This window comes from Paralichthys olivaceus, chromosome 4, assembly GCF_024713975.1.
Source record: "Paralichthys olivaceus isolate ysfri-2021 chromosome 4, ASM2471397v2, whole genome shotgun sequence".
Lineage (NCBI taxonomy): Eukaryota > Metazoa > Chordata > Actinopteri > Pleuronectiformes > Paralichthyidae > Paralichthys > Paralichthys olivaceus.
This window is the reverse complement of record NC_091096.1, coordinates 25,905,946-25,969,468: the sequence shown is the minus strand read 5'-3', so window position 1 is coordinate 25,969,468 and position 63,523 is coordinate 25,905,946. Positions and strand designations below refer to the sequence as shown.

The following is a 63,523-nucleotide window of genomic DNA, read 5'->3' as shown; positions in this document are numbered from 1 at the left end:
CTTAACCTCACCCCCTCCATCCCCTTAAAAAAAAAAAACTGGCAACAAAGAATGCTGCAGTGCTCAGATGGGGAGGCATTCAAACTCCATTTAACACAGAGCGCACTGGCATAACAACTAAGCTAAACTGAAGGTTACTAGGCTAAACTAAAGGAAGATAGGAAAAGTACAAAAACACATCTAAAAGGTGACACTAAGGAGGAGGACATGTATTTGTACATGGAATTAAAAGGGTGCTTTTCCTATTGGATTACTGTTCTTGCTGTTGTATCTCATCCAATGTGGTTCTGGAGACAATAACCATGATGACGTCACCAGGGTTATGTCGGCTGTTGCTTGGAGAATACAAATGATTATGAGACATACTTTTTTACAAGGGAGGTGCAGTGGAAAGACAAGGACATTAACCAAGCTGAGAGCACCAATACAAGATTATGGGAAGGATTAAGTTTTGTAACTTGATTCATTCAACCATAGGCTGTATACAAAGATGATGTGACTCCTCCCCAAAAGTGAAGCTAATGGGGCCTGATCACAACTTGGTGGCTGGGTGCAGTATAGGTCATAATTCCCACCTCCTCCATGTTAACATATGAGAAATGCGTTATGTGTTTATTCAATAGTTGTGGTGAATAAGCATGAATGTGTCAAGCAAAGTTCATCTGACATATAGCAAAGGTAGACGAATTGTGGCCCACAAACAAAAGTATTTGGTTCCCTGAGAAAACTTGCGACCTTCCCTTTCATCTTTTTCATTGATACATTTTACATTAGTCCACTTGACAACCTACATTGCTCATGTATTCTGCAAAAATGTATTAAAAAGAAGTTTAATAACCTTGGTCAATACCATAAGTGAATGGTCTAATTTGACCTACTTCACAAAAATAGATTTGTGCCAACAAACAATGCTTTCATTCAGTCACCAACCAGTTTATTGTGTGTGGAAAACCTATTGAATACATCTCTAATCGTTTTACAATTAGTCTATGCCAAGTGAGAAATAGCATAAGCTGCTGTTACTCTGTTAACCCTCATGTATGGGAATTATGATATTTGCTGCCACTGTTTGATAGTAAGATTGTTTTTAAAGATGAAAACCTGAATTTTCGAATCAAATAATTTGACAATTAATACATAAGGTGGCCTTCTTAAATTTAGGACAATCCACTCCACAGAAAACATTTCCATGTGAAAAGCCTGTATTTCAGAGAACGTATGGCCTCCCTTAATGAAATGGTGAAAGCTGAGAGATCCTCTTACTTCTCTAATCTAATATCCTCCTGCAAGAAATATCCTTAAGTCTCATTAAAGGCTGTCAACTATGCTGTTTCCTTCAACCAGGGGCGGCTGGTGAATAAGGGTGCTGGGGCGCCGCCCCCTCCAACATCCTGAGACAAAAAAGCCTGTACGAAAATGTTAAACATAATTTAATAATATAATAATTCACTGATACAATGCTCCTGGTAGACTGTAAACTCCTGTGAGCATTCAGTTTGTGAGGGTTTCAAATAGTATGATGTTAATTTCTGTCTAAAGACATAATACGTTCGGGTGCAGGGCACCGGCTAAATGGAAGTGAATGTGGATCCTGAAAGTTTTGGCAACCTGGGACCTGAGGCTGCTCTTTAATTGGTTGTTGCAGTCGTCCATGAAAACAGCTCTGTGCCCCAGACATGCCCAATTTTATTTATAAGGTAAGTTATTATGTATTGCTTTACTTTTTTAAATCTAATGTGATTGGCCGACCCTCACATCTCAGGTACGTCAAACATCAGTTATGTCTGCTGCAAGCTGATCGGTTTCAGGGGAAAACACCCCAACATGAAAAAAAGAGGATAAATGAGCTTGGTCTAAACAGACCTGATTCTGCAGCAGGTGATGAGGATGAGCTCACACCCTCTCCCCCTGGCATATGCCGTTTTCAGACATTAACTCATGAGAATATCCTCACAATGGTGTCTTTTACAAGAGTTTGCCTTTCGCACATAAATAACGCAGCAGGGGATTTTCCGTTCAGACGCATTCACAACAAAACAGAAATCAAATCTCTGGAGCGTTCAGGTGAGGGTTGGCACATCAAGCAGGGTGTAACATATTGATTCCACAACAGAGAGCAGTTTTTGTTTTTGTGAACAGCACATCAATACCGGCATCAGCCCTTATCACCAAAAGTTATCTTGACATCTTTGTTGGTCACAAGATATTTGTTTCTTTTAGTTTTTTCATTGTTCCGTTTTTCATGTATTAGAATCATCATCAACATGCAGTCTTGCTCACAGTGGATCCTCCAGAGGATCTCTTGCTGTGTTCTCACCTGGAATCAAACGGACATTATCCAGAGCTTTCACCAGGGACTGGCAGGAGAGGGTCCGGAGTCTCCAGTTAACAATCAGGCAGAACCTCTGTGAACCTCTTCATTTTCTTCATCTTCTCGGTCCAGTCTACATAATCCATGAGTTTTTAGGATCAAAATAAAAACAATGACTCCATTGTGTGTCTTTCACCTCAGAAACAGCCAAATGAATGTGTTAAATGCCATTATCACATCAATACTGAACTGTAATCATCCTTACTCTGTTTACAAACCATTCAAAACTGTGCTACTGGGCTTTGATTCAACACATGGTCAAATAATACACCTATTACCTATAACCTCTCTGCACTGGCTTTCTGTTCATTTTAGAATAAATGTTGGTGCTCACTTATCAAACCTTGTGCACCTCTGAGTTCAGCTTCTATGCTCTCTATCTGGGTCTTTCTAAATGCATCTCGTGCAAACTTTAGGACTACAAAGAGTTGGATTATTCCACTGCCCTAAGGTTTGGAATGGTCTCCAAATAAGCTTGCTATATTTGGAGTTTAGAAAGGCATTAAAGATCCAGTGTGTAAGATTCAGGTGAAAGGAATCTACTGGCAGAAATTGAATATAAATTAATCTTAGCAATGTTCTCACTAGTGTGTTTCATCTAAATTGTACAAATTGTTGTTTATTTACCCTAGAATGGGCCTTTATATTTAAATACTTTATATTTACATAGGGAGGGGGTCCTCTCTACGAAGGCCGCAATGATTTTTACATTAATCCAGACTGGACAAACTAAACACCTTTTGAGTTTTCATAAAAATGTGGCTACCACAGGTTTTTTTATGTTTGGAAGGGGAGGGAAAGGTGAGGGGTACAAAATTCTACACACTGAACCTTTAAGTCAGGAAGTACTTATTTTATGTTTTAATTCGAAAGGTGAAATGTGGTTTATTAAACTAAAGAAGAAAATGACAAAGAAAATAACTTTATTTTTGTTATTTAGAACACAATAAACAGTTTTGAAACAAAATAAATAACTGTATTGAAAACAAGCCCGGACCGATTAACGATCATGAAAAAAAACAGCACCATTTATACTTAGTTTTGACCTAATACTGCCACAACATTGGTGGACATCAATATCTAACTTGATAATTCATCCACTTTGGAACGTGAAAGTTGAAGAAGTGTTGTTCATTTTGGCAAAGATCAAAGGTTTGCCATCATCATTAAGAAACCTCCACTGGGGACCATGAATATGAAAGTGGAAAAGTCAATGGAATTTGAACATTAGTCCAGGTTCAGACATGTAGCATTCAGTCAGTCTGTTGACGTTTCATAGTTTTTGCAAATTAAAAAATAGTAATCTATGTTACAGATACATGTTAAGTGAAAATAAAGTTTATTGCAGTCACTTGTAAGAAGAAGTCATGACCACGACACTGTTTTTACCTTCTCCTCTGGAGAATTAGTGAGAGGGTGGGAGTCCCAGTAAGAGGATTCTGGCCTGTTCAAGCATCTTTAAGAGCCGCAGTATTAGATACGTGACCAAATCCCTAAGGTTTCTCAATGAGGGAGAAATGTTGTTGGCTGACAGTAACTGGCCAAAACAAATCTGTGTTGTGATTTCACTAATTGCTCCCGTTGTCTCTAATACCTGATTAGCACAATAAAGTGTTTTACAGGCCAAATGGGGTTGTACTTACTACATGTCTGTACACGGGTCTGTCAATCTCTTTTGGCTCTTATTAAAATGTGATCAATGCTCGTCTGGAGTCTAAATCGTACTGTACAATATATTATATTTTCATTAAACTAGCTGGATGTGTGGCTTAGCCTCCAAGTTCAACATGATAATGTCTGCAGTACAGAAAACAGCTGTTTTCTCTGCATGGTGAAAACAGATTGTCAGGCCTCAATCTGTTGTCCTGTCCTCTGGCCCCATGTCTGCAGTAATCTTGATGAGGGGCTAATAAGCTAGAGAGACAGCAGATCCGAGTAGTGCCTTCTTCACCCCACCCCCAGTGGGCCCCTCAACCTTCTAAAACATCCCCCATTAACCCTTTGTCACCCAAACCTGGTCTGAAGTATGGCAGCTCAAATACTCAAGTAATGAAAAGGGATTTGAACAAAGCTAGGAGGGATCAAAGCAAACTTCCTCTAGTAATATTTGGAAAGTAAATATAATAGAAAAACATTGAATTCCACTGAGCTTTTAAGATTGTGTCTGCCTGTCAGCTTAGCTCTGACATTCCAACCAGGAATTCACAGCAGGGGATTCAGGACAGACATGTATTTCTAGTATCTGCATGTTGTGTCATTTTATAAGAGAAGGTTGAATTTCAATGTAAAACATTGACGAAATATCACATTGATTTAGAAAGGAAAAGTTTGTAAGGTGAGGTGCACTCTGTTTTTCAAAATAGAGGCTCAGGTGTTTATTATTATAAACCCATTTTAGGAGCTGTAATTGTCAGTAATATCAGTTTTGCCTCACTTGAACTTAAACAATTTAAAAGTCATAACTTTACTTTAATCCAATTACGACATATTTACAAGTTGAGCGGGAGTGAGTCTTCAGAAGTCCTGAGCAGTTGTTGCTTTGCCTGATCTGTAATTCAGGCTTAGCATTGGTCATCATCAGCATTTTGATATTAAAAAATAATCACGCACGTCAGTTTCTTTAATGTGTTACATCACATAATACATGTCTGAGACAATGTTCAGATATCTGAATTATACCCACTGTGTCTGAGCATGTGACTTCAGTATACAAATACAGGCACAAAAGAACCATGATCTGTCTCCAGTCATGGGGCTTTTGTTGCATGGACCATGCTGCAGGTAGGGCTCCAGATGTGGGCTCTGGTCACTGTTGTGACAGTCATGTGCTTTGGCCGACCGCACTCTGAATCCATTGCTAACAAAAGCAGTGCATTTCCGAACCATATTTGCTGCCGCAGTTTATTTGTATAGGGAGATCGACTTGAATATGCACTCATAGGTTGACTTAATTCCATGATGAACTTTTCAAAACAATTTCATTTTAAATCTTTGTCATCAAAAATGTTTTATTTCAAATGAATAAATACAAAATAAGCAGTAGTATAATTGAAATAGATCATGTAACATAATTTTGTGTCAATTAAATTAAATATTAAACCAGCTATATAAACAGAGACGAAAGCTTTCAAGTAGTGACCAATATTTTTGATATAGAAACAAACCACATATTGTAAATGCTCCACATACGTTTGGCTTTATAACCTGATGTCATAGTGACACCTAGCTAAAATATCAAGTTGGAGGTATTATTACAATCTCTAGAAACAGTCCTGGGATTGAAACCCTATTTGTAAACCTAGAATATCAATTAACTGTTGGGTAGAACAGAGTTTGTCTCCATATATGACTATCATAGAAATACGGTTGCAGAGTGACTGGGGTACAAACAGGCCATGATAAATAACTGTGTCTGTAACTGTTGAATGTAAACCATTAGTTTAGAGTGCTGCTGTTGATCATCACATTTATCAAAGAGACTATGTTGACTCAGATGAGTCATGAGTCCAATGAAGGCTCCAGATGTTTGAGTACTCCTCCCACCAGGTACAGACTTCCAGTCACCAGCACAGAGATGGTACCCGTCTCTCTCAGCCTGTCATTGAACTCAGTGGGGCCCATTGATCCAGCGGGTTTCAACACTGGCTGTCCTCCCTGCTTTATCCATCGGAGGGCGCTTGGAATGCAGGGGAACACCAGGCTGTGACTCGCAGAGCTGGTCACCAGGTGGCGCTGGTGAGGATGGATCGTTTCTGCTGTGTTCAGGTGCTGCCAGCTGCTCTGGTTTTCTCTGCAGCGAGTCAGTAGGCGCTGCACACACACACTGATGCTGTGATGAGCTACAGAGGGCAGCAGCATGGGAGAAGCAGGAGTGCATGTGAATACAAAAAGAAGAAATATTAATAAACCCTGCTGACTCGTTTAAAGAATATATTTGTATAAATACTATATACTGTGCAAATATTTCCCATCCACTGTCAAATGTTTTACTGATCTGCTTAAAACCTGTTTTAACATGTCAAAGACATGTGACAATATGCTGTTCACATTTTTAAATCAACGCCCCACCCAACCCCCTCACCCCCACCCAATATAGTGACAAAAACAACTTACTGTAGAAAAGAGAAATATGAAGAGGTGATACATGGACAAACCAGAAACTATTTATAACACTCTTTATTAAGATACACCAATTAAAATGAGATGTTGCTCATTTAAAATCACTTTAAATTGCCTTGCTTTAGAAACAAACGTGCCTTGCTTGTATTTAAAATCTTTAAACAGATTCAATTCAGTTTTATTTGTATAGCACCAAATCACAATATACATTATCTCAAGGTATTTTACATAGAAGGTCAAGACCTTAAAACCTTATTAATATAGAGAAACCCAACAGTTCCCAATATGAGCAGCACTGTGGTGACTGTGGAGAGAAAAACTCCCCATGTGTTTCAACACAACACCCTGAAGTGCTCCATTAATGAAGAAGATTTTTGTACCATTAAATGAAAATAGAAGCTGGGCATTTTGGTAGACCTCCAGTCTTTTCAGTCAGCATCAAATTTGCACTCACTCATAGATATCAATCCCCACAATGTGCCAGATTTTTTCTTAATCAAGATCTCCATATTATTCCCTGAGAAATTGATGAAAATCACACACAACTCTCAACAACATTAAATCCATGTTAACAGATGCAAAAATCACATAAGATTCAACTGATTCAAGAATCAGTTAAGATATTTGCATCTGTTGGGTAACACTTATTCTCTCCCAGACCACACAGTGTAAATAAATCTGTATTCCAGGGCTCACTTTGTTCAACAAGCCCCAGAGTTCCACTAAAATGGAGGAAATCAGGCAGGATCCCATGCATGACAGTGATTAAATCATCACTCATCTCACCTGTGTTGTCAGCAGGTGTTTCCGTGACGTTGGGACAGAAGAGAGCGTAGTCAAACTGGCAGGGCTGCAAGTCACACACAGTCATTAGTGTCATGTGGGTGTTGTGGATGCACTGAAGTTTGTGTTTGACTCACCAGCAGCACTTTGAGTAACGCAGCAGGGTCCCTCTCTCCCGTTGTGTTAAAGAGCAGGACTTTAAGTGCACGGCTCCTGTAAGACAGACAGGGTTTGTATTTATAAAGCACTTTTCTAGTCTTAAGGACCACTCAAAGCACTTTACAGGACAGTTTATTGACATTCACACACACATTCATACAGTGCATCCATGGGCAGCACTGAGGGGCAATTTGGGATTCAGTATCTTGCCCAAGGACACTTCAGGTGGGGAAGACTGGGATCGAACCAGCTTCTAGTTAGAGGACACACACCCAGAGTGTGTGTCTCAGCCACGGCCAGCCCCAGAAGAAGATCTAGTTCTGAAAGTCACTCCTCTAAAACAACAAAAACATTACTAAACACATATTTCTTCTCTCTATTGTTATCCAGATAGTTTTGGTGTAATGGATCCATCCACTGAGAAATGGAATTCCTTCTTGTTTTTGTCTCTTTCCAGAAACAGTGTATCCTTTCCTGCTGACCATCCACACACTTTGAAACAGCTTTCCTCAGGACTATTTCCTCAGTGGAAAGTAGTTCCTGACAGTCTGTGTTTGCATGAATTGGGGCAGTGGTTGTGGAAACACTTGGTGTGTACATTAGCTTTGTGAGCACAAACTATAAACCCCCTCACCACATCTTTGAGACAGACAGCTCAGCAGCAACAAGACACAGACAAGGTAAACTGAGAGAATAATTGATCCAGCAAATAAAAAAGTTGATATCATTCAAATTATTCCCCTTTTATTTATTAAAAATATAAACCACTGCAGCTTATATCCCTTTAAAACTGATACTGCTGCATCACGAGCAGAATGACTCTTCATATCATTTTTAGTACTTGCACATTGAATATCCTTACTTTTCCTTTAATTACTTCAGTTACTGGTAACAGAGTATTTCTAAATTGTGGTATTAATTAAGCGTACCTGCGGATCTGAGGACCACACATACATTTCAGTGTTAGTTTTCTCTTACTGAGTCTGATCTCTCTGCATCATCTCCTGTCTGAACCAGCAGACACAGGCCTGCATACTGGCAGTGGTATGTGCTCCATCCAGGTAATATGTGACAGAGCCACACTTCAGCGTCTGGTTTCGTCCCAACCATTCAGTTTCCTGTAGACCTGGAGGGGGATGGGGAGGGAGCGGGTAAGGCGAGTTTATTTATCTAGCACGTTTTCAAGGCAGAACAAAAAGATGTTAGGGAAATAAACAGGAGAAACACACAAAGACAAACAAATGTAGGTAATGTACACCTAAGCTTAAATAGAGGAAGGCCGATTTAAAAGCTGGTATTTGGTGTCGTTAAGCACATATTATAAATATATTATACAAAGACATCTGGATCTTAAGTTGTCAGAGAAATACGCTAAACAAACCAAATGATCTCACAGTCCCTCTGATTCAAACAGTGATTTTGAACATGAGGGTGCCTTACTCAGTGTTTTTATTGGATTTAATCAGCAGGTCAGTTCATGTAGGAGGAGGAGACCATCTCCTGTAAAAACCTCCAGAATCATGAAGGGGTCCATACCAGGAGAAATCTGACTGCACTGACAATGACAACTTCCATTAACACACTTGTTTTGATTGGGCGATCCCTAGTGGCAGCAAATTATATATGCATTACAGCCGAGCAAAAAGAAAGTGACCTAGTGATATTTAATTAAACATTAGTTATTAAATGTGACAGGTTAAGTGAGCGAGTCAGGTTTTAAACTCACTATTAAGTTAATGGGGGTGGAAGAGCTCTTGAAAAAGTGAATGGAAGAAAAAAAAGGTTTATGCAAGATAGTGCAGATACATTTTTCTATCTTCCTTTTGAAACTTGCCTTTCAACATAGCTGTGCTGGGCTGGAATGGGGCAGCTTGAGAGCTCAGTCTGCAGCCTGCAGGAACTAAGCTGTGACCACCTGCAAGTATTCACAAGTGTGAGGTCCCAGCATTATCACACACAATTAACACAGCAAACAAGGAAGAAATCAAAGAAGACCCACAACCTTTGTAGTGAGGTGTTGGCTCACAGGTTCACATCATGCAGATCACAGGAAAAGTGGCCCCATGTAAAGAAATGTGTGAAAAAAGTTCATTTTCACTAGAAAGACACCTGCTTGTTAGCTCATGTACAGTAACTAGGAGGAATCTCTGCTTGTCTGTCCTGCTCATCTGATCTTCTCCAAACTTGGAGAAGAGGACTTGAGGAAATGTAATGTTAAAGGTTCAGTGTGTAAGATTTAGGTGAAAGGGACCTATTGGCAGAATATAATATAAAATAATCCTGATGATTATATATTTAAATACTTAATAGTTACACAGGGAGCAGGTGCTCTTTACGGAGGCCGCCATGTTTTTTACATTAGTCCAGACTGGACAAACTAAACACCTTTTGAGTTTTTATGACAACTGAAGCTACCACAGGTTCTTTTTCATGTTTGGAAGGAGAGGGTGAGGTGAGGGGTGTTCAGCTGCAACATGCAACTTCACCACTAGATGTCACTAAATTCTACACACTGAACCTTTAACTGGGAGGTTTTTGTTTGTTGAATCTCCAGGAAGCTTAAACATTGCTTTTCTAGATGCTGCCTGGAGAAGAAAAGGCAGAGCACATTGGGAATCTGTGACAGCTGATAGAAGAGCACACTGGTGTCCTTGTTGTGCTTAGAATTTTCAAGAGAAAGAAATAAAACTGGTGTCCAGAGTCTCTGTGCTTTTTTGTCAGGCTTTACATTGGTCCAATAACACAGCTGGGTAACCTGTACTACCTTTGTAGTATGAATACAAAACGCCATGTACAGTCCAGATCTAAAAAGTGAATCCATTGCAAATTGCTGTTTTTATCATTCTTTCTAATAAGTTGCTTTACACTCACTGAACTCTGGAGATCCCCCAGACTAAGAGTGTATGTGTGAAAGTAAATGTTCAAGTGAGAGCATCTAGACTTTCTGCGGACTTTGCCCCCAGTACAAAGTCTGCAGAAAGTCAGAGGAGCTTATGTGAGAAAACAGCGGCACATCCTGTATATGCAGGATTCACTGCAAATGAGCAAATGCTGATGACATTTCTAACACATGACAGACACAGAAGTGAAAAAAAAACAGAACAAATATCTCGGGATGAAAAAAAAACTTGGTGCCACACACGTAGAGAACACAGACAAAGATGGCAAGAGAGGTTTTGTTGATAAGGGCCGACGGCGGTATCGATGTGCTTTCAACAAAAACGTATTATCCACAGCAGAATGAATACAATACAATTCTGCCTCTGCCTGCGGTGCCACCTCTCACCTGAAAGCTCCAGAGATTTCGATGCTATTGTGAATGTGTCTAAGCAGAGAATCTCCTGCTGTGTTGTTCATATGTGAAAGGAGAAAAAGCTGGAGAAAGCCCCCCAGCCTTCCTCCTGAGGTGATGATTGAAAACGTTTATAGTGAGCAGAGTAACTGCACTGCTAAAATAAGTCAGTGTGTAGTTAAGTTCATGAGAAGCCTTCTCACTTGACTCATAATATCAGTAAATATTTTCCTAAAAGTTCATGGTCTCATTAGCATATTTAAAGTCTTCTGCAGTACAGTTTGATGTCATTGACTTTTAGAAGGAAAAGGGCCCACCTCCTGTCTCCTCGGCTTTGTGGCGTTGCAGCCAACTGTAACTGAGCTGCAAAGCAAGTGATGCATTTGAGCGCTGGTGTGTCCCAGCCAGTCCAAGGCTCATGGGCCCACCCACAGCTTCATACTGATCCAGCTCAGGGGACACGTACAGAGGACACTGTAGAGGGTCACAAACAAGTTCAGACGCCTTTATCACATAGATGTGTGCTGTGAAGGCTAGAATTTAAGTTCTTTAAAGAACTAAATCACACAGAGACTCACAAATACACTTCATAACAATTCAAAGGAAACTGATTTGAAGTTATCAAGCCAGGATGAGGGGTTTTATAGAATTATTATTAAATATTATTTCTTTTACATGTGGGTCCCATCTGTGTCTATCCATTATTGTATTGTTTAAGGCTATATGTAAATGTATATGTCCACACAAACACATTTTCATTTTAACGTCAAGATGAGCGCTGAGTCTCTGTCCATATTAACACACCTGAAAGAATATATCACATGTCCATTTATGTCCTCTGATCACGCATGTGCCAATGTAATGAAGCAGTTTGACCATTTGCAGTTGGTTGCAGAAGTTACTAGGAATGAGAAGCATGGTGAAGATTAAGAAAAGGGATTTGTTTTTTGAGGATCAATGATGAGGTGGAATTTTTACTACAGTGCTGGCAATGCTTTGTATTCACTATGTAACTTGTTTGACACAAAAAGGAATGTGGGTGTCTGTGCCATTGTTTCCAAAAGTCTCAGATTCTGTCGATTTAGACCAAAATGCTTCCCTGAAGTTTTCAAACTGGGACAGTAGTGTTTCCAGAGATCCTATATTCCTATACCATATTTGTTTGGACGCAGCCTCAGTCCCATATAAGTGAGGGCTAGAGACAGTGTCTTTATTCTCACCCCGATGTCTTCAGCTCTGCGCTGCAGGATTGTCATGGTACTGGGCTGTTGTCTGACGGTGAAAGCTGGTACACCTGGCTGAGGACAGAGGCAGCCATCACAACACAAACCACATCAGTCTTTCCACATTGTTAATGCTGTAAGTTGAAATTCTTTCTGATTGCTTTAATATGAAACTCAACACAGGAGATCTGTACTGACAACCATCATACCTGATATCACTCCAGCTGAAAACAACGTGCTTTGCAACTCAATACAAGATAATCATCACTGTGGACTTAATGAAAATATAGTTTGTGCCATGTTTCTTTTACCCCCTCATCTTGTTGATCAAATTCACAGATCTTAAACGTTTAATATTACCAGCTGATTTATACATTTGAATGTATTAATTATTTATCTATCATGTGGAGTTTGTAAATGTGTATAGGGTGTTTTTCCGGACCGTTTTTCTTTCTCTGTGGTGTACACTTGTAAAAAAGATCCTGGACTCCATTAGATCACCAAACTGAATACATATTATATAAAATTGCTAACATTCGTCTAATAACCATTGGATCTGTTTGTTACACTAAGTGAAGGAATGTTGTTTTACCTTAAATATCCCAGCCTTCTGCCAAGCAATCTTCTCCATTGTGTCTCCAAGCAGACTACAGTGATCAAAACCAAGAGATGTGATCCCACACACCCATGGCTTCCTATGGACCAAACATAATGATGAACTCAACATATTTAGTTTTCTATTATTAAGCAAGACAGATAATATATATATAAAACCATTTCATTACCCAAAACATTACCTAATTATATTTGTGCAGTCATACTGCCCTCCAATCCCCACTTCAATCACTGCTAAATCCACCTGTGCTCAGAGAAAAGCCACAGAGAACAAAGTATCAGGCTTTGTGTGTGTGTGTGTGTGTGTGTGTGTGTGTGTGTGTGTGTGTGTGTGTGTGTGTGTGTGTGTGTGTGTGTGTGTGTGTGTGTGTGTGTGTGTGTGTGTGTGTGTGTGTGTGCATGTGCAGCTTTACCCTCTCCTGCAGGAAGACATGAAACGCAAGAAGAGTCAGGAACTGGAAATAGAAGGGCATGGTGCCTCCATGGGCATCCTGTGGATTCATGGAGGTGTAACTGTTATTTGAAAGTTGAAGTATGTCTGATGGTATCAGAGTGTGTGTACTTGGATACTGAACAAGTTTACTAATGTTAAAGCTCAGTGCAGTGATGGTGGTTGTTGTAAAAAGTGTGGGCTGATGCTCATATGAATGTATCTCTTAATAAAACAAGAGAACACCATAAACAAATCCATGTATCCACTTTCATGAAAGTCATATGGACTGAAATCATGAAAGGGTCCTACCTTTGTTTCCTCTAGTCGCTCATACGCCTCCCAAAAGTACTTGGTAAAAAGCTGCTTGCTGATTGGCCATCCATTGATGCGTATTCTCTCTCTGACATGAACCAAGTGTGGAGAGCTAAAGGCAGAAATACTGTGGTCATTTTCACCGATCAAATAATGAATTCCACAGAAACTTAGTGAGGGGTGTTACACACCAAAAGGAAAAAAATTAAAGTTATACTGTATGTTAACATAAAATGTAAAAATGTTGTTGTGAACTAATATGTAAATGTATGAACCAACAGTAAAAAGATTCACCCTACCCTTCACTCTACCCAAAACAAACTACAGATAAACTCATGTTATCTCCCAGACAGGCAGACTTGAAACAGCAACTGTTAACCATTAATTAGTTGAAGAGAAAACCAGCCAAAGTCCAGACTCCAATCTATACAACACCATGATAATATAATATTGTAATACTTTTTCATATTTAATATGGTTTTGTTATAATTGAGCACTGGTATTAACACATTTATTTTTGTGAGCATCACCATTATCATTGTTGGCATTTCTGCTTAATTATTTTCTAAAATATTTCATTCTGAAATTATAATAATATAATATAATTAATTAATAATTAATACCTGTAAAATCCTGTGCGAAAGCCATAATTCCTGATTATTCTTTCAGTGAAAGCACACGTTGATCCCTGGAAAAAAGACATTTTTATTGTGGATATTGTTGTTTCACTGTTAAATTAGAAGATAGTTCTGCTGTCTGATACCTTTCCTTTAGTCCCAGTGACATGGATGATGTTGAGTTTGTCCAGTTCACCCACCTGAAGAATTTACAGGTGCAGACATAGTGATGAACACAGATCCTGACTATTCTGACTATGTGACTTCTGTTATTTACATGTGTTGGAATGCATCAACTGAGTGGTTCTTATTCTTTACTCTGTTGTACTGTGTTGCTACTTAGACTTTACTTTACATTTCAATACTTCAATACTCCAAACTGCTTCCACCACATTATGGAGTATAGTAAAGTAGTGAAAGTAGCATAAAGAGACTTCTAATCTTCTAACAGAGCCCCTTGATGATACAAACTATAGGGCACCTTCAAGTTTATCAAATAGGTAAGATTCCCACTTTATAAACTAATGATGATAAATCAGACTGGATGTGTCCAGGTTAGTTTCTGAGCGCTCTTCTTACACAAATTAGATAGAATTAAAACAATCCAGAGACACTTGGATGATGATGGAATAGTTGCTGGTGTAATGTCTGTACGTACAGCGATGCCAGTGCGATGGAGGAATCCCTGCATGGCCTGGAGCTGCAAGCCTGGATTCTTCTGACGTCCATTATTCTGCAGGCTGTTCAGGACACACACAGCTCTCTGAGGACACACACACACACACACACACACACATAGTGACACTTATAGGAACAACAATCCAGCTAATATTAAACCATGTTAAACAAAAAATCACTTTACCTTTTTATATGAAGGAAGCTTGAAGATAAATGAAAATATTCATGTTTAATGATACTCACTTGAAAAGCTTTGGTCTTGTTCACGACAGCAGTCTGACTCACCATGGTAGTAAAGCCTTATCAGTATATAAACAGTCTATCACTAAGTCGGTACAAAGGCGATATAATCAGCATATATGTAGAACACAGCCGGTTAAAAACTCTCTTGGACTGAGCATGGGAAAAATCAAAGTGGTGTGATCATGTTCCTGCTGTTTTTTTTAGTTTTTTCAGCACGAGGCCACTGTTTGCACAAGGTTTGCAACAGTTTCTCCCAGTTAATGGACTCATAAAAGCATGCTGCCAGAGGAAGGACATATAGAGACAGGTGGCCATCACTGTCGAAACATTCATTTTAACAAATGAATACTCCAAATTTAAGTCTGATTTTCATTCAAAATGACTGATGAGATGACATTGTTTTCAATGAATTAAAGTTCCTACCTCATAATACATCATGAATTTGTCTCTGCTGGTCTTGGATCAGCTTTGTTGTTAGCAGACAAGCTTAATCTAATGGGCACATATTGATTTTTAAGTCCCAGTGTCGGATGATTGTTAGCTGACTAAGAGAAAATGGACAGAGGTCGCCCACCTGAACTGAGCTTCATGTCACATGCACACAATGGATTAATTTTACTTTAATTTATATATTTTAAAACAAATCTTTCAAAATGAATATTTCAATGTGATTTTTCGAATGTGTTCACATTCAACTATATTCAACACATTTCGTGTGCAAGTAGATTGGTGTCTGTGCAATGTCATCAGAGATGTGCACACACAGACAGGGGGTAGTGTCACAAATGGAATGAGAGCCAATGAGCGGATCAATATGAAAAGGGTTTTTTGTGCCTCAAACTACATGATTCATGAAAAATAAATGTTTGTGGATTGTTTGACAATGAAACTGCAGAAATAACCATCCGTTTCAAGGTCATTCAGCTGCATTGTTCCTGATTGTTTGATTAAGGCAGAATAAGAACCCACACTTTTGTCTTCAACATCTTGCCCAATGACACTTTGGAATTCAGACTGGAGGAGACAGTGTACGACCCCTTGTACAACTACATACCTTTTCGGCCACTGCCGCATCCCTCATGTAGCCTCATCGCTGCTACCAGCTGCATTTTTCACTGGAATACGTTAGCCTCCAAGGTTGTCCATCACAGGTTGTGCTGTTTTTTTTTAAAGGTGAGCAATGGGAGTGTGGCCTAAAAATCCCCCTTCAAACATTAGTTTCGAAGTTTGTTCTGTGTTGTCAACTTTATGAAAGATAAACAGATTTAACTCTGAAAAGGCTTTTTACTATTGAGTCAGTGTGAAGTCTACGTTAATTACAACAGTTGACTACAATTATGTGACCTGAGTGCTTGTGGAGACAGCTTTCACCTGGGTTACATGCAGGGTGCGATTGATGTGCATGGAGTTGGGCAGGGGCGTCGTTGTTCTTCAGCCCCCCCAAATAATTATTGGGATTTTTTTTTTATTATTTTTTTTTTTTTTAATTAAACTATTGTTTTACATATGGACAAGTTATTTCTAACATGCTACATATGTGAGTGTGTTTCTGGTTTGTATGTTTTCTCCCCCTTCAAATTACAATACAATAGCCTCTCATCATACTTAACAATAAAAGACAGGGCACTAGCACCTTGGGGAGTCTTCATTGCTGCTGCTCTGGCTTTCTCACTCTGCCAGGTGTCTCTCATCAAGACAGCAGGATTACAGCCAAGGAGTTTAGCTCATAGGAAGTGATGCACGGAGTGAGATTGTAAGTACAGGTAGTTACAGAATTTGGCTATCTGTAGTTGTTAACGATTGTTTCCTGCTTAAATTTAGGTTTACTTGAGGCAAATGAAAGGGAATATTGTAATGAGCTATGTTAACACTAAGCTTGCTAGCTAGCTATTTTGTTAGAAAATGTCTCCAGTGAGCAAGAGTGTGAACGAGCAAATTTGAAATGTAAGAAATAACTATCGACAGCTCTCTATTCTTTGCATTAATATCTATCTCTAGTATTTTAAAACAATAATATCAGTGCCTATAGAATGTTGTTGTTTATAATCAGGTAATGCTAGTGAAAACTAAATGTCATAGTGTCCCTCATAACGCCATTGTACCGGTATATGCAGAGGTGACAGCTCCGCCCAGTCAGATGAGAGAGAGAAGCAGGAAACTGACAGGGCTGAAGGAGCTGGTGTGATGGAGGTTAGTGGTCTACAGGTCTAGAAGGAAACGAGTGGAGTTTTTTTATTTTCTTCTACTGTGAAATGTATAAAAAATGTATAGGCATTTGTTGTCAGGCCCAGGCTACTCCAAGGGATAGCCTAAACTAGATTATTTCATGAAATGTTCATGTCATACAATTGACTTCAGGATTTCGATCAATTAATGTTTCAATGTTTGAACTTTTCTTAAAGGTTCATGCAGAAGGAGAGGCTGAGGCAGAAAAGGGAAGCTGTTCAAGTCAGAGACAGGAAGAGACAACATCAACAACTTGTGATTTCGGTGAAAAAGACACAGGGCCCAGACAGGTTAAGCTGAAGAGCTACCCACAGGACAGCTTTGGTGCTCAGAACAGGTCATTTCACCACAGCTGGTTTGAGAAGTACAGTTGGTTGAAATATTCAGTCAACCATAATGCAGCTTTCTGCTTTGCATGTAGATTGTTTGGCAAAAACATCAAACATGATGCTTTGGTCAGTAGTGGTTGCAAGAACTGGAAGAAAGCATTGTTTATCTTTGGCAAGCACGAGATGGCACAAACACATAGGGACAGTGTTGTTGCATGGCAAAGCTACCAGGCAACTAGACGACAGGGAAACGTTGAACAGATGATAGCATCTGCACATGCAAGTGAGATACTAGAGAGAAGGGAGTATCTCAGGCGAATTGTTGCAGTCACCTCCATGTTAGGGCGACAGGGACTCTCTTTTCGTGGCAGTGATGAAGGCCAAGACAGCACAAACAGAGGCAACTTTCTTGCTTGCATGGAACTTTTGAAGGAGTTTGATCCTTTCCTTCAAAAATATAACCCTCTCTCAAATGCTACCTATAGCTCGCCAACATCTCAGAATGAGATGATTGAGTGTTGTGCTCAAGAAGTTACCAGTGTCATTGTATCTGAGATGACAAAGTCCAAAATGTATGCCATTATGGCAGATGAGGCAAGGGATGCACTGTCAGAGCAGCTGGCTGTTTGTGTTAGGTACGTGTCAGAGGGGGCAGTGAAGGAACGTTTTCTAGCACTTACAGAGATAATGTCATTCGATGCCCAGTCCATTGCAAACGAGCTGCAGCAGCAGATCCAGAACAATGGTCTTGCAGAGCTTAAGTGTGTAGCACAGACATATGATGGTGCAGCTATTATGAGTGGGTCCACTGGAGGTGTGCAAGTTCATTTTAGAAGGCTCCATCCTGAGGCTATATATGTGCATTGTTATGCTCATGAGCTAAACCTAGTGTTGTGCCATACTTGCAGGGCTGTTTCAGAGGCTGTGGAACTTTTCAACTTGTTGGAGTGTGTGTATTCTTTTTTCAGCACCTCCCTAGTCAATCATCACAAGTTCCAAGAGGCTCAGTCCAAGCTTGGCTTGACAGCGGTTGAGCTTGTACAACTTTCAAACACTCGCTGGGCATGCCAGCTGCGATCAATCAATGCAATTCTTGAGACATTACCTGCCATTTTTGAGTGTCTCTCTGCCATTGGATCCCCCATAGCTGTTGGTCTCAAAGCAAAGCTCTACAAGTTCTCAACAGTCTATTCACTACTGATGTTCCAGACACTTCTGTCTGTAACTGAAGGACTGCACAAGTACCTTCAGAAAGAGACTTTAGACCTGGCAGAAGCTTTTATCAGCAAACAAGCCGTATGTGACACACTGAGGGGCAAACGCACAGATGTATTTGCCACAGAGCTGTACGAGAGAACCAAGGCCCTGTGCCACACCCACAGTATCCCAGAACCCGATGCTAAGAAAAGGCATAAACAGAGAAAAATGGAGGATTTTGTGTTGGAGACAACTTTGGGTTCAGGCACAGAGTTGATCAGCTCACAAACCTTGAAAGCAGAGTTGCTTTTCCCCTGTGTGGACAGGATGGTTAGTGAGCTTGAACTACAGGGTTTCCCGCAGCACTTTATAGTTAAGGCGGCCGCCTTGACAACAACGGCCCCCCGCCTTGACAACAACGGCCCCCCGCCTTGACTACGTCCCCCCGAAAATAAATAAATAAATAAATATTCTGCATCCCCGCATGCATAGACAGTAGGTTAAAATAAGGCCGGATCGCAATGAGGCGGAATAGCGGCATCTGTAGGTTAAATATGTTAAGCCATCTATCATCTGCTGTAACTGCGTGGCAAGGCCAACATTTCTTTTTTATCGGGAAAGAAGCTAAATCCAACAACCGGATAGCATGCCTGTCGTCGTCGTGGGAAGGACACACGAAGGTAAGATAAATATTCATCTAAACTTAGCATTTGAATTGAGTGAGTGTTCTAGGCTATCAACTGCTTGCCCATATTGATGCTGTTTCATAACGATAGGCTAGCTTACACATTAGTTTCTTATTACGGCTACCAATATAATGCGCTCGTCACATGGCTTTGTTATGTCTGACAATTACACGTGGTTTTCTCTAGCAGACAAATTATAATGGATGGGAAAAAACAACCGAAAATATCAGGATATTTTGTGCCAAGAAGTCGGCCTACTTCGCCACCTGGGCCGCCTCCTCCTCCTCCTCCACCAGTGACACTTCCACCCCAGCCCCAGCCCTCAAAGCATCAAGGTAGTGGGTGGAACCCAGAGTGGGCTGTGGACCCGAGATATTCAGGCTGGCTATATCACACAGAACATGGTGAGTATAGCATTAATTTTCGTTTTAACACTTGACATGTATAAAATGTGTTAAATAATGAGTCACAACTGTCTTGTTTAGGGATGTTTTGCAGAATATGGAGGATTCATCGCCAAAGAGTAACATGTGGTCCATCAGAGAGGTCCTTCATTGAGGCTCCCTGCACAAATTATAGGCTTGATGCATTGGACCAGCACATGGGCTCAAACAACCATAGCTCATGCATTGTCATTGCTGCACAATCAAGTAAGTAAGTAAGTATTTATTATTTATTTATTATTTAAGCTGTGTCCATCAGTGAAGCATTTCAGCCAATTCTGAATTTGGAGCATGAGGCAATAATGGGTGGATTTAAATGCCTTTACTGGCTGGTTAAGCGGGAATTGGCACACCACACCAATTATGTTGCACTGTTGGAGCTAGCAAACCTCCTTGGATGTGACTATTTTTCCAAATTGAAGGTAGGATTTAAAAATGCAAAGTACTATTTCTGCGTTGGCTTTTGGTAAAATAAACCTTTTAATTGGAATATACTGTATATTTTTTAGATAGATCAAAGGACAAACTACACATCTCATAGAATTGTTGATGAGATGCTTCAAATACTGGCTGCAGTAATTGAGGAGGCTATTCTAGATGTTATTAGAACATCTAAGGCTATTGGCATTGAAATTGATGAATCCACAGACATATCTGTACAAAAACAACTGGACATACACATCAGGTAAAGAACCTTTTCTAGCCTCACCTCTTTTAGTAGTATTTGAGAGTCCTTGTTTGTAAAACCAGGACTGGATAAACTCTTTTCATACTTTTCAGGTATACAGACCATGAGGGACAGCTTTTCTGTCAATTCCTAGATTTGGTACCTATACCAGATGGCACAGCTGCAACCATTGCCAAGGCTGTAAAAGAGGTGATGATAAAAAAAGAAATACCTCAGGACCGCATCTTTGGCCTAGGCACAGATGGAGCAGCAGTGATGACAGGTAATAATTGTAATACATACAGTTAATAATTATTTTGTTATTCTTCTTTTATTAATCTCAATCTGACACTTTTTGTTGTAGGAAAACAGAACGGCACTGCTAAATTGCTGATGGACACCTGGCCAGGATTGGTGTCGGTGCACTGTGCCGCTCACCGTCTGGCTCTTGCTTGCAAAGATGCTGCAGAGGAGGTCCCATACATGGACACCTTTCGCAAACACCTGCAAGACTTGCACCTCTATTTCAGGAATACTGCAAACCGCACCTCTGCCCTGAAAAGAGCTGCCAGTGTTCTGAATGTAGCAGACCTCAAAGTTACAGTAAGACAAAACGTTTCACACAAAATTACTAATTGAAATTTACAGTTGACTTTGAATTTGCAGATCTCATTCATTTTGTTATGCCATCCCACCCCAGGAGGTTAAGGACACTAGGTGGCTGTCTCAAGAGAAAGCCATCTCAAATCTGCAAAGAAATTTGCCAGCAATACTTGCTACACTTGCTGAGGAGGCAGATATAAAGAAGGACCCAGTGGCACGAGGGTTGTACACCTACTGTGCAACATTCAGATTTGTTGCAGCTGTACTTATGCAAGCAGATATCCTGCCTCAGCTGACCCAGCTTTCAAAGTTGTTCCAAAAGGAGGATGTGAACTTTCTGGCTATCAGGGACCATGTAAGCTGAGTTGTTTATTATTTTGTTTTAATTATTGGTAAAATTATACCATCAACTTGTCCTCACTGAATTGTTGATTTACATAATTTACATAATTTATTAAGGTTCCTGTTACTATTGAGACACTGAGGCAAATAAAGGAAGCAGGAGAGCAGCAGGCTCAGGGCTCCTTTCTAGCTCAAGTCACTGAGAGGGTGAGCCTCCTCAATATTGATGCTGAAGAGGAGAGAAAGGGGACGAGACGAAGGGAACCTACCTCCACCAGCACCTTCTGGGGACGTTTTCAGACACAAGTAAGCAACAGTGAGTGATATTACTAGCTTCAATTTCTGAAATTTCCTCTGGGATCAATAAAGTAAATATCTCATTGATAGGTCATGGAGCCCTACATAGAGGCTCTCATAAAAAACCTGGAGCTGAGGTTCCAGCAGATTGGCATTATTGGTGCCTTCAACGTTTTGGGGCCAAAGAGACCACAAGCAGATAGCTCTGAAGTCTTTGATCACCTTCAGATGCTTGCCAAGCAGTTTTCAGTCATCAATGAGAGGGCACTTCTCCAGGAGTGGCAGACATTCACAGTTCTCATCACCACTGGCACTTTAAAGGTGAGTCATTATTACAGATTATATGAGTTGCTTTAATATATTCATGCATGTCACTGACTCATTTTCTAATCCATCAGGACAAGTCCCAATTGGACATCTTGAATGCAATTGCATTCATTGACATTGCCCTGTCAATGTCCCGATGACCTCACTTCCTCAGAACGGGAATGGAATGCACTGAACATTCATGTTTTCTCAATGGTATGACTATGGCCATGGAAACATGATTACATTTTCTAAAATCTCCTATGCATTGGATTCTATTTTTGAAATAATTTGAATGTATTTTTGTGTATTGTGTATCTTATTCCCTTCTGCTCATAATACAACAAATAAACAACTCAGAAGTTGACACTGGCAGGTCCATTCTCCATCCATTGTGTGTGGTCCCTTTAAGAATTAGGATTTTGGAGTGACGCGGATATGAAAACTAGTATATCCGTCTTTCCTTTACAAGCAGGAAAATTGTTTCTCTCTATTTGAGAAAAGTTCATATTTGTGTTGTCAAATTTCACAATGACCCTGAAATTCTGTCTCTTCTGTTATCTTATACTGAATGAATGCAAGCAAAGACACAGAGAAAAATCACACTCTTTCTGATTGAACCAATCTATGAACTGTCTGAAACAATGGATATCCACAGCCCCAAATGAGTCCAAAAAAATTTGGCCTGCGCTGCGCGCGCAAACGTTCCACGTCCTTAGGGGCTAAGCCCCCCCTTTCTTTCAATCCTAGAAAAGCCCCTTGAGTTGGGTAAGGTTACTACATTAGAATTAATTACTTTTTCAATAGAAAATGGGCCGATATACCAAGGAAACAATTTTCTGGAATCAGTTTTTCAGTAAAATATTTTTGGAAGATCCGACCTACTGTATATTCCTAGCTGGAGTCCACTGATGCTTGTTGTCTTTGATGATGTTATGGGGCGGATCTGGTCTTCTTCCATACTTGAATTGCAGTGTCATCTTCCTGGGCTAGAAGAGGGGCTGTTACTCCAGGGGTGCATGAAGAAGAAAATACTTATAGCAGAGCAAACTTAGGATTCATTTGAATATTCAGTTCAGGCTATTTGCAGGCTTCAAGTCTAGAGGTGAGATCTGGCAACACAGCAGAGAGCAGATTCAAGGTCCTGCTTAGTTCTCTCTCTGATTGTCCATTAGACAGAGGATGAAAACCAGAGAATAACCCCAAACTTTCTGCAAAACTTCTTTTAAACAAGAAATGTGAATTGGAGAACCCTACCAGAAACTATTTGGGAATTTGTAATTTAATGAGGGTAGACTAGATAAATTAGCAAAATGGCCCGGGTCACCATAATTCAGGCATTTTCCAGCACAGGTTCTTCTTTGTCTTTCCTCGGCTTTAGGCTGAGTTTTTCCCAGTTGCATTGGCTCCACCTCCTGGGAGCAAGGAGAACCCGCAACTGAATCCTGCACTGACATGGGCAGTAGTGGTGGGTTTTTGTGGCACAGGCTGAGATTGCCAGAAAGTTGTTTCGGACTTGGACTGTAAGGTTTTCTATTCTATTTATCTATTCTAATCTAAAGGAGACCAGGGATATAAGGTTGAACCTGAAAACTCCTCCTTAATCTATTTATCTAGCCCCTTTGATAAAAATCGCATTCAAGAGGAACTTCATTTCACTACCAGAGTAGATGGTCGAATTAAAACCATTCCAAAAAAATGTTCTAATAAATATCAGATCTGAAGATATAAATTACCATGTCTTCCGTCTCAAAATGTATTGTAATATACCTTAATTAGTCACAGAGAATGAGGGGGGGCACATTCGTTGAACGTTGAACACTCAATCAAACTGAAGGATTATCACAGCATTTATAAATGTTGCTGTGAACTCTACAGGTTGTGGGGGAGTATACATTTTCAATCTGGTCTTTGTAAAGTGCAGCAGGTGAGTGAGTTGATTGACTGCTGAGGTAAATGTACATGGCAGGAGGAGACTGAAGTGGTGTTCATACACAGTCAGAAGCACTTGAAGATAACACACCTAGTAGTAAATCCAAGGTCCTACTTTGAAACCTGTCTATAGATTATTTTGGTTTTATGATGCACACAAGCTTACTAGCTAAGAAATATTTACTCCAGTGAATGTTTTACATAAGAAAAAAGTCTTGCTGCAGGAAAATAAAGATGTTGGGTCTTCCTCTGTATCAATCAATTCAATCACAAATCACGTATAGGGCTTTAACAAGGTGCAACATCCTCTGTCCTTAACCCTCAACAAGAGTAAGGTAAAACTACCAATAAAAACCCTTTCACCAGGGAAAAACGACATGGAAACCTCAGAGAGAGTCAGATGTGAGGGATCCCTCTCCCAGAATGGACATAAGTGCAATAGATGCCACATGTAATGTGGAAAATGTCTCTGTAGAGGTGAAGGGGCTGGGAGAGCACCTTCACCTGCACCACAGAGGATCAGTCAGTGCAGGTGAGAGCTGTTAGCTGATTGATCCTCATGCTTGAAAAGGCAGCAGCGGAGCTGCCTCAGGGGGCACACCCCTCAGGGGGTAGATCTTGCTGAGCACCCAAGGGTTTGACTGGTTTGTCTCTGGCTGTCGTGGGGAGAACCCCGTGGCATGGTCTACTGCCACAGTCAATATTTACAGCATTAGTTCGAATAAACAGTTTGTAGCTTGATGGAAGGTAAATGAATTGAGGAGTTATTGTCAGTAATGGTCGAGTATCTGAGTAGGCATATTGTATGTCAAGCAGTCTTGTTGTAGTCATAGTCCACCATCAGCTGCCACCTGGATCATGGTCCACCACTGCAATCAGATGCCAGCACGATAAAAGATCCAACATTATGATCACGATTTCTGAAATCGCAATTCATCATAATCCATGATGTGGATCTGCAAACGATGAAGCACAAGGACTCCAGGGAAGAAGACAGAATATCTTTTCTAGTGGTGGGCTCTACTATAGTGTGAATCACAGGAAAAATATATTTACAGTGGAGTTCACCTGTCAATTAACTGTGACCATGATTCTTTGCTAATCTACAGCAGCATGCCATGTTTCCATGATACAGCAATAATGCTTTGAAAAACACCAATAGACACAATATTCTTATTTAGATCCATCATTCTTCTCTTTTCCTTCATATGCTACATATGAAACATCTATTTGGACTGGTACAGAGACATATTTTTGACTATGTGTTTCATTTATAATTAATTGCTTACCATTCAATCAAAAAATGTACAATTGTGCATGTTATATGACACACTGATTCAAATGTATAAGGGAAAATGTTCCCTGGCTAGTTCAATATCAAATCCATAAACGTGAATGTTGACATTTACACTTATTTTATTATTATTATTATTACCACAATGCCTGAACCTGTCACCAACAAGATCATTTACCATCATGTCTGTACAATCCTTTCTTGGTCTGGCTATCATTCCAAATCAACAGCAGAATAGCGCATCTCACTTGGAAAAAGCTTTCTGCTAATTTAGGCCACCAGCCTCTGGTCTTCACCCCGCCTGCTGCCATGGCCACGTAGTCACTCCGAGCCTTCCCAGTAAGGTAGTGAACCAGTCTCACTGCCCAATCTTCCTCTGGCCATTGGTATAATGTCACCAGCCACTCAAATGTTGTAAGTGTTGTGCACTGCTCCATGTGGCGTCAAAATAATGTTATTATTAATGACTTTGCCTCACACAGAGCACCAAAAATGTTGTTATTATGTACTTTCCCTTGCGCAGGGTACGATTATGTATTTTCCTTCACGCGGGGCACCATTAAATGGTGTGCTTTTGGGCATTCAATAAATGTGGCTATCCGAGAAATATTAAATATTAATATTAAAAATATTAATATTAAATAATAATTAAACTAATAAAAGATAAATCTGGGCACCACCCTTCAAAGGAGGGAAAAGATAGCCAATTTATTGAATAAGTCTCATGAAATTACTGACTACAAATTTGGAACTCTGATTAATAATTAAATAAATAACTATAACCAAAGTTACCACATAAATAGCTAGCAAAGTTGAAGGATATGGAGTTCTTGACAGTATAGAGGTTGGCAAAATTCATACTTATGCAACATTAATGAAGACGTGTTTTAGAGAAAAACATTTATTATGAGAATAATAAAAGTATAAACACAAAAACTAACAAAAGGTGTACTTACTATATACAGGTGTGTATGTGAGTATGCATGTATGTGTGTGCGTGTGTGTGAGTGAGTGATTGAGATTCAAAATGGCGGCTGGCCACTATGAAGACAAAAGGCCCCCTGGAGTTGTGAGACCATGTGGCTGAGATCACATGTAGGTGTTAAGTTTGTGGAGATGAGTGTGTGAGGTGTTGGTGCCAGGTTAAAGAAAGTAGTTAGATGCATGCAGAGAAGTGATCAGCATAACAGAACTAACATTAACTTTCAAATTAGCCTAGCGTAATAATAAAGCCCAGTTGCGTTAGCCGTCCATGAAAAAGAGGGATATTTCCCATTTTGACTAATAATAAGTATTTATAATCTATAATGGAATTAAATGAATTAACCTTAATTAAAAAGCAAGATATTTTTTACCTTTCTCAATGGACTCCCTGTGATTCTGCAGTATAGACAATATGTTGTTTATCAAGAGCTTTCACAGATTTCAATTACTAATTGTCTCTGTTGTTTGAATATGGCTATACTGATTTGACCTTAATATTGTAAATATTCCCACAGTAGTTTCATCTTGTTTTCTTCATCGTCCAGTGTCGTTAGTTTCTGTCAGTTTTTTTTTTAAACTTGCCTCAGCATGTCATGAGTCAGTTTTCATCTCAACTTGAACAAACACACAGCTAGTCCAGTCTTGTTGGAATCATGTGCAATACACCAGCTGCACCATAACACTGCTCAAAAATATAAAGGGAACACTTAAACAACACATCCTAGATCTCAATGAATGAAATATTCCAGTTGAAAATCTTTATTCATTACATAGTGAAATGCGTTGAGAACAAAATAAAATAAGAATGATCAATGGAAATCAAAATCATTATCCCATGGAGGTCTGGATTCAGAATCATACTCAAAAATAAGTGGAAAAATCAGATAACAGGCTGGATCCAACTTCTGTGGAAATTCCTCAACAAAAGTTAAAATGAGGCTCAGTAGTGTGTGTGGCCTCCACGTGCCTGTATGCACTCCATACAATGCCTGGGCATGCTCCTGATGAGAAGACGGATGTTCTCCTGAGGGATCACCTCCTAGACTTGGATCAAAGCATCAGTCAACTCCTGGACAGTCTGTGGTGCGACGTGGTGTTGGTGAATGGAACAAGACATGATGTCCCAGATGTGCTCGATTGGATTCAGGTCTGGGGAATGGGCAGGCTAGTCCATAGCATCAATGCCTTCATCATGCAGGAACTGCTGACACAATCCAGCCACATGAGGCCCAGCATTGTCATGCATGAGAAGGAACCCAGGGCCCACTGCACCAGCATATGGCCTTACAATGGGTCTGAGGATCTCATCCTGGTACCTAATGGCAGTCAGGGTACCTCTGGCTAGCACATGGAGGGCTGTGCGGCCTTCCAAAGAAATGCCTCCTGTTACCTGTTGCTGTCGTTCCTGTTGCCTCCACTACCTTACCCAAGTAAGTCACGGTAGCCCTGGCGAACTCACACTTGGCCAACTTCACTGTCAGATTGGCCCATGCAAGTCTGTCAAATAGTGCTTTGACGCACGGTAAATGTTGTTCCCAAGTGTCACTGTAGATGAAAACATCATCTAAATATACCGCGCAGCCATCCAAACCTGCAACCACTCTATTCATTAATCTTTGAAAAGTGGCAGGTGCGTTTCGTAGACCAAATGGCATTACTTTGTATGAGTAAAGGTCCGAAGGAGTTATGAACGAGGCAATGGCCTGAGCACGTTTGGACAAAGGCACTTGCCAGTAACCCTTCAAAAGGTCAAATCTACTGACAAATTTTGCAGAACCAACTTGATCGACACAATCATCCATTCGGGGCAACGGAAAAGAGTCTGGTTTGGTGATCTTGTTAACCTTGCGAAAGTCAGTACACGGCCTAAAAGTATGGTCTGGTTTAGTCACCAACAAAAATGGCGACGCCCAGCTTGAATCTGATGGAACTGCAAGACCATGTCCAACCTCACTTGTGATTCCAGCTGGTCACATTTTTCTGGTGAAGCACGATAGAACCGTTGCCGAATAGGTTTTTCATCTCCAATATCAATATCATGTTTGATCAGGTGAGTACGCGAAGGAGTATCTGAAAACAAGGAAGGGAAAGACAATATCAGCTTACTCAACTGCAACTGTCCAATTTACTGAGGGACTCAGAGTTCTTAAGTCGGCCCTGCATGACGCAATCATCGGGGGTATTTACATCATCTTTCTTACCCTCTACCAGCAAAGGCATTTGGCACAAATCTCCCATGGGAGCTGCCACTACCACAGGTCTCCCTTCCCCTGTAGAAGGGCCCACAGAAGAAGGCAAGTAATAAGCTTTCAACAGATTTACATGATACAGTTGCATTTTTCTCGTTGGGGTGAGGTGGATCTGGGGTAGACATAGTTCTGATCAGAAACTTTCCTAAGAATTACAGCCAAGCGCCAATACGTGATCCCCTGGAGCAAAACCCCGCTTTTCTGTCCTACGGTCAAATAATTTTTTTCATTTTTCTGAGATTTCACAAGGTTAATTTTCGCCTTTTTTACCAGCTACATTCAATCGCCTTCTGAAACCATTCATGTAGTCAATCAAGTTTGTTGGTGGAGAAGTTTTCTTCCAATCACCCTGTAGGACAGCAAGTTGACCACGTACAGTATGCCCAAACACAAGATCATTTGGGCTAAACCCAGTACTTTCTTGAGTAACCTCTCTTGCAGCCAGCATAAACCAAGGCAACCCCTCTTCCCAGTAACGGTTAAGTTCTGTACAATTAGAACGTAACAGGGATTTTAGGGTCTGGTGGAAACACTCAATAGCTCCCTGGCTTTGAGGATGATAAGGAGTAGATTGGGCATGTCTGAAATGTAGTTGTTTTAGAATTTCCGAAAACATGTTTGAAGTGAAATTTGTTCCTTGATCACTTTGAATAACCTTCGGAATGCCAAAGACTGAAATGAACTGGGACAATGCTTTCACAACAGACTTTGTTGTGATGTTACACAATGGATAAGCTGCAGGGTAGCGTGTACTTAAACACATCACAGTTAACAAATACATACTACCAGCCTTAGACTTGGGTAACGGGCCAACACAATCAATAAGCTCGAAAGGTTGACTGGCTGCTGATACAGGACACAAAGGTGCAGGCTTTATGCACTGATAAGGCTTGTAATTTGACACGTATGGCAGGTTTTGACATAAGCAAAGATGTCTCTTTTTAGCCTTGGCCAGTAGAAGTTGTACGTTTTCTTAACCCCTAAATGTCCTGCTGTATTATGAGCTGTACGCAAAATTTTAGGTCTTAGTTTGGTCGGAACTACAACTTTAAAAAATGGCATCCACCACATAACTGTCACTCTGAGGAACCCACTTTCTCACCAACAAACCGTCCTCAAGGAAGTACTCTGGAACAGCAATCTCCAACTCATCAGATGGACCGACCTGCTGGAACAGTTCTTTCAGGGAGAATTCCTCTCCCTGCTCCTGTATTAACTCACTGCGAGTAACAGATAGCAAACAGTCAGGTAATGGAAAACACACTTTTGATTTTTGGATTTTCTCCGTAACCCACTTTTCAGCATGAGAATCAGTACGGCTTTGGGCCCTGGTGACCACACAGGCTGAACCAACCGATGACTTTGTTGGTCTCCCAAGGCTTCCATCACCAACAGAAGGAGTTAAAGCAACTAGAGGGGGAAGAGGCAAATCACTCCACACACGTGCACCAACCAAGTCATTGCCTAAAACTACCTGTATTCCCTCCACAGGCAACTCAGGACACACACTCAGTGGAACTTCACCTTTCACCAGATTTGAAGACAGGTTGACATTATGTACAGGGACAGTCAAAACCTTAAGACCCATACCCCTGACTATCATCCAACCTCAAGTGTCACTGTCTGAGGAAAATGGCAACACAGACTCTAAAATGAAAGATCCCAAAGCACCTGAATCTCTAAGAATGTTGACCGGCACTTTTTTATCATTTCCCTCCAAGGACACAGACCCATTGGAGACAAATGGATGGTATCCTGGGTCAACTGTCAAGTCAGGTTCATTCGCTAACCCAACAACCGCCAGAACACAAGGGTTAACAGTCTCAATAGGCTTAGTATGAAACTGAACTGCAGCTATTGCCTCAGCTTTTTCTGCTGTACAGACTGAGACTGCAAGCGCAACTGGCTTTGCAGGACGATTTCCTCTGAAATTCGCTTTTGGATTTCAACATGGGGCACTCCCTTTTCCAGTGCCCTTGTCCTAAAACATAGTTACAAGACGTGTTTTGGTTTTTCTGAGGATGAAACTGGTAAACATTTTCCAAGTGTGTCCCTGGTATCACCTAAACAAGGCAAACAACAACTAAATTGTACAGTGGATGTTGTAAATAGCAGGGTGTTTTTTACTGGAGTCTTGAAATGGTTAAGCAGAGAGCTGACGCACTTAAATAGTTATAAACCGGTTGTTATTGCTAAAGGCATTTTCTTCATGTGAAAAGCAAGTGCAACTGATGAGTGCAGGTTGTTTGTTATACTTGATAAATGATTTTTCAGGTGAGCTTGATTCTATTGATGTCAATGGGAAAACGTATATCTGCATTTGACCCATTTTAAGACACGCACAAATTATCACTATATAGTGCACACAAACCAGATCCAGATTTGAGACAACTCTAGCTCCAAGGCAACAGCAGGAGATTTCCTAACATCCTATTTTCACGTCCTTAGACAGTGAGAGGAAAAGCAGAGCACTCAAAACAAATCTATGTCAGACCTAACACAAGATTCAGTAGACCCAGAGCCATCTTGCTGTGAAGCAACTATACACATTGTGTCTCTTGCATGTAGAGATGTAGCATCACAGTTTTTATTGATTCTGTTGTTAACATGTCTTTTGACCCTGTTGAATTATTCCTGCAAACATATCAGTTTTAAAAATTGTGCAGGAGAACATATAGTCACTCTTCAAAATGAAAATCCTGCAATGCAATTCAATTCAATGCCATACAAGTGGATTCAATTTCAATTCACATCAATTAAATTTAATTATAGTTAATTTCAATTCAGACAAAAAAAACCTTTGACAGGACAAATCTTCTTACAAAAGCAGAGGGTGTACAAATGAGTACTGAATACTCCTGTGGAATGCACACAAAGGACTTCTCAATGTTTGTGTTGGACCAACTTATTGCACAACCTGTTAAAAATGACAGAAACCTGACCATTCCAGTTCAGTATTGCTATTGCTCACTGTTAGTTAGTCACTACATAGTTTTTTGTTTGTTGTGCAAACAATTCCATTGTTCTAATTTAATTTGATATCTAATGCTTACAAAATAGAGTTAATTGACTTACAAAGATTCTAAATGTGATTTTTTTCTTTACATGTATTGTTATTGGTCTCCTCTTAACTGTAAAAGTTGGTTTTCATTATCCTATTATGGTTCATCACATTTGTATCAGTATCAGCTTGTAAAATTGAGTTTGTGTTCCAGGCTCCAAGAATACCCAAACTCACCACTCTTATGATCACAGTGGTTTCTGATATAAACAAAAATTATGATTTCATTTATATTTCTTTAAAAAATATACTTTTTTGTGTGAGACATAGAAACACGTCTTTGGAGAAAGAGAGATTTACCAGGTGCTCAGGGTTATGAAGTAGTCAAACTGCAGGTCAATGGAAGCCTCTCAGTTTACCTCCGGCATACTTATACTTATATGCATAATGTTCTTTGTTTGTGACTGAACAGTTTGAATCATGTACATAGTTCAAAAATGTACTTTCTTAGGCTTAGTTCGGTGAGGAGAGCATATGTTTCTTTTTGTTATTCATGTGACACTGGGTGTGGATGGACACATTCAGTAGATTATGTATTACTCTGCACCTTCTTAAATAGTTGTATAGTTTGATTATGTATATAGCTGTAGCTGATGTTCTCGAACATAATTTGAAAAATTCAAAAGAAAAACTAATTTGTTTGTACTGTGATTCTATGAAAACCCTAGAATTGTTATGTTCTCTTTTCTTGATACAGTCCCATAAACTGGAACAAATAAAAATTCTCTTCTTGAGCTCCCACAACAACAACAACATTATTCCTGGTTAATTGTCAAGAATCTGACAACAGAGAGTCTCCTTTCACTCCCACACGACCCATTGAAACAAGGAGGAAGACAGACCCATTCAATTAGAAATGATGCTAGCCGACTGTACTGACAACAAGCAAGCAGAACACACAGCCCTGTTTCTGAGAAATAATTTGAAGTTATCAAATTACTTTCTTATATTCTAATCTGATTATGTTAAAGGGTTGGTTCACCAGACAGTGGTGTAGTGCAAAATCTAAAAACACAACATAAACTGGTTTGTCTTATTTGCTGTCAGGGCACGAAGATGAGTCAACCCAGGTCTCTTTGTCACAGTTGGTTTGACATTGGCAACAAATGAAATAGTGTGGTTTAATCATGCCATTTAATATCCATCAATCCACAAAATGTAATTAATAAATGTTTGGCCAATTAAAAGCCTAATTATATGTATCAGCCTGTGTTTTACACCATCATCATGTTGGGTGAAATATGAGGGCAGTGAGGGCAGAGTTGCACAATGCAGTTTACACAACTATCATCACTTTGCAGACGTGAACACAGATCTAACAGAGGCCTCTCTTCTCTCTGAGTTAAAAGCTTCAACCGTTTTACAACCCTTAAATCTTGGGAATGGAATGAAAGGTTCGAACTTTGAACAAAACAGACAAATATGTGCTCTGTATAATTACAGGTGACATTCGAAGGAACCTCTCAAAAACATGTCCAAACCAGTTCAGTCAGTCTATGGTATATGCAAACTAGGTCTCAGACTGATGCAATTGAATGCAGCTTTTTAAATAACAACTGTACAAGAGGACGTTTTGGCCTTAGATTGAGGTGTGTTCAGACATATTGTTTTTTGCATCAGTCGTTCGACCGCAGAATGTAATTGCCTAATGGACCAATAACAAAGTGTTAGTGTTATTTTAAATGGTAAATGGTTTGTATTGATGAAGCACCTTTCTTGTCTTGGTGACCTCAAAGCTCTTTACAGTACAGTTTGCCATTCACCCATTCACTCACACATTCATACGGTGCATCTATTAGCACCACTTTTTTGTTCTATGAGGAGCATTTCAGGGTTCAGCATCTTGCCCAAGGACTGATGAATTATTTTCTTTCATGCTTTTCAGTCTGAGTGGTCATTTAAGTCACATGCTTCACCAGTTGTGTTCTTCATTGTATTTTGTCACAGTTTTTCACCTAGTGCAAATAAAATAAAATGTTTATGCACAAATTAAAAATATGCACAAAGTTGGGTGAAATACAGCTTGAGAGACAATGTAATGTGATCAATATGATATGATATGATATTGACCCATTATGTAATAGACTGTGCATTACATACAAAGTACTTGAAGTGGTTATGATTGATATTCTCATTTAACAATATATCAAACAACAAGGTGTCACTGATGAACCAACAGACTAGTGTATAAACAGTGCTACAGTAATTTAATTCATTTTTATTTGTAAAGTAGCTTATCACAATATACACTAGGGCTGCAAGCAGCACTGAGCGGGCCCGAGTACTAGCAACTCCAATATTTATAGGCACTTACCATTCTAAGGTAGGGATCTTATGATATTTATAATCAATAATAATTTGAATCCAATCAATACAAATTGTGTTACTCTGCAATATTATATACTAACAATGAACCCATCTGCTGTGAATAAGTAAACATTTTTCATAAGGACTGATTATCTCTAATTAGGTATGAGGTAAGATTAGGTATATAACATGAAGTACTTTACATAACATAAATACTTTAACATTTGACTTCAGGAAATAATTAATTGATTGATAAAGATATGTCACTTTAAAGGTCCAGTGTGTAAGATTTAGGTGAAAGGGATCTATTGGCAGAAATGTAATGTAGAATAATCCTCATGATGTTTTCACTAGTTCGTTTCATCTAAATTGTATGAATTGTAGTTTTCTTTACCCCAGAAAAGGTCCTTTATATTTAAATACTTTATATTTACATGGAGGGGACCCTCTCTACAGAGGCCGCCATGTTTTTTACATTAGTCCAGACTGGACAAACTAAACACCTTTTGAGTTTTTATGACAACTGAAGCTACCACAGGTTCTTTTTCATGTTTGGAAGGAGAGGGTGAGGTGAGGGGTGTTCAGCTGCAACATGCAATTTCAACACTCGATATCACAACATTCAACACACTGTACCTTTAAGTAGCATATTCATTTGGTCCACGTATCTACAATTATTACTCTTTTGTTGGTACAAATATTGATTCATACCGAGTTGAAAGGAAAATGTAGAGTTCCTCAATATAATTCCAACCAGTATGAATATAATTTTCACCTACTTTTGAAATGGATTTCTACATCAATGAAATTGCATTCTTACTAGTTACAGTTCCAAACCAACACTGTGTGTAATCTTTTCTCAGTTCTCTTGTCCAAAACAAAATGAGCTCAATGATAATGAACAGATAAAACTTACCTGACTTAACTGAGTAACATTGTAATTTACAGCAATGTGCATATGCATGTAATTGAAGAGCCAATGTTGTGAATTGTTGTTTGTGCTTTGGCTAATCGGCTGGTCTCGATGAAGACAGTAAAGAATGAAGCTCAATGCTTCAGGCCCTGCTGCCGTAGAGGAATCTTCACCTGGAGTCACAGTTCATTGATGCTTATCAAGTGGGCTACAGCATCCCTAGGTGATATCCTCTCCAGGACCCCACCCACAGGCTCTAAATGGTTGTTTGTTGCATACATATACTGGCAATAATCAGAGCCGTCCTTGGAGCAACTTGCTGTTGCTTGCACTAGATCAAGAGGGAGTTTGGTCCCACAGTCAGTGCTGTGCATGGTGGTGAGCTCAACTGAACCTTTTCACCACTGCAGATGATGGCGTGATGCTTGTTTTGTAGTTAGCATGAGCATGCATTAAGAGCCGGGTAGTGATTATGCAGTCTTTGCTTTTGCAGTTTGTGCTTGTTAAAACCGGCAGCAACTGTGGACGATTGCTATCAGATGGCAGGAAGGAAACTGCACCGGAGGAGACTTTACCACAACCTGTGTGATAGAGACCTCAACCAACTCAAGGCTTCACTCATCTATTATCTGTTTACGTGTTTTCTTTGTGTGCAGCTCTTCAGTTGCTTAATTCACCCCTTGTATTTTATGGATCCAGGGTGGTAACTCACACTGAGCAGTATAACAGGTATTATCTGAGAATTAATATGAACAAATTTTCCATTTTTTAATTAAAGAATTTAAAAAAGGTACTAAGGAACCAGAAAAAGTTTATTTATTATCCCACGCTTGAATATTCCCCTCAAAAAGGAAAAAGAAAAGTTTGAAAAAGCCTGAATTGCACTGATGTGTGTGGAATCATGGATTAGAGAGACAACCACTCTGCATCAATCAAGAGTGGTGCGGATGTGTGAAGAATGTGGGCTACCCAGCAAACAGCCACACGTTGCTGTGAGTCATGACTAGGTTAAGTGGCTGCAGTGAAGTAACAGCAGGAAGGGGCTGGGTGTCTCCTCCTCCATACAGACAAGAGGAAAGAGCAGTGAGATCCGTCTGGATAAATACTGGCTTTCAGACAGCAGACGGATCAGTGTGTACACAGGACATTACCTCGGATCTCAGGAAAACACCCTGACTCAGGTGAGTGCAAGAGATTACTCCAGTTTGTGAAATCTGAACTAGATTTTTTGTTTTCCACCATCACCACATTGTGCCTAAGCACCTGCTGAGGGGTCCTTCAGAATAATTGTTATCATTTATTGGATTCTATCTTTTAACCCTGTCCTCATTTGTTCTGTTCTCACTTGCAGCCCTCACAACTACAGACACAATGGCAGGTTAGTGCTCAGCAAATATTAAGAACCTGAAAACAGCATCACTGTCAATATCTTTGTCATCACAGATCACGAGTCATCCTGTCTGCACCCAAGCGTGTGGACAGCCAGCCACAGTAATTGCTCGAGACGTGTTTATTTCTGTGCACTGAAAGCTCATCAATCAGTGCCTTTTTTCTGCAGATGCAAGCTTTCAGAGGGAGTTCCTGGAAACTCACAATAAGTACAGGGCAATGCATGGCGCACCGCCACTGACGCTTAGCAGCGACCTGAATGATTCAGCTCAGAAATGGGCCGATCACTTGCTGGCTCTCGGGCTCATGAGCCACAGCGACACAAAGAATGGAGAGAACATCTACTCCAAGTTAAGCTCCGATACCCTGACAGGTGGATTACACAATCATATTCATTGCATTACTTTAATGTTTTGGTTCACCTGCTGACATGACCACAGATATTGAAACATTTCAAATAATGAATATCACTTTTCTTGACTGATCATTTTAAAACTAAATGAATAAGCCTCATAGCACACTCAGGGGATTTGGTGCTGCAGTATAACCAGCAGCTCATGGGGGCTGAAATTAACAAGCTTTATGGCATTCCTTAGTCAGTTGTGTAACTTAACGAGTCTTCTTTACTTACTATGGTGTTATGTTACACTATGTTTAACATTTACCAATACCCTGTAATTTTCCCTTACAGCTTCATATGTTTGCCATAATGGCATTATTATTATTTTTTTTTTCAATCAACTCATGGTAGTTTGTTTATATTGTGTTCTTTTTGTGCGTTCTCAGGAAAAGAAGCTGTAGATTCTTGGTACAGTGAGGTCACAAACTACAAATGGAGCAGTCCTGGGTTTGGCAGCCAAACTGGTAAAACACATAACATCTGATGGGTTCCATAGGGAGTCCATTAATAGAGCCAGATTTAAAATGTGTGGGTAAAATATATATCACTTAAAGATTAAACCATAACAAATAATGGATTTATGTTTTTCTGTAATAATCTATTAACTTCAGTGGAAAAGGTAAACATTTATATCGACTTCTAATATTAATTTTATAAAACACTGAGAGATTCAAGTTAGAATCAGATCACCACACTTGTCTCCTCTCTACACCGCTGTGTTTCGTCCCGCAGGGCATTTTACTCAGGTGGTGTGGAAAGACAGCACAAAACTGGGTGTTGGTTTAGCTTCTGCTGGATCAAGGGCCTATGTGGTCGCCCAGTATTGGCCAGCTGGCAACATGAACATGCCGGGATACTTCGAGAAAAACGTCCTCCAGAAAGGTAAAAAAATCACCTAACCTAGACCACTGGTACTTACTTAGTTTTACTCTTTGTCCACTAAATATTGTATAATTTTCTTACACTACATGTATTTGACCTCAATATAGTTACTTTGAAGATTCCAGTTGTACATCCAATGTGGCATTGTACAATGAAATTAGTGCAGTCTTTACAGTGCAGGTAAAAAAGTGAAAACAAATAGATAAAAGGTCTGCAAGAAAAAAAAAAAGTAAAAGATAAAAATACACTATGCTATAGAGAAAGGAATGAGAAAAACCTAAACTAACAGCAATCATACAGTCTTATTAATGTAATATATTTACTATCTATGCAAAGGATTTAGTTTCTAGTTACTTTTGAAATGTTAATCACACTTTGCTGCACAAACCTATGATCTCTGAGTCATATATATTTTAAATGCAGTCATTTTGCTTGTAACTCAGTATATTTAAACTGCTACTTTTCGAAGCATCTAATTACTGACCAAGATCAAAAGACGTCTGCGTTCACCAGCGCAATTGTCAGAAATGTGAAGGCTGCAGACACATAATAAGCCTGTTTTGGTTTTCGGAATGCTGCAGAACTGGATTTCTATTTTAGGCAATTGTAGGTGTGAGCAGAAAATCGTGTCATAACAAACCAGTTATGTTGGATCCAAATTGTCTTTATGTTGGTGGACTGATGAAGAAAATCTTGCATTTAGCATTTTTATGTGCTTGATGCAACTGCTATTAGAGGATTATCTTCTGCTCACTGTTTGCAAAGCAGACAAGGATGTGTATCTTCTCATGCAGTTATCAAGCAGGTTTTACTCTTTCCTATGTTTTTCCCTGCAGCAACAGCAGCAGCAGTGTGTTTTTGTTGATTCAGCTTAAATTTAACTTTTACAGGAAGTGGAGAGGGGAGGGGAGAAGGCAGCAGCTCCAGTGGGGGTTCTGACAAGAGCAAAGGGGAAAAATGCACACTGCTATAGACGACCTAGACCATCCCTGCAGCCACCAACTCACCACCACTTAATATCCCATGTTGTAAATTAAAATTAAAGCTTGTCTTACAAAATTGTTTTGATTCAGAATGCTTTTAGGTGTATATTGTACTCTATTGGAGAGAAACATAGTTATTGACATGTATTAAAATTAATAAATGAGCTATGTTGATAAACAAGCTATGTTGACAGACAGGTTGAAGTTCCAAAAAGTACCACTAGGTTGCGGCATAATACAACAAATCCTGTCCCCTCTCTCTTCAGGTTGGAAAATATGATGCTTTCACATGAATCTGATTAATATTCAGAATAGTTGTCACCACAGAACAGGGGATCTTGTTTAAGAACTGGCTCATTAACTATTAATTAACTTTCTTTGAATATGACTGATAAATACAAAATAGAATAAAGGGGTAATATAATGTTCATATACAAGTAATAGACTACACCTACTATAGTCTTATTTATTCTGCTTCAGCTGATGAATTATCAGTAAGAATAGGGACGAAAATGCATGTACTGTGGGTCTGTCCAGTGACGAGGAGCAGGATGGACCTGCTGGATTACAGTCAGGATCATTTTCAGGTATATACATGGACTTCGAGGGTCACCCTTTTAACGCTCATACATGGATGGGATCATCATCATATGTGCAGTATATGACCATGAAATACCTTCATCAACCAAGTCATCTGGCACACATACCATGTGGAATGATGGCACTTTGGACGGTCTGCTCCTATTTGCCAGATCTGGGTCAGATGTAAGCCACAGCAATACCGTATGACAACCAAAGGTACCAAAGGTTGCACGAAATGTTCTATTTGAGCCAAATTCACCATTTACCACACTGGCCACTTTAGGCCCACATCCATTTTGTTTGGGCCACATGAAGGTCAGATGTAACATATCTTTGTCTGAAGTGGCCCACATCCGTATGCTATTTTAGAATTTATCTGTTTCGACTCCAACTCACTCACATCACCGTCTTCATCAAGCACAGGTCATCTTCCACCGAGTCCTCCATGTTTCCACAGAAGGCCAGAAGAAACAAACCAAACACAGACTCCAGGTCCTTAAAGGGTCTTAGAAAGTCTTAAATCCAATTGTTTTCATTTTACTGTAGAAAATGTTTTTTTGTTTGTTTTATTTTGATCAGATTCTCCTTTAGATCTGTCCTTGATCACAACATTTTTCTATCTGGGTTGAGGAAAGGAGGTTTGGAAAGGAGATTTTTTTTTTACTTTTCAACTGCAGTCAGTGACTCAAAGGGTGACCACGTTTCATGTCTCAATGAAACTACATTTCCCATGAGCCCTGTAGTTTTGTGATCCCTCCCCTTTGCTGGCATCTTGTCATGATGGAAGTGGATGCCACGAAATCTGCACTGCAGGCCTCAATCCATTATAGGCTGCCAATCTTTTTGCTGACAACATTTTAGTGAGGAATAGAATATGGATTATAGATAATGCAATGCTACATGGAGCAAATTTAAGCTCAACTCTAAAATGGATGTTAATACTCAGTATTTACCTTAGTACACACCCAATTAAGTCCAGAGATGCAGACTGACGGTACAGTTGAGACTGGACCCTCCCCCGCTGCATCCAGCTGGCCCTTCACTACAACACTGCTGCTGTTTTTATGTAACATGATCTCCTGTTGTAGCAGGGTGTGTTGATGCATCCTGGACTTCCCCTGCACCACACTGACCATCATGCTTTGTGCTCTGTAGGGCTGTGACTGTGCATAGCCCGTTGGTGACTGTCTGGCTTTATTAGCATCAGATTTACTTTTTCACTCTAATGTCTGGACAGCAGCCAAATAGGCACTCCTGTGTGTCTCTTAAAGACACACATACTAAAGGATATGGAGGGAAATTAATGGATGCAGCTCTCTCTCTTTATCACTTCTTATATTTATCTGGCTAATGGGGTCTGACTAATGGTGTATGCCATTTTGCTTCAGCATTGCAATGCAGCTGGATCTGCATTTCCAGTTGTTCCAGTGGAAGGCTCTCATCTTCTGTTGATAATTTATAACATAAAAAAAGAATATTGATGCAGAATCAATGAAGTTGAGGAAATGGTTAAGGTTTTGCAGATAGAATGGTTGCGTTACACTTGGAACCTAAGTTTCAGGGCGATGTTGAAGACAAAACAATATATTTTACAAGGGAAATGTCAGGAGAGCATTCAGCCTTAAAATGAGGAATATGTAGCATACTGTTAAGTACACATTTTACAAATAACTTAATACTTATGTTACAAACAGTCTGTTCTGAAGAAAGAACCACGCAGACTTGAAGGAAAGTTCCTCTTTTGAGGAGAAAAACAAGGAATTTCCACATGGCCCTAATACGCCACCGTACAGGCGAAAGGCACACGCAAAAAATTTAAATTAGTAACAGGCATGAGGAATCATCACAAGCAAAAGAAACTCTGGAACACCAATGTAGATCTGCTGAAATGAACTGACACTGAACAAAGAAATATAAATACACTTAGTTAACAAGACACAGGCAATACTAATGAAGGAACTCATTAGTACCCCTCTGCAACCTATCAAAATTTCTATTTATTTTATGGACTTTAAAACTGAACATTAGGCTTCATGTAAATCCTCCTAGATGAATACATATGATAACATATTTGTAGACATAAGGAGACAGTATAAGTGTTACATAACTTGTACACTGTTGGGAATATCTCAGAGAATGTTTACCAGGACACACAGCAGAAGTGAAAGTGAGCCTAAGGTTGTGTCACATGGTGGAACACACCACTAAACCAGCATAAGAGCACACAGTGTAAAATGATTTAAAATAGATTAAAAAGTTTAGTTGCACTTATATATTCCACTTACATGTCTTACTTTGTAGTTTGGCTTTTTGAAAGCTAATTGTACTTACATGATTCTTGTTTGTACCCACGTGGTTGAATGCACTTATTGTAAGTCACTTTGGATAAAAGTGTCAGCTAAATGATATGTAATGCAATGTAATGTTACATCTTTACATTGACCACAGTTGAGCAGGATACAAATCTAGAGATGAGGCATTATGACATTTTTTATAGTTCAATAGGGCGTGTTTACTTCTGGCTTCCTCTTCACAGGCTGATTTGTAGTTTATTTTGGTATTCAAACCCTGGGGCCATGTGAACACATGACAGTGCACATATGACTCCTCAGAAGCAAAATTGTTAAACTGGTGGAACTTATACATGAAAAACAAAATACTTTCTATCATATAGGGATTGGTGAATTACCAGGGGGCGGATTTTCGGACAGAGCTGAGATGTTACTGCGCTGTTCTGAGCTACATATGTTGCATTACGGTTGAGCAACTGCTTTATTTATTTAAATATAAAAAAGAAAATCAATAATAATGAAATTTGACCCTCAAAAATATGTAGTTTTCAATTACAAAAAGAACGAGTGTTTGGCTTTTTCATATATATTCAAATACTGTCTCAATAGTCAGCTCTCAGTGGCCTAGATCCAAAAGCTATCAGTGTCAGCTTTCAACTTTACAGCTCTGTGAAAACTCCATTCATTCTGCTTCTTTCCCAGCTCAGCCATTGTACTTTCCAGCATCTTTCACAAAGACACCTGAGGGTGTAACCTCCAGTCAAACACAGGTTGTCCTGACACACTTGGATCATGTCGATGTGTTTCTATAGACTGAAAGAGCCATGGTGTGCAGCAGAATGTGACACTGGCTGAGTGCTTCTGCAGTGGGAAGGCAGTAACCTGATATTAGAGTGATTCAGTGGTTCTCCCAGCAGACATACTGTACATGATCTCAGCTGTTCCTGGCTGACACCTGTCCACCCTAACAGCCCTTTCCCCACAATATCTATAACAGGACCAGTTGCACATGAGATGAACATTCGACCAGCTGGTGCATTATTCTCCTCAAAATGCAAAATGTAGTTAAGTTTCATGTTGAATGCAAATGTTTCTGCATAATTATTCTAAGCTCTCACATGATCTGTATCTCCATCTAACCTGTATTCTACTTTACATTATGGCCTCTTCTTACAACCCCAGCTCACTGTATAAGTCAGTGGAGGCGGAGTGGCTTCAGTCTGTTGACCCACGTGGAACATGTCTTCTTCTACATCATCTGATAAACTACACCAGTGGTCGTCAACTGGCAGCCTGTGGCCAATATTATTTGTTCCACCAGATCATTTTGATGATCTGCTTATTTTTATTCCTCATTTACGGGTATTGCGGGTGCTGATCTCCGTCATGCATGGCATTCACACAATCACTTCCTCTTTATCAAGTTGTCTTTAGAGCAACGACACCATTTTTGTGATGCTGTAATGCTTTAATGTTAGTGTAGTGAAGTGTTGTGAATGCAGCCCAGGTAGTCCAGCAAGACTCCTCCCTAAGCTCCTCCCCCTGCCCAGGTGCAGTATAAAAGCCTCAGCTGGCTCAGTTCTCCTTCTTTGCAGGTCGCTGCTGGTGGTTACCTGTTGTCCTGTTCTGCTTTTGTTAGGTTTGCCTTTGTTTGTCTGTTTTGCATATTTCTGTAGTTTTGATTTGCTTGTTGATCCAGATTTATTAAGGTGGCTTAGTTTAGGTACATTTCTGTTTGACTCCTTGTTTTGAGTCTGTATGTTTTGGGATTCTGTCAATTATCAATTGGGTTGTTGGTATTGTCAACTTTTTGTTCTCTTTGTTTCAGGAAGTTTTTTTGTTTCTTTGATTTTCAGTGCGGACTGGGTGTCATCAGGTGGGGGGGAGGGGCTAGGCACCGTGGTGAGGACCTCACTCCTGTTGCATGCAAGTAGGCACTGGGGCATTTCTAGTGCATGTTTTGCTGTGATTTTTTTTGTAATGATGCACCCCAGGCTTGAGGTAAGTAGTCTGCCTCCCACTAAGGCCCCAGCCCACTGATTTTCGTTTTCTGTTATAATCATTAGAGTTTTAGTATTGCTGGCTTAAATTTTAGATATTGTGTTCTGTTAATAAAGTAATTTGTTTACTTTTTTCTTCTCTTTTAGGTCCAGTCCTGATTTCTTTGAATTCTTTGAATCAATAAACATAGTTGCATAATATAATTTGCTGTCTCTGCCTCCTCAGTCATGAACCTGTGTCCCTTTAGGTTTCTGTTCATTAAACTATTTTTTTTTACATTATACCCTGGGGTGAAAGGCCCCAGGTGGCGTTGTTGGTCCCTAAGTTATTGTTACCTCCTTAGTTATCTCCATCTCTCCCCTTATTTAATTTTAAAAAAACTCCTTGCCACATTAGCAACATTACAGAGCCTTTAGGTGAACAAGTTGTGACCCTGATTCTGAAGATTGTGTCGCTCACTTAACAGATTTCTGAACTTGCTGTTATATAGTGAAAACAACAGCAGTTCAGTAACTCATTCAGACTTGTATATAAACCACATATGTAAACAGTCATGAAGCAAAATCACCTGCTCGATTGACTATGAAATATTCATTGCAGATAAACCTGGTAGGATAAAATCTTTCTAACTTCACTCTGCATCATACTATTAATACAAAGCTCTGCACATGACATCCAGCACACAAACAATAAAAAGTGACAATTTTTTGTGGAACTGTTTGAGGAGGACTCAGCAATGACAAGGAATAATTCTGAAGTAGCTCCAGAGCATTTACACAGGAAGCAAAAGGTCCATTCCAAACAGGATACTACAGTCAGTCACATCCAAACATGGAACAGTGTCTTTCTTGTGATTTCTTCACTATTTAGCAGGTGATCCTTGAGTTAACAGTCTCTGTACTCACTTTACATTACTGAAATGTAAAATATTATTACACGTTTAAGAAAAGAAACATGCAGTGGCCTTAATCATGAGAATTCTACCTTAATATGATCTGTTACTTAGTTTAAATAAAATACACAGACCAGGGCGTTAAAGACTCTGTTAAACAGAGGTCAGAGAGCTACTTGATTTTCATGAGTGTCACTGATATTGTTTGGCATTTGCAATAGCCAATAGCGCTGTGAATGTGTGTCATGTCCCCATGGCGGAGTTGACGGTAACAAGCAGCTCAACATGGACATCGTGACAACAGTCAGCTCTTTGTTGTTGAGGACTTCTCAACACCACCTTCACCTGCTCTTACAGTTTTAACTGGTTAATTGGACAGCGTAGGTCCCCGTGCACCAGTCGCTGAATTTAAAGTCACAGGGAGTTAAAAGTTCCAGAAAACATTGCCATTGGCCACAGAGTGAGTAAACACCTATGAGTGCAGGAGGTTTCATCATGCCATGGGCCAACCTTTGGCTTCCAAAGGAGAGCATGACTGAAAATGTTTGGGGACCAGTGTTTTAGATTGTACAAATTACACTTACCCTATGTACGTATTTTTGTTATTGATGCATATGATCTGTTTATTCTGACCATTAATCAGGCATTCATCATTATCTTAAAGTGCATTTCATTGCACTGGTACTTACTCTGTTTAAGTTGTATTAGCTGTTGTTTGGCTGTTTAATAGTTCAGGGATTCGGAGCCTGTTCTTTGATCATTATAAATCATTGATGTATCACTCGATGCTGTTTTCAACACAAGTTCTTGGACTGAAAATCCAAAAGTTGGTAACTAAAACATCCAGCAACATTCCACAAATTATTTTGTGCAACACTACACTACATCTTATATTTTAGGATTAAAACTTAGCATAATTTAAATTCACCATCTTTAGATTTTAGTCTTGTCATGATGGAAATATTAAAATGCTATGACCATATTCTTCACTACCTGATTTCCTCCCTGTTTGGAAGACAGTAAGGCAGTTTTCCTAAGTGGATATTTATGATGAAATTACATCAGTGGCACAACAGGAAGTCTGGTAAAGCATTATAACCTTTGAGCAGGGTTGATGAGGGCACATCTAGCCCAGCAGCATCTGTTTCCTTTTTGTAGTATTGATCTGGCTGCTGGAGGTTGAATGGTGGATGCTGCAGTGTCATGAGAGATGCTGAGTCATGGGATGCAGCAGTGGTTCAACAGGGCTTCACAGACACACGCTGCTTGTTACTGTACTGTGAGCACACTAAGGCAAGTGCCTGGTAATGAGGTACGATGCTCTTGAAAAGCATCAAAAAGCAAAATCTCCTCCCTGACCACTGAAAGCTTTTGACCTGCTTAAGCTATTCCCACAAACCACTCAGAGCACCTATCCCCCCAAAGAAAGAGGTCAATGAATAATTGATTGTTTTTTACACAAAGGCAGCAGACTGCAGGGAAACAGAAATGACTTGGATCAAAAAGAATCTCCACTGAGTCCTGAGGCTGCCTGCAATATACTGTCAGACAATGTGGCCTGCTAGAGTATACTGCACGATAGACAGTACAATGAATCCAGTCTTAAAAAATAAATTTGTTTTATCTACATTTCACTTTTTCATTATAGGGCAGGATAGGGGTGTGGTTATTAGCACTGTTGTCCCACAGCAACAAGGTCTTGGGTCTTTTTTTATATGGAGTTTGCATGTTTTCCCTGGGTTTGCAGGGGTTTTGTCTGGGTAAGCTGGCTTCCTCTCACAGTCCAAAGACATGTAGTCTAAGGTTAGGCTAATTGGAGACTATAAATTGACGGTAGGTATAAATGTGAGTGATTGTTTGTCTGTGTATCTTGGCCCTGCATTGGATTGGTGACCTGTCCAGGGTGTACCCTGCCTCTCGCTTAATGTCAGCTGAGATTGTCTTTACCTCCGCCTTCTACCCTCAAAAGGAGAAGCAGTATAAATGATTGATGAATTTTCTGTAATTTATTTCTCAATACATTATGGTCTGATACCAAATGTAATTCTGCAAATGACTCCTATATGCCTTTTAGTTATTTATATATTTATTCAGTCCTTTGTCTGAAACAACTGAATTTTTCTTGACAGGATTAGTGGTCTACATCTATTCAAGATGCTCCATGAGGCTGTGCTCAGCCACCACAGTGCTTGGAGCTAATGCCAATGTTAATATGCTAGCATGCCTGTAATGACAATGCTAATATTTAGCAGGTATAATGTTTGCCATGTTCACCATTTTGATGTATTGTGTTGTTGGTGCAAAGCATTGCATGATTACTAAACTGATCCTACAACATAAGGACAATATGAATGCAAATGTCCTATCTATCCATCCAATAATGAACAATATGGAACCATAACTGTCATCCTCATAGTGACTTGAGTCAACATGAAAGGATGACTAAAATCCTTATGATTGTTCCTCAGGGCACCATGACAATGTATTAAAATGATGTGTCAAACTACACAGTAGTTGCCCGAGGTATCACTTTGTGAGCTTAAGCAGTAACATTGGTCAAAATGTATGTGTGGAACTGTAAAATCTAAAATGCAACACATTTTATTTCAACATGCCAAATTATTCACATATTTTACCCAGGACATGACCTCTGTCTCCTCAGTGCTCATGTTCATGTTACAAAAACTGAATTGAATATCATGTTGTATATTTCATTCGTTTTACACAGAATATTTATCCTCATGAGAAGAGAACAAATACATCGGATGAACTGCATGTCTACGAAAGCATGTGAAGAACATGTGGAAGAAGCTGACCTGGCCTGAAAAGAGCTCTGACCTCAAGCCCATCCAACGCATTCGGGATGAATTGGAACGCAGTGTATATACATGGCTGTGACTTTAAAATTAGATTCTCACAGTTACACTGAATGTATCTGAAAATATGATAACATGCCAATAAACTCACACTGCATATATCTGAAAAACTGTATGCCATTTGTTTTCCTACAATATCCACTCCCTGCACCTAAAATACAGTAAGCACTTTTTTAGCAGTGTTTCGTCAACTAGAACATGTATCATGCTAGAGAAAGATTAAAGTCTGAAAAGAGAATACTGGAGACTTAAGAAATTATTTTTTGGAGATGGATGTGCTGTAGGGAGAGATCAAACCTCCACTGAGAGAGCAGCACCTCTATAGCTAAAGGGGATTTCAGAGACCTCAGCAGAGTGGTCCTCTGAACCCTGGGCCTTTGCTGAAGAGTCTCCAGAATCCCTATATCTCCCTGCTGAAAATAAGATACTGATAACAATAATAACACACATGCCGTTGCAGGGCTCCAACTTGTCACATTTTCATTGCATGATAGTTTTGCCAAATGAGGGCATGGGATTCCAGTGCTGAGCTAAACACTGTGGATATAGTTTGAAAAATTGTGTCATATTGTGTTCAGCAGTTTCAGGAAGCACTCTGGAAGCAAGACCCAAAGTAAAAAGGGGAAGAGGCTGCAATACAAGCTAGCTGGTCTTATACCCTGAGTCATCCTCTCAGTGGCATACCTCTGTCATGAAGCACACAGACGAGGCTTTTGTGTGTTAGATTACAATGCACAGAGACTGAGCCTGGCCTACATACTGTGTGATATGATAGCAGTGGTATTCCTGCCAGGCCCAGAGAATATGAATTTAATAGAACATGATTAGATTTAATGAAACAGAATGAACCCACTGCTATTCATACACCCCCAGAAAGCCTTTACTTTTCTGCACAAGAACTAATCTACATAACAATGTATGGTATGTACAGATACTGTGCTAAAGGCTTGGTGGCTCCACAGAAAGCCTACTATGAAACCCCTGTGCTAATGCACACCAGTCAGCTGTGTCCAGCTTAATCGTCATGGCGACAACTACCTAGGAGTGAGGATCTGTCCTTAGAGACAAGGCCATGGCAACTGCAACAGGAAGAAATGCTGGAAGCACAGCCACTGTCTCAACTGGCCTTTAAATTAACTATCAATAAAATCACCTGCCCTCATTCCACAGCAACATGAGGACAAACCTTTCTTTTCTCTATACAGCGTGTCAGGTTTTATACACATTATGTTTGAGCCTTACACTGGGGCTGCAGGCTTGTATGTAATACTCATTCTTTATCATCAGAATCAACAATGAATGTGTGAGAATCTCACTCAGACTGAGGCTCAGAGATGATCTGCAGCAGCAGCAGCAGCAGAATCAGGCTCTGACGTGTCGAATGTGCTGATCTGTGATGCAAGTGTGTATACAGGCCTCACCAGCACACGACTGAAAATCTCTGTTGTAGCAGAGGCAGGGCCTGTGTCACTGCGACAGTTTCCGCTAATGAAACCACACTGACCACTGCATCCTGTTAGCCACGTCGGCTGTGGCTAACTAGCAGTGGGATAGCACTGGGATTGGGATCATGGATTTGATGAAATCCTTTAATAAAAAATTTAAAAAAAAACGTTTCGCTGTCTACGTCTACAGCTTCGATGCGGCAGTGAAGTGCAGAACATAGCGTGATGTCAGCATCGTGAATCTTGTCCGCCATCTTAAGGGGAGTAGTCCAACGTCTACAGATTAGCAGTCACACGTTAGAGATGAGTGTGACGGACAGGCTGTCTGGGCCAATGGGCGATCAGTATTGGTAGATTTGATTGGTCAAAGATTGTGCCCGTAAGAAATGCTTCCGCGGATCAGCCAATGGGCATTCGAGTGGCGGAGAAATAGGCGGGTTCTAGCTTATGATAAAAGGAGGGTTGCGCCTTGTAGCGCGCACAAAGAAAGCCGAAGTCGTGTGAGTCGAAGTCCACCCAACCTACTGCGAAAATGAGGGAAATCGTCCATCTCCAGGCCGGACAGTGCGGGAACCAGATCGGTGCTAAGGTTAGTAAAAGCCTTTTCTATTTTTCTTTTTTATCTGCAGAGCCTCAACTGAGTCATTCCATGTCACATGTAATGTGCAGTGTTGGATTTCTGCTGTGGGAGCCGCTGCTTTGTGCCCATACGCGTCCATGAAAACCACACCCTGTGAATTTCAATGTGTCCTACTTAAGAAAGAAGGTCCATTAAACATCAGATCTACACTCAGGGACACGTAGCTGCTGGTTAGGCAACACAATTTATCGAAATATGGTCGAATTAAAGCCATTTTAACTCAATTTTGACATGTTTTGAATATTCCATTGAAATCATTCAGTCCATCCATTGTACGTTCAGCAGATGTTAGAATAATCGTTTAAAACCCGTCCGATCGTCACCGGCGGGATGAAAAGAGCGAATTTTAATTCATCCAAATCGTTACTCGACAGTAGCGCAATGCGAAAAAGGGGAAGTGAGGGTCTTCTGTTGTTCGGGTGACAAAGAAGTTCAGTCCTGTTCCGTTGTTCGCTCGCTGCGGTGGGTGATCATGCTGATGGAACGTGTTTTTTACCGCTTGCAGAGGGAATTCCAGGCTCTTTTGTCCGGCGCCGCGGCTCCGGCTCCTCGCGGCCTCCCTGGCTGCGCCGCCTCAAACTGCGCCCGCTCTGGGCGGAGTTGGCGGTCGGTGACGTAGCGAAAAAATTTCGAACTCGCAAGCCGTGAGTCGCAGCCAATAGGAGGGCAGGGCGCGCGCGCCGAGGACAGCGTGGCGGGAAGTGAGGCGTCCTTTGTTTCGATACAACTCGAGTAAAAGATGAATTATCTATTAAATACTGACATCGAGTCAAGAACGATCTCTTCCGGTGGATGATCGCTGCTCAGCCGTGCGTGTTTTCATCAGTTAACAATATCTTTTTTCCTCTTGTAGTTCTGGGAGGTCATCAGTGACGAGCATGGTATTGACCCAACTGGAACCTACCATGGGGACAGTGACCTGCAGCTGGACAGGATTAATGTGTATTACAACGAGGCCTCAGGTTAGTTTCTTTTCATTCATTTTAGTTGACTCTAATTGCACTGTGTGGTCAGACATGACATTTTTTTCTCTCGTCCTGATTTTGCAGGTGGTAAATATGTGCCCCGTGCTGTGCTGGTGGATCTGGAGCCAGGTACCATGGACTCTGTGAGGTCCGGACCTTTTGGCCAGGTCTTCAGGCCAGACAACTTCGTTTTTGGTAAGATTATATTAAATGTGTATATTCAGCTATTTTGATGCACGTTGAGTTATGTAAAAATAAAAAAAAAGAAGCTTAATCTGTATGAATTCTTCCTTACAGGCCAGAGTGGTGCTGGCAACAACTGGGCCAAGGGTCACTACACTGAGGGTGCAGAGCTGGTGGACTCTGTCCTGGATGTGGTGAGGAAGGAGGCAGAGAGCTGCGACTGCCTGCAGGGCTTCCAGCTCACACACTCCCTGGGTGGGGGCACAGGCTCTGGTATGGGAACCTTGCTCATCAGCAAGATCCGTGAAGAATATCCCGACCGCATTATGAACACCTTCAGTGTGGTGCCTTCCCCCAAAGTATCAGACACAGTTGTTGAGCCCTACAACGCCACACTATCAGTCCACCAGCTTGTTGAAAACACAGATGAGACCTACTGCATCGACAATGAGGCCCTCTATGACATCTGCTTCCGCACCCTCAAACTCACAACCCCCTCATACGGCGACCTCAACCATCTGGTCTCTGCCACCATGAGCGGTGTCACCACCTGCCTCAGGTTCCCTGGCCAGCTCAATGCTGACCTGCGTAAGTTGGCTGTAAACATGGTGCCATTCCCCCGTCTGCACTTCTTTATGCCAGGTTTTGCTCCCCTCACAAGCCGAGGCAGCCAGCAGTATAGATCACTCACCGTGCCAGAGCTCACCCAGCAGATGTTTGACGCCAAGAACATGATGGCTGCCTGCGACCCACGTCATGGCCGCTACCTGACAGTGGCTGCCATTTTCCGTGGCCGCATGTCCATGAAGGAAGTTGATGAGCAGATGTTAAATGTGCAGAACAAGAACAGCAGCTACTTCGTCGAATGGATCCCCAACAACGTGAAGACCGCAGTCTGTGACATTCCTCCCCGTGGCCTCAAGATGGCAGCCACCTTCATCGGCAACAGCACAGCCATCCAGGAGCTTTTCAAGCGTATCTCCGAGCAATTCACTGCCATGTTCAGGCGCAAGGCTTTCCTCCACTGGTACACCGGAGAGGGTATGGATGAGATGGAGTTCACCGAGGCAGAGAGCAACATGAACGACCTGGTCTCTGAGTACCAGCAGTACCAAGATGCCACTGCTGAGGAGGAGGGAGAGTTTGAGGAGGAGGGTGAGGAGGAGCTTGCCTAAATTCCAGTCTTCCTTCTGCTGTTCTATTTTACAGTGAAAAATAACGTTCACAGTAATTCAGTGTTCCAGCTGCTGTCCTGTCTCTGCAGTGGAAATGTAATGTTTCAAAGTAACTTTCAGTGTTCCATTTGCTGTTCTCTCTCTGCAGTGGACATGTAATTTTCAGTGTTCTGTCTACTGTTCTGTTAATAAAAGTTCTTGCATATGCAATGTGTCTGTTTTTAATGAGTGTACATTTTGATATTGACTTATCATGTACAAGTTTAAATGTTTGGCAGATGCTGTAAGTTACTTAATGATGTCATGAAAGCAGTTAAAGTAATATTGTCCAGATAATAGCTTTACTGTAGCTTGTACTTTGCCTCTTAAAAGTGTTTCCATATTTACTCTGGTCTGAAAATGCTGATTAATATGAAGAATGTCATTTCAACACTAACAGAAATCCAGTATAAATCAGCTTGTTGATTAATCCTCGCTAACTACATGTAGAGTTTAAAACAGCAGAGGTTGGTGACGTATACCAGGTCAAAGTCCATGAATTGCTGTGTAAACACAATAAGCTGACATGGGACTGACGAAATGGCTTGAATACTTATGTGCATTACCGGTTCCAACACCAATTATCAATCAAACATTAACAATGTAATGATATGAAAATGGTTCAGATATGTTAACTGAGTATGGCTTCTGTAGCCTTTATAGAAGCTACAGTGCTCAAGAGGACACTGATGTAGCACTTTCTGATGGTGAACAGTAGGAGGCAGTGCTGGCTAAGTCATTCTTTTCCATAGCAGGTAGGTGAGGAGGCCTGTGGCTAGTCCCAGCAGTGTCCAGCGGCACACTCTCTTCACCTGACCCTCCAAGTCCTTCTTCTTCCCAAAGCGTGACACAAAGCCATCCTGTCACACCGAAATAAAAAGATTTCACCATAATTTATAAAGTGATAGTAGGCTGTGTTTTATGCAGAGGTGAGAGACTGGAGAAACTGCCAGTACATTTGAAGTGATCTTATAAACCAATAAAAAAAAACATGTTTAATAATTTGCACAATTCAGTTTTGATACCACTCTGTCAAAATTTGTAAAAGCATGTTGTCTGAAATAGGATGGTGATGTACACCTCCAAAGTTGGATTATTAATCAAGTAATGCAGGCCATTTGTAAACTGAACATATATTTTTACCAGGACTTTTTATCAAGCTGTTATTACATAACCTTTCTAATAATAACAATTATTAATAATATTAATACATGTGTATTCAAATGAATTAAAAGTAATACATTCATTTTTATTGACTTTATTTATCAATTGAATTACTTAAAAGTAAGAAAAATATTTCGTATTCACTTGTGAGCACTCACCCATCCTCCCTTGTCTCGTATGTCAGGGCAGATGACCCTCTGTACATAGGTGCCCACACACTCCTTCAGCTGGGGCAAGACCCCCAACATGCCCCTCTCATGGCAATGCAGAGCCATCTGGCCAGCCAGCACATACACTGACAGCACAGCGCTCCAGGCCAGGTCCCTGCGGCGCCCCCCAGGGACAGGGAGAAAGAAGTGCTCATCAAGGATGCTCATGAGCATAGTGCAGGCTGTGTTCTCCGTCACATCCTGGAAGACACGAGGCCAGCGTCTGAAGAAGATGGGGAAACGGTTGAGGAGCTCGTCTCCTGCATGCCGCAAGGCTGCGGTGCAGGCTGTAGGGGCAGGACCCATGGTCCCATCAGCCCCCCCTGTGGTAACATAGTCGATGTAATCATAGGCCATCAGAAATGCTTCTCTCACCAGCGGATCAGGACTGTCCAGGCCCAGTGTGGCCTCTGGCTCCTCCAACTGACACATAATCACCTCTGACCACTCAACTAACCACCAAGCTTTTTTCTCATTAGGCCTCAGCTGACAGAATTATTTCCATGCAGCATAGCCAATCTCCATGTCTCCTCAGTCTGTCATGGTGCTGTAGGGATACGGTGGAGTAAAAATTCACATTAGTATAGGGAGGAGGGGAATTAACATGCATACTGCAGCATCATATAATCAAGTATTTTCGACTCACCTCCTCTCCACTAATACAAACACACACCAATGCTGAGGGAAGAGCCAGCAGGTAAAAGAGATTTGGGGTCCGGAGGAGTGTGTCTGTGAGTGTGTTGTAGTCAGACTGGGTCAGCCAGTCCCCTCACCAGCTAAATATAGAGCCCTTGTTGGAAACTGACACGGATCTCCAACCTCATATGCACAGTCATAGCTGTTCCTGATACACATTCCCATTCCAACACAAGCAGGAGGCTAAATAAAGAATAAAGCACAGAGAACCTGCACACCGAGGAGGAACAGGTTAGCTTTACACTGTGTATGTGTGTGTGCTTGTAAAGTGAAGATAGGTTACAGCTGGAATGATGATTGACACACCATCACAGTATCTCACAGCAGAGTATACTTTATTGTGATTATTAATTACAAATGACCCACTGCTTTTGTTACATTCATTGACCTTTTTGCTAACTGCAGTTTACTAAGCTTAAAGTTCCAGTTTGTAAGATTTAGGTGAAAGGGATCTATTGGCATGAATGTAATGTAGAATAATCCTCATGATGTTTTCACGAGTTCATTTCATCTAAATTATATGAATTGTAATTTTCTGTAGCCCAGAAAAAGCCCTTTATATTCAAATACTTTATATTTACATCGAGGGGGTCCTCATGTTTTTTTACGTTAGTCCAGACTGCAACATGCAATTTCAACACTAGATGTCACCAAATTATAAATACTGAACCTTTAAATTGCAATACATTTGTTTAAATTGTTGTTGTCATAATGCCCAATCACCGGTACCCTGCTAAATAAAAGCAAGTTTGAGGTACTTGTATGTGAGCTTGTATTGTCTCTGCAATTCTGGCATTTTATATTGAAAAAAGGATAGTCTTATAAAACCAGTCAATCAATCAATACAATGTCATCAATCAATTAGTCAAATTGTATAGCCCATATTCACAAATCACGATGTATTGCATCAGACAAAGCAAACAAACTGTATGTAAAGCAGTTAAAAGTATCTCCACCTCCAACCTGTACAACATAAAAACTCTGCATGAGTACGGATCATTTCCAGTTGTTGTGAACAAGTTTAGCTGGAACTACTGCCTGAACAAGATGTAATATGTATCTGTTGACATGGCTGACAATTTCAAAGAAAGTAGTCCCAAAGAAGTTTGTTTACAGTGAGGTTAACGCATGCACACCCAACCCATAATGTGGCCCTATAACACTATCCAACTATATATTAGTTGTATTGTTGTCAAAGTGACCATCACCTGTAACTATATCTTTGTTTTATTATTTAAAATATGTCAGACAGATATCGCACAATAATATAAAATATATATTGTTCCTTGGTAAATCAAAAATATTAAAGGCCTTTTTAAGAGATTACATTCTGACTTAATAATAATCATAATCATAACAAGTTCAAAAAGCCAAATGACTGAAGGCTGAAGTCCATTTATCTCCTTGCATTCTACAGGCTGATCCACTGTCCCACTGTCTGAATGGGATACTTTCATTTATACATCCCATGTTTGAGAGGGCCTGTACAAGATGCCTTCGTTATATTATACTGTGCATTCAGCCTGTCTCAGCTCCACATCTTATTTTTCCACTTCATTCATACATTCAACATTCATTCTTCGTCATGAAAAGACAGTCTTCATCAATTTTCCTAGTGAGTATATAATGGGTAAAACATAGCTCCAAGGAAATCTGTTAACCATATGAGCTCTGTGGATTAATTAGAGCAATGTGACAGAGTAAAGACATGTTGCCAGTGAATATTTAAACATCATTTCCCAGTTCTGTGTGTGGCACACAGAAAAATCCTACCCTCATCGCATTAGAGTATAGAGACAGGTATCACAAAAAAAATTTAAACTAGCTGCATGGAGAATCACCAGTACATGTGTTTGAGTGCAGTCAGACCTGATGTCACCACACGGGAGCAGTAATGTATTACTAGATTCACACAGCCTCTCATTTACCACTGTGTATGAGTGTGTGTGTGTGTGTTGGGGTTGTGGCAGGTATTTAGTCATATATGCAGTGCAATTAAACTAATATAGATATAAACAAACTAAAAACACGCAGTATGTAAATGCAAGCATGAGCAGCCATTCTAATTAGATTTAAGCAAACATATTTAAATTATGGATAATGCCTATTGGAGCCCTTCTGTGGACTCACACTCAGTCACACATCGAAATCTACATTGTCCTTTAAGAGTTACCTCTCATTTTATGAACTGGCTTATGCGTCACATGGGGGATCAGTCAAACGCTCTGTGTTTTGCATTTATGTTCGTTGTTAATATACTGATTTATAGCAGAACGAAGACATGATCAAGTGGTACCATTAGTGGCTCTGTGTTCTCTGGCCATCTGGCGCAGCATACATTGTGAATGTGCATGGGAGGGAAGATAAGGCTAACCATCCAGAAAGAGCCGTAACCTACCCCCTTCACAAACACACACACACACACACACACACTATTTCAGATGTAGCCCACTATCAGGGTAAGTGTGTAAAATGGCTACCTTGTTGTTCCTCGCTACTGAGCTATGGAACAGGGGAAGTGACCGGGTTGATAGAGGCTGCTATCAGGCCTCTCATATGTTCATGTTGCAATGTCTGCAAGCAGAGCAAACTTCCTGTCTCCTGTATAGAGGATTCTCATGTGCACAGTAGCATTGGTAAAAAAAAATGTGCAGGAAACAAGCTGGCACTCATTATTCTGTTTTGACTCTGTTGTGCTTTTTTCACAAGGCATTGTGAGGCTGTGTCTAGATGCTAACGTGAGCGTTAACCTTTACCATGGTCATCAGTTTAGCATGTTAGCACGCTAACTTTGGCGAATGAGAACGAAATGTAAAGTAGCTACAACCGAGACTGGAAAGTCATTGATTTTGCAGCTATCTGTCTCAAAATATTTGATCAACTGAAATTGTGATCGGATTATGGTGCTAGATTAGGGGGATATGCATGTGTCTATATGTACATATCAAATATCTTCATGGTGGGATGACAGTGAAATTCAGGGTTCATCTTCTGTAAACCACATTTTCTTCCCCAGAGTCCTTGTGCCTTATCGATGCAGATCCAGGATTGCGGCTGTGGCCACATTGTGGTTGGTGGATCGACTCTTTCTAATGCCCTCTTACACGTGACATCTATTGCACTTCTGTTCATCCTGAGGGATCCCTCACTTTTCCATTTTTAAAAGGGTTATTTTTGGTAGTTTGTTCTCACCCTAGTTAAGGGCAGAGGGTGACAAACCTTGTTAAGCCCTATGAGGCAAATTGTGATTTGTGAATATACAAATACAATTTAAATGATTGATTGGATTTTACATGGCAGCTTCTTTATTTACAAGGCCAACAGCCAGTGCAGTGAAGATGAATCAATTAGCTGAGTGACAGAAGATGAATCAGCAACAATTATGATAATTAATCGTGTAATTCCTCTTCAATCAAAAATGCTAAAAATGTTCAGTTTAAAGCTCCTCAAATTTGAATTTTCTTTATCCACAAATTATCTCTCTAATTTAAAGAAACTAATGTGTTTGAACAGGTTACCTTGGGCTTTGTTGGATTTGATGGGCGCTATTTTTACATGCAAAATGTGACATACTGAAAGATTAATTTAGGAAAATAACTGGCAGCATCATTATGAGTATGAGCATCATCATCAGCTACAGCCCTGCAGTACTGGATAGTGTCCCGGTAAGTTCTTAATCAAATTTAGGATTCATCAAAAACTTAACTTAGTGAACCAGGGTTCTTGGGGTCCCTGCAGGGTCCCTCTGGTTGCTAATTCACCTTCTTGCTGTTCAGCATTTAATCCTAGCCTCCAGTTGAATCATAGAATGTTTTGTATTTATGCTTGATTTGAATCTATTGGAGAAAAAAGTAAATTGTAAACAATAACTCAGTAGTAGAGCTCTGACCTTGGATCAAGGGATAAGAGTTTCTACCAACACAAAAAAAGAGTTGATAAGAGCCAGTCAAGGCCTGTATGAGTGGATAATGGTTCACATGGTGTTTTTGTCAGTACATAACTGCTCCAGGACCCCACACGTCTGACAAGTATTTGCTGTAATTTAATGTGAAGCCTTACAAACCTCCTCTCTCCGCTAATAGCAACTGGAAGACTTTTTAACTGAAGGTGACAGTGATCAGTGATGTGAAGCATGCATCGCCACAGTGCAAATCTAACCACTTTGCAAAGCAGAAACAGCACGATTTTGTTCTGCTGAATGGAACAATGAAGTGCGTGTATATTTGCCTGTTATCTTTAGGCAGCATAAGAGTATCGCTCGCTCTCAGGAAGTGGCTTATCAACATCTACACAGAAGTTGAAATGCACTTTGAAGTTCCTGCCTGTTGCAAAAAAAGAAGGCTCCAATAAAAGCTGCAAGGTGACAGAGAAAGGTTGAACAAGGCAGACAGATGAAAACAGACCTCCCCCTGCTCCTCCCCACCAACCTGCAGTCAAACAATCGCAATCTCCACGCCTCTTTGTTCAGGACTCCCATCAGCCTCACAGTGGGGGGTGTGGTCAGAAAGAGGAGGAAATTGCTCTGAATTTGTGGGTAATTGAAAACACCTATATCCCCCTGTGTCTCCATCACTACCTGCTTTAAAAACCTCCACACCCCTTCTTCATCCCCAGCGCCCACCTTCTATACCAACACATCCCTAATGGCACCCCTTCCCCATCCTGTCCTCCATCTCCCACTGCACTGAATTGATGTAAACGATTGTGCGCCCATTTGCTGTCTGGAGGAGAGGTGACCCACTTGTGTGGTTTGCTCACTGTCTCCTGCCCCACCTTCTCCCAATTGCAGGTATTGATGCCCTGCCATTGTTTCCCCCCTGCCCAGGGGGTGGAGTGGTTTGTGGGAAAATTGGGGGACCCCTCAGGTGTTTGATGGCTTTTATTGATTCGAACCAGACTCTCCAGCTCCCATTTACCCTCTGCTTTGCTGCACAAGCTTAGAAGCTGGATCTGCAAAGGCAGCTATTGTTAAGTGGTACTATTCTGTTCTGCTGATGCATGGGCACAGGTTTTTTTTTTGCCCCCATGTGTGGCTGATCAATGCAGAGAGAGGCCAGTGTGGTTATTCTGCATCTCAAAATAAAATCACTCAACTTTCAAATGTTTCTCATTAATTGCAGCATCTGCTATTATGAGAAATAACTTTCTCTGTAACAGTTCCAGCAGGTACAGCAATATTTTACAAAGACAAAAACTTATTGAAGGGTAATCTAGAAAATAATGTTAATGATGCACAATTAGTAGCTACTTTGAGGGCACCCAAAGATACTATGGTCTGTTCACAATGATCATAACATAAATCATCTGGGCTCAGTGCTGCTGATCAATTTCAGGTACTTCTAAGACTTCAGTGTGAACCTAATCAATCAATCGAATTTTATATGTATAGTCCATATTCACAAATCACAATTTGTCTCAGAGGGCTTTAACAAGCTCTGACATCCTCTGTCCTTAACCCTCAACAAGAGTTAGGAAAAACTACCAAAAAACCTGTTTAACAGGGGAAAAAATAAAGTAGAAACCTCACAGAGAGCCACATTTGAGAGATCCCTCTCCTAGGATGGACAGAAGAGCAATAGATGCCACATGTAATGGAGAACGTCAGAGAAATACTTTACAGCATTGGTTAGAATAAATAGTTTGTAGCTTGATGGAAGGTAAATGAATTGAGGAATTATTGTCAGTAATGGTCGAGTATCTGAGGAGACATTCTGTATGTCAAGCAGTCTTGTTGTAGTCATAGTCCAAGATCAGCTACCACCATGATCAGGATACACCATTATAATCCATCATCAGGATCCACAGCCGCCATCATGATCCACCATCAGCTGCCACCTTAATCATGGTCCACCACTACGATCAGATGCCAGCATGATACAGGATCCGCCATTAACTTAAGGCCCCTATAGGTTGTGATGACAGCAATCTTGTAGGTTCACTGGATGACACATGTCAGAAAATTATGAACTATGACAGGCAAAAAGCCTAAAAGCGAAACAAAGATAACTTCTCAACATCACATGATTTTCTCACTGCATCTGTACAATATCTGTTTAACAAAGGTTTGCTGGGTGGAATATGTCTAAATGGAGGACATAGTGTGTGTTCTTACTCCTTGTTAACCTCACTTGCTGCACTTTTGCTCAGAGGAAGTCAGACTTTCCAACTTTCAGAGACGAAAAAATTAGTAGTAGCCACACAGCCAAACACACAAAAGCTTGCCACTTACAGAAAGTCAGGCTTCAGAAATTCAAGGGAAAAGACATCAGAGTAGCAGACACGCTGACTGATCCCTGGGATGTCTGGAGCAAAAACTGCAGTAATGAGCGCTTAGCACCAAACATGGAGACAAAGTAAAAAAGGAAAATAACAAGGAACTTGCAGATTGCAGCTTTAACAGCCTATTGAGATGTAGAACAATCGGCAGCAGCGTGATCCAAATGGAGCGTACAGAAATAGAGCTTTAGAGGCTGTTGTGTTCATTGTTGTGAAGGAGAGGAGAGATGAGAATTGACTCTCCGGTGCAGAGAGCAGGCTCTCCATGCCAATAACCACCTCTTCATCGACAATCCTTTGACACCAGCGTTCACCCACTGGAATATATATCACTTTCAAAACCTGCTCTCCAAATATTTAATTTTCAACTTGAGGTGTACCTCTTGTTTATATAACAAAAGCCTCCTCTCAATTAGAGCACCCGGGGGTGGGAGGAAGCGAGGGTGCATATCTGTAAACCCATACCCCCTCCTGCACTCTCTCTTCTCTCCCTCTGAAAAACACTCATTTATGAACAGTCATACACACACATACACACACACACATTCACGGTGCATGAGCACAGAAACTTATACACACACACACACCCAACAGCTCTGTTCCTGCACACGCTCTCCTCCTGCATAGTTTTGGAGATAATGAGATTAAAATCTATTTTTGTCAGTCAGTTACCTGCAAGTGATGCATTAGTAGCAACATTCCACAACACCACGGCTGAATAGGAGTGAATAGGAATAAAATTGCTTTTCCCATTTTCCCACTGTCACACTCACAAAAGTGAAAGCACTGACTTACCTGGCCGTGTTAGATTTGACCTTATCCCAGCATCAGCCTCCACCTCAGGGACTCTGAGGGTCGTGGTGTGACACTCCTTGTTGAGATTACATAATTTAGAAGCATTGTAACACTACAATGCTGCAGTACTCATTAAGTTCCCAGTTAGACATAAAGAGGGTGGAGTGGGTGGTGACTACAGTATATACTCATCCTTACAGAAACATTTAGTAGAGTGTAACTGAGACAAACCTTGACTATGTAATAATAACAGGCATGATAGAGAGCATCGTGTATTACATGCACATTCATTACAGAGTCTGGCCCACATGGATTAACTGTATAGAGAAGAATCCCAGAACAAAGAATACACTTCCATGTGACATTACACTTACATACAGGGAACTATAAACATGTAGAAGTGATTGTAAAACAAAAATGTATGTATTAATCCTGCCTGTTTTCAATGGCTGGTGGTGATGTACTTGAAATTTTTTAGTTTGATAATGATATTAGTTTGTATCAAACATGAACTGGCCATCTTATACATAAGAAGGAATCAGTGCTCAGTGGGAGATCTGGTCAGACAGCAGAAAAAGACAGGAAATGGTTTGGAATAGTCCTCAGCTCGAATCAAGGTGATCACAATATATTGTATGTATCTGAACTACCAATACCCCATACAATTTAAGTAGTTTCAGAAGAAAATGTAATTGAATCATTCAGTAGTACAGGGAGGTCCGTGTCCAACCAAAATGTCCGAGGTGAAGATCCTTCAATGTGAATTGTAGAAATATATTTTAATGTTTTGATTATTTGTTCTTTTACATTTTCGTTTCAACTGTTACTCGCTGTTCCTCACTGTCATTGTGGGATGACATTGTCCAGCAGTGAGCAGGTACGTGTGCAATATGTTGTCACCTGTCAGGTACAACTCTCCAAAAACAAGATGAGAGTGTCTGTACACTATGAATTAATAACTCTAAACTCTAAATTCAAACATCAGACATCAGTGAGTCAGTGTTGTTGCCCACTGACATGATGGACGTTAACACAATTACACAATATGTTGAATATTTTGAATGTCTTTCATTGAGTTTCTCATTGAGGATTTTTGTGATATGGTGATAGATTACACAGTGTATCTTTTATTTAATATGCTGCATTTATGTATGAAAGACCAGTGTGTGATAATCATACAAGTAAGCACAGATACATTTGCTGCAGTAGCTTATACTGTTTATATTGCTTATCATATTCCTGTGCTCTGGTTACTCTGGCCCTCTTTCACATGTTTAGTCTTTAACACATGAAAAAAACAAGACAGTCCTGTCCTCACAGCAAAGCAATAGGATCCACACATCATCCAAGCTTGAACTTAACAAAGTTGAGTCCTGCCTGAAGACGTGGCAGTGATCAGCTGGCCAAAAAGACACGTAAATAAGAGTTTTCCAAAGGCTGCACCAAGCCAGCACATATTAGACTAGTGGACCCTGCTTTATTAGCTGATATTCTAACCCTCTCTCACAGAGGGTATCTGTATCCATATCTAATTGTATTCTTTTCCTACTGTAAACAAATTTCAATAACATTAAATGTTTAAATCCAATGAAAACCAAATTGCCATACGTTTAATCTATGTCAATCCACACCACACTGTATCAGTTTGTAATTGATTATCCATGTTGTGGTATATGCTGGGAGCCGAGGCTAATCCCGGTTGGGTCATGTGATATGGAGCCTGACAAATCAGGGAATGCTACGTCGTGATCGGCAAGCGGTTTTAAGTTCTACGTGATAGTTTCCAAGCATCTCTGATTCTGTCCACCCAGACCAAAATGCTACCTCAAAGTTTTAAACTTTAATGGGCCCAGCGGTCCACGTTTCTCTACTTCTCAGTTGTAGCAGCTCTTAAGCTGCAGTGTACGGTGGATGCCAGTTGTTTCTGTAGCAGATTTAATGTGTTTTACAATGAAAACATAGAAGTGAAATATTATGAAGTAGGTACTTTCTATATGAACACATTTTGGACACTGCTGATGATGATGAAGGATGGAAAACAATGCTGGGACTTTTTATCAGAGGGTTTGATTGGAGATGGCCGGGCATCCACAGCTGAGGGGGTGAAAGGGGTGGAGGTGGGTCACAAAATCCCACGGTACTGAAAAGAGCAGAGAGAGTGAACGTTCACTAAGCTTCATTTGTCTTCAATAACTTTATCACGCAGCACACCATGTGTCAGATAGAATTCTAACATAGAAAAACCGTTCACACTGCACAGAGACTTGGAGGAACAGGAGGTTAATGGGGGTCATTTTAACCCCAGGGCCCACTAGCAAGTCAATCTGGCCATGCTCAACAGAGCGATATCAATAGAAACCAAATAAATCTTTGCAGTGTTGATAATATAATGATGTCAGTAACACTGTGGTACCACCCAGTCAGTTTACATATCAGAGAGCTCAGCAACAGACCCAGACTTTAAAGCTGCTTCAAATCCTGTCCTGAGCATCACAGAGCTGGCAGGTTCCCCTATTTGATGATCCAGCTGCAGCCACTTCACATTATGACAGGTTGCGATAGTTTGTTCTGCTTTGAGGTAATGTACTGTATTAGTATGAGTGTTGGCCGGCAAGCTGTGCAAACAGAGCCGGCAGGATGTGCTGGGATTCATCTGAGGCTAAAGGTGGGGAAGTGGTGCCAATAGGCCTGGACCCCACAGAGTGGAACCAGTCAAATTTGCCACTATTTGAGTTTAAACTGAGCAAAGGTTAATGGAGTTTGTGACTTTGGGAATGTAACTTCACTGTTGTTATGGTAGAAACTAAAGGCAGAGTTTATTGGTGGAAGGACAAGGTTTAAAAGAAATGTTGCTTTCTGCCAAAACAGCCGAATATAACTATCTGTTTATCTTGTTTTATCATAAAGGTTAGCCGGCTGCTCATCTACTTACAATGTTTTAACCAACAGCTAAGTTAGT

At 40.4% G+C, this 63,523-nt stretch overlaps 5 protein-coding genes across 5 annotated transcripts; 3 read left to right on the top strand and 2 right to left on the bottom strand.

Annotated features, from left to right (window-relative positions):
* Positions 1–4,824: 4,824 nt before the first annotated feature.
* LOC109639081 (folylpolyglutamate synthase, mitochondrial-like) lies at positions 4,825–17,429 on the bottom strand. Its single transcript, XM_020102357.2, has 15 exons — positions 14,846–17,429; positions 14,583–14,687; positions 14,071–14,124; positions 13,931–13,995; positions 13,305–13,419; positions 12,976–13,053; positions 12,745–12,806; positions 12,540–12,642; positions 11,945–12,022; positions 11,042–11,198; positions 9,267–9,347; positions 8,411–8,558; positions 7,411–7,486; positions 7,277–7,340; positions 4,825–6,210 (listed from the first exon to the last, which is right to left on the bottom strand). The coding sequence occupies exons 1-15, from the start codon at positions 14,888–14,890 to the stop codon at positions 5,870–5,872; spliced, it is 1,572 nt and encodes a 523-aa protein (XP_019957916.2). The 5' UTR covers positions 14,891–17,429; the 3' UTR covers positions 4,825–5,869.
* Positions 17,430–18,789: 1,360 nt separating this feature from the next.
* On the top strand, positions 18,790–22,639 carry LOC138407349 (zinc finger protein 862-like). Its single transcript, XM_069522834.1, has 7 exons — positions 18,790–20,411; positions 20,507–20,676; positions 20,758–20,996; positions 21,094–21,351; positions 21,456–21,644; positions 21,726–21,956; positions 22,034–22,639. The coding sequence occupies exons 1-7, from the start codon at positions 20,281–20,283 to the stop codon at positions 22,100–22,102; spliced, it is 1,287 nt and encodes a 428-aa protein (XP_069378935.1). The 5' UTR covers positions 18,790–20,280; the 3' UTR covers positions 22,103–22,639.
* A 13,081-nt stretch (positions 22,640–35,720) lies between these two features.
* On the top strand, positions 35,721–38,411 carry LOC109639079 (Golgi-associated plant pathogenesis-related protein 1-like). Its single transcript, XM_020102356.2, has 6 exons — positions 35,721–35,862; positions 36,033–36,059; positions 36,240–36,443; positions 36,857–36,934; positions 37,203–37,352; positions 38,243–38,411. The coding sequence occupies exons 2-6, from the start codon at positions 36,053–36,055 to the stop codon at positions 38,323–38,325; spliced, it is 522 nt and encodes a 173-aa protein (XP_019957915.1). The 5' UTR covers positions 35,721–35,862; positions 36,033–36,052; the 3' UTR covers positions 38,326–38,411.
* A 10,440-nt stretch (positions 38,412–48,851) lies between these two features.
* Positions 48,852–51,595, top strand: tubb2b (tubulin, beta 2b). Its single transcript, XM_020102376.2, has 4 exons — positions 48,852–49,011; positions 49,916–50,024; positions 50,112–50,222; positions 50,325–51,595. Exons 1-4 carry the CDS (start codon positions 48,955–48,957, stop codon positions 51,383–51,385), a joined length of 1,338 nt encoding a protein of 445 aa, XP_019957935.1. The 5' UTR covers positions 48,852–48,954; the 3' UTR covers positions 51,386–51,595.
* Positions 51,589–53,586, bottom strand: bcl2l16 (BCL2 like 16). Its single transcript, XM_020102377.2, has 3 exons — positions 53,444–53,586; positions 52,747–53,344; positions 51,589–52,284 (listed from the first exon to the last, which is right to left on the bottom strand). Exons 2-3 carry the CDS (start codon positions 53,227–53,229, stop codon positions 52,156–52,158), a joined length of 612 nt encoding a protein of 203 aa, XP_019957936.2. The 5' UTR covers positions 53,230–53,344; positions 53,444–53,586; the 3' UTR covers positions 51,589–52,155.
* Positions 53,587–63,523: the final 9,937 nt, after the last annotated feature.

What these genes read in the sequence shown, in the direction of transcription:
- LOC109639081 (XM_020102357.2), bottom strand. Translation starts at nt 14,890, where the DNA reads ATGGTGAGTCAGACTGCTGTCGTGAACAAGACCAAAGCTTTTCAA. An exon ending in GACTGCACAAATATAATTAG is followed by an intron (nt 12,643 to 12,744) that starts GTAATGTTTTGG and finishes TTTGGTCCATAG; the next exon opens with GAAGCCATGGGTGTGTGGGA. An exon ending in AACACCTGCTGACAACACAG is followed by an intron (nt 6,211 to 7,276) that starts GTGAGATGAGTG and finishes TGCCCTCTGTAG; the next exon opens with CTCATCACAGCATCAGTGTG.
- LOC138407349 (XM_069522834.1), top strand. Translation starts at nt 20,281, where the DNA reads ATGCTTCAAATACTGGCTGCAGTAATTGAGGAGGCTATTCTAGATGTT. An exon ending in CAACTGGACATACACATCAG is followed by an intron (nt 20,412 to 20,506) that starts GTAAAGAACCTT and finishes CATACTTTTCAG; the next exon opens with GTATACAGACCATGAGGGAC. An exon ending in TCACCACTGGCACTTTAAAG is followed by an intron (nt 21,957 to 22,033) that starts GTGAGTCATTAT and finishes CTAATCCATCAG; the next exon opens with GACAAGTCCCAATTGGACAT.
- LOC109639079 (XM_020102356.2), top strand. An exon ending in AAGCTCCGATACCCTGACAG is followed by an intron (nt 36,444 to 36,856) that starts GTGGATTACACA and finishes GTGCGTTCTCAG; the next exon opens with GAAAAGAAGCTGTAGATTCT. An exon ending in TGGGTTTGGCAGCCAAACTG is followed by an intron (nt 36,935 to 37,202) that starts GTAAAACACATA and finishes TTCGTCCCGCAG; the next exon opens with GGCATTTTACTCAGGTGGTG.
- tubb2b (XM_020102376.2), top strand. Translation starts at nt 48,955, where the DNA reads ATGAGGGAAATCGTCCATCTCCAGGCCGGACAGTGCGGGAACCAGATC. An exon ending in GGAACCAGATCGGTGCTAAG is followed by an intron (nt 49,012 to 49,915) that starts GTTAGTAAAAGC and finishes TTCCTCTTGTAG; the next exon opens with TTCTGGGAGGTCATCAGTGA. An exon ending in GTATTACAACGAGGCCTCAG is followed by an intron (nt 50,025 to 50,111) that starts GTTAGTTTCTTT and finishes CTGATTTTGCAG; the next exon opens with GTGGTAAATATGTGCCCCGT.
- bcl2l16 (XM_020102377.2), bottom strand. Translation starts at nt 53,229, where the DNA reads ATGTGTCAGTTGGAGGAGCCAGAGGCCACACTGGGCCTGGACAGTCCT. An exon ending in TACGAGACAAGGGAGGATGG is followed by an intron (nt 52,285 to 52,746) that starts GTGAGTGCTCAC and finishes TCGGTGTGACAG; the next exon opens with GATGGCTTTGTGTCACGCTT.